This window comes from Gossypium hirsutum, chromosome D06, assembly GCF_007990345.1.
Source record: "Gossypium hirsutum isolate 1008001.06 chromosome D06, Gossypium_hirsutum_v2.1, whole genome shotgun sequence".
In the NCBI taxonomy this organism is placed as follows: domain Eukaryota; kingdom Viridiplantae; phylum Streptophyta; class Magnoliopsida; order Malvales; family Malvaceae; genus Gossypium; species Gossypium hirsutum.
In genome coordinates, this window is record NC_053442.1 from 1,625,204 (window position 1) to 1,697,292 (window position 72,089).

The 72,089-nt window shown below is 32.7% G+C and overlaps 6 protein-coding genes and 1 long non-coding RNA gene across 12 annotated transcripts; 3 read left to right on the plus strand and 4 right to left on the minus strand.

Annotated features, from left to right (window-relative positions):
* The first annotated feature begins 352 nt into the window (after positions 1 to 352).
* On the plus strand, positions 353 to 5,914 carry LOC107940315 (probable protein phosphatase 2C 12). Of its 4 annotated transcripts, none has more exons than XM_041094930.1 (10): positions 353 to 526; positions 915 to 1,212; positions 1,356 to 1,527; positions 2,418 to 2,571; positions 2,655 to 2,718; positions 3,190 to 3,297; positions 4,460 to 4,585; positions 4,706 to 4,935; positions 5,103 to 5,305; positions 5,403 to 5,914. In XM_041094930.1, exons 2-10 carry the CDS (start codon positions 1,015 to 1,017, stop codon positions 5,426 to 5,428), a joined length of 1,281 nt encoding a protein of 426 aa, XP_040950864.1. In that variant the 5' UTR covers positions 353 to 526; positions 915 to 1,014; the 3' UTR covers positions 5,429 to 5,914. The 4 variants fall into 4 exon arrangements, with proteins under 4 accessions (XP_040950864.1, XP_016729241.2, XP_040950863.1 ...); XM_016873752.2 differs by having other exon boundaries at positions 397 to 565; XM_041094929.1 differs by having other exon boundaries at positions 403 to 526; positions 668 to 1,212.
* Positions 5,915 to 12,943: 7,029 nt separating this feature from the next.
* On the plus strand, positions 12,944 to 14,153 carry LOC121218166 (BRI1 kinase inhibitor 1). The gene has a single exon (XM_041094931.1). It carries the CDS (start codon positions 13,181 to 13,183, stop codon positions 14,045 to 14,047), a length of 867 nt encoding a protein of 288 aa, XP_040950865.1. The 5' UTR covers positions 12,944 to 13,180; the 3' UTR covers positions 14,048 to 14,153.
* Positions 14,154 to 25,015: 10,862 nt separating this feature from the next.
* LOC107942651 (phosphatidate phosphatase PAH2) lies at positions 25,016 to 32,195 on the plus strand. 3 transcript variants are annotated; one of them, XM_016876352.2, is made up of 13 exons: positions 25,016 to 25,135; positions 25,666 to 27,205; positions 27,423 to 28,227; positions 28,491 to 29,068; positions 29,203 to 29,276; positions 29,570 to 29,654; positions 30,026 to 30,112; positions 30,264 to 30,336; positions 30,722 to 30,765; positions 30,872 to 31,000; positions 31,482 to 31,580; positions 31,668 to 31,810; positions 31,908 to 32,195. In XM_016876352.2, exons 2-12 carry the CDS (start codon positions 25,814 to 25,816, stop codon positions 31,722 to 31,724), a joined length of 3,423 nt encoding a protein of 1,140 aa, XP_016731841.1. In that variant the 5' UTR covers positions 25,016 to 25,135; positions 25,666 to 25,813; the 3' UTR covers positions 31,725 to 31,810; positions 31,908 to 32,195. The 3 variants fall into 3 exon arrangements, with proteins under 3 accessions (XP_016731841.1, XP_016731842.1, XP_016731843.1); XM_016876353.2 differs by lacking the exon at positions 25,016 to 25,135 and adding an exon at positions 25,201 to 25,564; XM_016876354.2 differs by lacking the exons at positions 25,016 to 25,135; positions 30,264 to 30,336; positions 30,722 to 30,765; ... (2 more) ...; positions 31,668 to 31,810; positions 31,908 to 32,195 and having other exon boundaries at positions 25,383 to 27,205; positions 29,189 to 29,276; positions 30,026 to 30,113.
* LOC121218167 (polcalcin Phl p 7) lies at positions 32,183 to 32,893 on the minus strand. The gene has a single exon (XM_041094932.1). The coding sequence runs from the start codon at positions 32,672 to 32,674 to the stop codon at positions 32,384 to 32,386; it is 291 nt and encodes a 96-aa protein (XP_040950866.1). The 5' UTR covers positions 32,675 to 32,893; the 3' UTR covers positions 32,183 to 32,383.
* A 9,013-nt stretch (positions 32,894 to 41,906) lies between these two features.
* Positions 41,907 to 42,519, minus strand: LOC107942652 (polcalcin Phl p 7). The gene has a single exon (XM_016876355.2). The coding sequence runs from the start codon at positions 42,306 to 42,308 to the stop codon at positions 42,018 to 42,020; it is 291 nt and encodes a 96-aa protein (XP_016731844.2). The 5' UTR covers positions 42,309 to 42,519; the 3' UTR covers positions 41,907 to 42,017.
* Positions 42,520 to 53,467: 10,948 nt separating this feature from the next.
* Positions 53,468 to 53,818, minus strand: LOC107942649 (polcalcin Phl p 7). The gene has a single exon (XM_016876351.2). The coding sequence runs from the start codon at positions 53,763 to 53,765 to the stop codon at positions 53,472 to 53,474; it is 294 nt and encodes a 97-aa protein (XP_016731840.1). The 5' UTR covers positions 53,766 to 53,818; the 3' UTR covers positions 53,468 to 53,471.
* A 17,181-nt stretch (positions 53,819 to 70,999) lies between these two features.
* Positions 71,000 to 71,879, minus strand: LOC107942650 (uncharacterized). The gene is made up of 2 exons (XR_001695881.1): positions 71,500 to 71,879; positions 71,000 to 71,251 (listed from the first exon to the last, which is right to left on the minus strand). It is a non-coding gene; the product is annotated as an uncharacterized lncRNA (long non-coding RNA).
* Positions 71,880 to 72,089: the final 210 nt, after the last annotated feature.

Genomic DNA, 72,089 nt, shown 5'->3' on the forward strand with positions numbered 1-72,089 from the left:
AATTATACAAAGTTAAAACCAGAGGGATTAAATCCTAAATTTCTGCACAATAGAGGACATAAAACAAAATTAGACCTTTATATAAAAAAAGGGAGTAAAGGTGTGGCCCACGAATATTTCTCATTGTGGGCCATAGTACTGAAAATACGTTTGATTATGATCTTTAGATTCTAAATCAACCTTAATCCAACGGTCAATACACACCCAATGGTGGACCCAAAGGTCAAATACATACATCGGCTTGAAAACGAACGGCTATTTCTGGTTCGTGCAGCCGAGTCAAGCATAATCCCGCCGTTTTTGCCACGTCAGATATTATAAAAAGGCAAAAAAAAGGGCGTTGTAAAAAAAAGGGAATTTGTTATTTATTTATTTAAAAATTTTCCCCTTTATGTTTCTCATTTATCCTCTCTCTCACAGAAAGAGTTTTTTTTTTATCGATCAACAAAAAAAAAATTGTTTATTTGCAGGGCGCCACGATCTGCATTTCTCTCGATCGTAGAGATTAATTCAATTCCTCGGCGACGTAATCTCCTCCTCCATTTGCAAATCAATCGATTTCTTTGTAATTTTCCTTTTTTTTTTTTTTGGATTATTCAATTTTGTTATGTTTTTCATATCCATATCTAAGATTCGTTTTGTTTTTCTTTTCTATTATGGTTAACAGATTCAGAGGATTTTTTTTTGTAATTTTTTAATGTCTACATTGATTCCGGTTTTCGATCAAGAATCTGATCGACTCGTTCAGATTTTTATGTAAATCGGATTTTTTTGTGGAAGATCTCGATGTTTTTTGCCCTAGCCATTGTTGTTTAATTGTAATTGTTTCAGATTATTGTTGATGGATTCAAATATTAATTTCGGTTATTTCGCGATTTGATTATTGAAAAGCCTGCATCGTGTGCATCTTTTAGGATCTTTGAGTGTAATCCATGGAGGGTTAAGAGGCATTGTTTTTGAGGTGAATTTTAGCCGTTGACGTGGTTTTTTTTGGATTTGGAAAATTAAGAAACAATGTCTACGAGAGGTGAGCATCAAACGGTACCGCTGTCGGTTTTATTGAAACGTGAATTAGCTAGCGAAAAGATCGAAGACCCGGAGATTGTACACGGGCTAGCAAGTCACAGCAAGAAAGGTGAAGATTTTACGTTGCTTAAAACAGAATGCCAAAGAGCGCTAGGAGATGGTTTCACCACATTCTCGGTTTTTGGGGTATGAATTTTGGGTCTCTCATACTACCTAAATCAACGCTAATCTTAAAAGCATGTAATTTGCAGCACTGGAATATAAAGATTTATAAACTTTTATAGGCTGGTATTGCTAAACGTTATTTAAAAAAAAATATATTTTGGCAGCTCTTTGACGGACACAATGGATCTGCAGCTGCTATTTACACGAAAGAGAATCTTCTTAACAATGTTCTAAGTGCCATTCCGGCAGATCTTAATAGAGATGAATGGGTTGCTGCCCTTCCGAGAGCTTTGGTTGCAGGTTTTGTTAAAACAGATAAAGATTTTCAACAGAGAGGTAAGAATTATTTTATTTTTATGTCAATACATCTGTGTATAGTATATGTTTTATAGGATAACCTTTGGATAAAAAGGAATATTTGTCTATACAGTTATGCACTTTCTTTGGGAGTGGTTGCTACTGTTTATGCATGTTGTTCATGCACTCCTCTATTGTAGTACTTATGCTCATATCAATGTAGACTTAGGTAGTATCCTTTCTTACTCAACTAACTGTTTTATGTCCATATAGATATGGAATTTTACTAATTTATCATTATGAACATCCATGGAGAAAACGTTCTGATATGTAGGAAGAGTTGCTTTTCGGAAGTTGGTAGATATTGTTTTGTGATAGTTGATTTGTGCCACCTGTGGTTACTCAGGTGTTAGTGGGGTCACTGTTTGGTTGTGATGCTATCATGGAGCTGTAGTGCTTTCCCTTATACAACAATGGATAGCAGATTAGCAGATATTTATCTATAGATCAGCTTGTCTAATATTCACATGATCTTATTATTCTGATCTTTGGTTTTTGACTGTTTTGTCAATAGTTAACTGATAGTCTGGATATGTCAACATGACATTGGTCTACATATAGTTAAGTTGGCACCACCGATCACTGTCCAGCTTGATAATTCACAAGCTCTACCAACAGTTACACCAGGCTGTTTCATCAATAATTATTATACCATACTTTTTATGATAATTTTACTTGACCATAAAAATTCGTGTACATAAGCACGGAGTTTCTTCCATTCATTGGACAGGGATTGCAATAAAGAGGATTGGACATATTATTATTAGCTTTTTATTTTGCTTTTAATTTTTAAAGTTTTCGGTAATAACTTCTTGAGTTCACTCTCTCATGTTTAGTATTTGATAGACATGCTATGGTTTTCTTTCCAGCAAAAACGTCAGGAACTACTGTAACCTTTGTGATATTAGAAGGATGGGTTGTAACAGTGGCATCTGTTGGTGATTCCTGCTGTATATTTGAATCAGCTGAAGGTGGAATATATCACTTGTCCGCTGATCATAGGCTTGAATGCAATGAAGAGGAGTAAGTCTTTGGCATAGTCTTTGCTGTATCTTAAAACTTTCCCCAAAATATTGAGGCCTTACCTTCTGTTTTCATCTTCTTAGGAGGCATCGAATCACTGCAAGTGGGGGTGAGGTTGGTCGGTTAAATGCTGGTGGTGGTGCAGAGGTATTTCCACTTCCCCTACGGTTGTGCATCTTAATGCTTTTGTGTGCTTTAACAAATTTTATCTAGAATGTTAGCCTTTTCTTTCCATCAGTAAAACGCAATGATACATTAATGTGAATGGATGTGCAACCACAATACTTAGAAAACACAATCCAGATGCTAGTTTCAGGCATGTGTGACACTTTTGACAAATGCACCAAAAAGACATTAAACTTATTTGATAATTTTGTTGATTAGAGGACCCCTTTGTAGACCTTACTAATTTTAGCTGTAACAATTGTACTTAGAAACAACATTTTTGTACCTATCTTGTTTTGTTGCAGAAATATGAAAGATGATACTGATATGTTTGTAAACAATGATAAGTTGATTCTTTGTCGAGAATTTCAATATATTCAGTATGGGAGAAAACTCTATTTGATCATTTGTGTGGATTGAAGCTGGTGATCTAATGGTAAAGTTATTTTACAGATTGGTCCTTTGAGATGTTGGCCTGGAGGCTTGTGTCTTTCACGATCCATTGGTGATATGGATGTTGGGGAGTTCATTGTTCCTGTTCCATACGTAAAGCAAGTAAAGGTTTGTCTTACTCTTTCATAATCTACTTGCATAATGTAATTTATATCTTTTAGTTTGCCTGTCCTGATATCTTGATTTAACTTGTGCACTTAATAGCAGTGGATATCAATATTTTATTTGAAAGGACCAACTAAAATTATATATTTTTCTATTTTTGTTTCAGTTATTTCTTCAAAATTGTATAATATAAAAGATATATGCAAACAATATACCATTTAAAAAAATAAAAATCTCATGAAATGCATTAGTTTTAGTGATTCATAAATTTCAAATCTGTTATCAATTTAGTCTTCATTATAAAATCTCAATAAGCGAAAGTATCTAGTTTTAAGTTTTGTAAAAGAAAAGTTTTTCATAAGCGGTTAAGATAAGCTGATTTATCTAGCACTAAACAGAGACATCAAAAAGAACACCTGAATTTTGAGAAAAAAACAGAACTTTTAAGATATTCATATGAAGGCAAGAATATATGTATATATATTTGAAAAAAAGCTTCTTAACAAAAAAATTGGCTTTGTAAAGGCTGTTGGTAAGTGGTAACTCAAATGATTAAGCTGGAACATTGAAAACAATCACAAAGATATTTAAAAGATTGAAATATATAAGAGGAGAAGTTATTGTGAGAAACTAGGAAGTCAATTTTTTTTCTTATCGTTAAGATAAAACTTAAATAATAATGTTGGAGGGTCCATTTAAATGTATTTAATATGAAAACATATCCATGCTAGGGGATTTAGAAAATCTTTATTTTTTTGGGGGGGTGGCAGCGGCAGCAGCTAGGCTCCCATTATTGTCTGCCATTGGTGCCAAATATTGTGTTCTATACATCTTGCTTCACAACATGTTAATTTTTTCCCTTATGCCACTGTTTTAAGAGATTGGATATGTACTTGGCTGTAATGGAGTTCCTTGAACTTCCAAACCAGTAACATTTCTGAATTTGTGATCATTAACTCCATAGAAGAGCCATTAATTTCATATCCGTATCCTCACGTGTCCTATACTTGCAGGTTGAAGTGCTTTTGCATTTGGAATTTTCTTTCTTAATCAATTTTCTTTAAAAGGGTCTGTTTGAACGAGTTAGTGTTTTATCTAAAATTAGAAGACATTTTCTTGATTGTTATTAATTGTTTTATTTTACCAACTAGCCTATTTTCTGCAGTTGTCTACGGCGGGTGGTAGGATGATTATCTCTAGTGATGGTGTTTGGGATGCTTTAACAGCTGAAGAAGCTCTTGATTGTTGTCGTGGAATGCCTCCAGATGCAGCAGCTGCCCAGATTGTGAAAGTATACTCCTGATATTCTCTCGTCTACATTGTGCTCTTTAACTATTGCTGCTGGGAGCAATATGTTGGTATAAGTTTGCATTTCTTCATGTGTTCTGATTCCTTGGTATCTAATGAACAGGAAGCTGTAAAGCCAAAGGGTCTTCGAGATGATACAACCTGCATTGTTGTTGATATCTTACCACAAGAGAAGCCAGCTGCTCTGCCACCACCAAAGAAGCCAGTCAAAGGTATGTTAAAAGCCATGTTTCGCAAGAAGAATTCTGGATCATCTTCTCAAGATAAAGATTACATGGAACCGGATGTGGTGGAGGAATTATTTGAGGAGGGATCTGCTTGGCTTTCGGAAAGGTTATTATTATTATTATTTTAAATATAGATTTGATCATCGATTGTCAGATAAAGCATCGAATCCATTTTTAAATTTCTTGTCCATCGGTACCATGGGGCATGGCATGCTATGAATGACGAGAGGATGAGGTAGTTTTATCTCATGAGGACCCTTCTATTGTATGCAGGTTGGACACTAAATATCCACTATGCAACATTTTTAAGCTGTTCATGTGTGCAGTCTGTCAATTGGAGATGAAGCCCGGAGAAGGCATTTCTATTCATGTTGGCACATCTAATCCAGTAAAGTTACGTCCATGGGACGGTCCATTCCTTTGCTCTAGTTGCAATGAGAAGAAAGAAGCCATGGAAGGAAAAAGACCATCAGGAAGTAATGACAGACCTCTCTCCCTTCCTATCTGTTCTTCATTTCTAATTTATGTTGCTAAAGTAAAGATCCTTGATCCTTTTTTTTCCCCTTTTTTCAGATAGACATGGTAGTGATAGTGACTAGCTAGATCTTTCCAAATACTGTTGGGTTTTGTGGGCACTATCAATTGTTCCAGCGGTGGTCATAAACGGGGAAATAGTGCATTCTCAAAATAGTAACTTCCTTCAATTTCTTATCAGTGGGCATCGAGCATCCATTTGAATCTATACTCTCAAGTTCCGGCTTTGGGAGTAAGAAGACAAAAATGATTTAAAAAATAGCTAGAAGGTTTTCATAGACTCGGCAGTGGATACAAGCATGCCTTGAAGGTAATTCTTTTCTCCATCTCTATTCATCCCATCGTATACCAGTCGCTCCAAATTCATAGATCTAACACTAAATGACAGTGGACTTCAATGTAATGTTATAATATAGGGAATTTGATAAGTACTCAATACTCATTTGTGAAAAAGTTAGGGGGGCATGCTGAATGAAATTTATTCATGTATCATTGGTTATTCATTCCTTCGTAAAAATCTTTGGTATAGAAAATTCTGCAAAATTCCATTATTATTATTTCTTTTAAGCAATGCCATTCCATTATTAATTTTTAATCGTTTAGCCATAAATATACATATATACTTGGTTGATGTAAATATGTATCCCTGTACTGTCTTGATGCATTTATGATATAACCTAGTAGCTGGATCTTGCCCCTTGTGTGTGAGAATATAGATATGTATTACATTTGGGACCAGCTTTGCTGTGGGGACGAGTAGACACGGCTTGGCTGGAGGATGTGGACTCTAGTCGACATACATGTGAACTCGCTTTCCACACCCTCTTCCTTGTACCATTGAAGTTCTTTTTGAAAGGCAAGTTGCCTTACTTTTATGAACATTAGGTAGAGTTTGGTTTTAGAAAATAAAATTACTAATCAATTGATTATAATCTATTTAAATCGAATAAACTAACTGATTAAGAGTAAGATTTTGATTAAACAACGTCGTTAATTGCATTAGAAACAAAAAAAAAGGGTCAAATTCTTGTTTTGGTTCTTTTACTATGCTGAAAATTAAGAATTAATCCCTCTAATTAAGAATATTTTGGCCTTTTACTTTTTATAATGTTATTAGTATGTCGTAATCAATAATACTTTTAGTTCTCGATAAAATAATGATGTAAAAATTTTTAATTGTTATAATCTTGGCCATGGAACTAACCATTGTTAGGTGTTGTGGTAAGATACACTGCACACTCTCAAAGAGAAAATGTAGGTTCAAATCGTGAAGATAACATTATTGGGAGTAGTCACAAATTCTGAACATGGATCATGTTTAACATGGTTTACATAGTTTGTCAAATACTTAATTTTGTTTTACAGGATACTAATGGTGTTATTGAGTCGGGGACCTACTAATAACACTTTAGAAGTAGATGGATTGTCAAATTAAAGGGATTAAATTTTATTTTATTTTACATAATAAAGAGATTAAAACTATAATTAGATTAATAAAAAAAAGTCCAAACAAAATACTTCGCATATAAAAAACATTTATAAGTTGTCGAATTGAGTGATAAAAAGATCAACATAGTTTTCGACCATGGAAGGAAAAATGGAACACTAGGAAAGTTTTACTCATTTTATCATTTAATTTTGTTGAAGTTGAATGTTTTGTAATATTTCCATCTCTCCTAGACCTAGTTGACTGTTTGTCTATAAGATATTGAGTGGCCAACGACAAAAGAAGAAAAAGGGGAAAGCAGAAAAAGCTTCCCTACCAAAAAGGATCTTAAAATGGGTTCTGAACGTGAAATCTTTGTTTTATATCCTGTTTGTTTCTTCATCTTCATCACCTTATCTTTTTACATAGAAATAAAATAATAGAATTATTAGATTTTTGAGTGGAGAAGATGAGTCAGTCCACCAAAAAAATAATGCCTCCATGATTGAGATGTTGACCTCTACTAAAATGAACAAAATTCCCCCCATGGTGCAAAAACCCAGAACCCTAAATGCTATAATGTAAACCCTAATAGGACCACTTTGTTATATACACGTGTGTGTGGGTCTACCATCTCTCACCAAACTGTCAAATGCCTCTTTTCTTTTGCTTCCATCTTTTTCTTATCAACCCCACCTTTTTTATTTTAATCAGACGGTTTAAACTTATTGTCACAAGATCATGTGTAGACCTATCTTCACATGTTTTTTCTTCTCCTATTTAGTATGGGTTTGGATGAGTGAGGTAATACGGTGCGTTTAGTTTACTTTTTGTCTCATGCTACAATATCTAATTTCATTGTTACGGCTATTTTTACATTAACCACTGGTAAATGCACCGTTCATCCAAACCTACCTTTAGTCTATATATTCTTTGTTAGGGTTGATATTTATAATTTCAGTCTTTGAATTTGCATTATATTATTTGAGTCCAAATTAATTAAATTATTTATTGGATAATAGATTTAAATATTTAATTTCGTTATTTATAAAAATTAAGCAAATACAAATAATTTATATACAAATCCATATTCATAAAAGTAAAAGCTGATTTGTGTGATGGGTATCGGAAGGTAAATATTCACGTTTGCTTCAAATTTATTGTGAATATTTGAACCTCATATTATCTAAATCCTTGAAAAACAATATTGTTTGAACTAAATTGGATAGGTTGGGGTATTGGTCTAGTGAGAGGTATAAAATCGGTTGATTCGTGGATCAGTACAGATTGGTTGAATAGGTTTTATTTGTATTTTTTAAATTTTTAATAATTTACTTATTTTAAATTACCTCAGATCGAAAATCGATGGTTTAACCGGTTCAATCACCAATCAGTTTCCCAAAACATTATCAAAAACCAAATAAAATAGGGATAAATCTCAATTATGTATGAACTTTGATTTAATGTGCAATTTGATACATGGACTTTGATTTGGTGTAATTATATAAGTTTTAAAAGATAAATACATAAATTTATTTATTTTTGTTTATAATATATACATATAAAATTATACTATATAAATAATTGTGTTAATAATTTATGAAAATTAGATCAAAATCAAAGTTCATGTATAAAATTACACATTAAACTAAAATTCATATATAATTTTGAGATTTTTCCTAATAAAATACCTACAAATATTTCAAATCTATAGAGTGTATTACAATCCCTACTTCAAAAATGGACTAATGAATGAAAACCAACCTATGCACCAATGCTTGATTTTGCAACTTCCTTACCACACGCTCATAGCTCTAAACTAGCCTTAATAGCTCATTCCTTGCAAGTAATGCTAACGCCTTTTTAGATGGTTGATTATTTTCAGTGCGATGCGTTTATATATATTTTTTAATTTCACATTACAGTATCGTTATAGTATTTAATTTCATTGTCATCGTTATTTTTACATTAACTGTAAATAAATGCACCGCTCATCAAAAGAAGCACTTAATTAATAATAAAACACTAGGTCTTATGACCCAAAGAAATAAGAAAAAAAAATCGTTGATTTTCCACATGGTAGGGAGGTTGGTCCATCTCCATCCTAACCATGAATATCATTTGCATTTAAACCTATAACCAAGTCATAGATTAAACTACACCTAAGGTTATTAAACTATTAATAAATTTACATTTTAATCATCTAACTTCAAAAAATTATAATAAGAGTGACGGGAGGGGAATAGTAGGAAATTGACTCCCTCTACAACGGAAAATTGTTGCTTTATTCCTCTCCCCCAAATTGTAAAATCTTAAATTAATGTGGTAAAATTATTGTTTGGCCCTCCTAAATGCTGGAATTTTAATTTAGTTTTTTTGAAAACCATAAAGATATAAGCCAATACAATGATGAAATTCCATTTTATCTCTCACAAAAATATATAACTTAATCTCGACCCTTTTAGAAAAAATTTCTAGCTTTGCCTCTGAGTTACAAAATTGTCATTGGACTGTTAAAATCACTGATGTATGGCCTCTCTGGTCGCACCGCTTGCATCAGTCGGAAGCTCTCATACCCATTCTTTTCTACAGTTAAGTCTTTTTTCGTGAAACAACTTTAACATCACGAATCTGCAAACCAAAATAAATAAATAAAATTATTCTTTGATCTTCGGCACTAGCCGTTAGATCAACTTGGATCTAAAATATATTTTTTTACTCACCGATGGATACTGACACATCATACTGATTGTCGAATCATCACTTGAAACTCGTTAAAAAAAATTAACAATCCAATAACTTAAATAAAAACTTTCGAATAATTAATTAATCAAAAACATAAACTTTTAGTCAAATTTTACTTAAATTATTTTCTTAAAATAAAATATTATCCATTTCTGTCACGAAAATTCAAACCATTAATTGATAATCATAAAAAAAAATCCAGCCAACTTAAAATATTGAAAGTGGTGGTGTGTCAAATCGGGTCCATTTCAAAGAGAAAATTATGATTGAGAAAATGCAAAAAAAATAAAGAAAAGAAAAAAGGTTGTATATATTTCAAATTGGTTGAACCATGGAAGTAGACTAGGGACTTTTAAGCCATTAAAAAAGAAAAGTGCCTTTAACACTATGGGTCGTTGCAACTTCGGACCTTTTCCTTCAATCACATTGTTTCCTTGTCAAGATGGAACATGTTGAAAAACAACCTCTTTGTGTGTATGTTAAACAAAAACTCCAATAGATTGGTAAAAGAGTTTCGGGTTTAAGAGATTTGATTCAATTTGATTTTAAATTTAATTAAAATTTAATGTAATTACTGACCACTAAAAGATTTTTTTTAAGAAAAAAACCCAACTTCTTCCGATGAAAAAAGAAAAAGATTAGGGACATTTTCTTTCAATGACGTTGTTTTCCTGTCAAGATTGAACACATTAAAAAATAACTCTTTTTTTTTATCGTAGAAAGCAGTCGAGTAGTAAAAATTTTGATTCCTTTTAAGTAAAGTTTCAAGTTTAGAGTTTGGAAGAATTTTGTCTTTTGTTTAAAAATCTAATTTGATTTGACTTTTAACTTTAATCAGAATTTAATATAGGGTAAACTATCAAAATAGTCACTTTTGTTTGGCTCAGGTTACATTTTAGTCACTTACGTTTGAAATGTTACGTTTTAGTCACTTATGTTATCACGTTGTAACATTTTAGTCACTGAGCCGTTAGTTTCTGTTAACGGTGTAACAGTAAACTGATGTGGCATGTTAAATCATCATTTCAAATAAAAATTTTAGGTTAATTTATACAATCAGTCCCCATATTTTTTCGTTTGGAGCAATTTAATTTTTTTCTTTTATGTTTTTATAACTTTCTTTCTTTTCCATTCTCTTATGCTTCTCCCTTTGTTTTCCTCCCTTCTCCATTTCTTTCAACGTAGTTTTTCTATGTTTTATTTTTTTGAACAATTTAATTTTTTCGAGTGAGGCGAGCTTGTGGACTAGTTACAAATGGAAAGCATAGAAAAACTATGTTAAAAGAAATGAAGAATGGAGGAAAATAGAGGGAGAAGCATAAGAGAATGGAAAAAAAAGTTAGAAGAACATAAAAGAAAATTTATAAATTGTTGAAATTGAAAAATATAGGGATCAATTGTAGAATTTAACCTAAAATTTTCGTTTGAAATGATGAGTTAATGTGCCACATCAACTTACCATTACACCATTGTCGATAATTAACGACTCAGTGACTAAAATGTTACAACACGATAACGTAAGTGACTAAAACGTAACATTTCAAACATAAGTGACTAAAATATAACATAAGGCAAACAAAAGTGACTATTTTAGTAGTTTACACTTTAATATAACTACCGAATACGTCAAATGAAAAAAAGAGAGCAGATTAGGTTATTCCTTGTAAGAGTGAAAAGATAAAAAGTGTTTAGTTTGGTAACTCATAGTTTTAATTTCTCTGTTGAAAATAAATATTTAATTTTATAATGTTATTAAAAAATTTAGATTATTTTTTTGAACAATTTCATTATAAATTTTGATTATATACGATCTTTTTGATATAATATCAACCTATAAATAGGAAAATGATGTGCTTGAATGCACTCGAACTCACATCCTCCTACATAAATTTAAACTATTAACATTATTAATTGTTACTATTAAAGTGATGATGATGTATATTTACTCGTATATATTGCTATTAAAGTGATAATGTTGTATAAATCCTTTTAAAATAAGCTTTAAGCATTTTATTTGTATATATTAATCACAATTAACTGGATTTCCGTATCACATTAATCACAGGGGGCAGAGCTAAGGGATGGAAATTTTCACTTTTAGTTTTTTTATAATTTAAAAAAATTTAAATTAGTATATGATAAAATTACACTTTGAGCCCAAAAATGAGAAAAAAAAGTTATCTAATCTGTTAAAAATTATAAAGATATAGACTATTAAAATGATGAAATTTCACTTTACTATCATAAAAATATACGACTTTATTCTGCCCCAAACATTTTCTGACTTCGCCGTTGATTAATTATGTAATTAATAAAAATAATAATATTAATTTGAATCTATCAAATTAAAATAAAAAAGACTAAAGTCATAATGAAATCAGCAAGTCACATATTGAGGGAATAAAGTAGCCATTCCATCATCTGCATGTTTGTGGGCAAATTTGGATGTATGTGATCTAAAAAAAAGAAAAAAAATATTTTCATCAACAATTTAAAAATATAAAATAAAATAAAATAAAAGCTATTGGATTTAACAATGGACCTACCAACTTTTTTTGATCCATATACTGCTAAATGTATCATCTCATCTCAATCTCTTTAGTGAGCCATTAGCCACCACACCCTTTCCCTCCCTTGAAGCTTAATGCAATCAATCTAAATAAAATAAAATATATCAATTCCTATTCCAATTAATCTCGAAACAATTTGAATCTAAAATTATACGTATTTAAAACATTTAAATAAATTTTAAATTGTGGTTCATTGATCAAGTGTTCATTTTCCTTAAAAATTGTTTGGGTTCAAATTGTAAGAGCGTATGTATTGACAATGATTTGTTCTTACCAATAACATGTGAATTATATCAATAAATTCAAATGACCAAAAAATTATCTAAACCTAAAACTTGTTTCACATGATATTTTGCACTAAAGACACATTAAATACCATTAAAGACGAAAATTTGTTATTATACGTCGTGCTATATAAAAATTACTTAAATTTTAAATGTAAAAATCAAATGAAAAAACTCGAAATAACTCAATCCGAAAATTTTAACTAATTCAACTGATAAATCCAAATCGATTCAAAATCAAAACTAGTTTCACATGTATAAACCAAATATATGTGGTATTTTGTATTAAAGATGCATTAAGCACAACTAAAGACATGATTTGCTTCTACAAGTAGTGCATGAATTGTATAAATAAATCAAATAAAAAGTTGGAATAACCCAATCCGAAAATTTTAACTAATTTAACTGATAAATTTATATCAACCAAAAATGATTTAAACCCAAAACTTGTACACATATATAAGATGAATACTTAAATTTTAAATGTCAAAATTAAATAAAAAATTAAAAATCCAAAAAATTTAAATAAATTAATCAAAATAGTCCAAACCCAAAACTCCTTTCACATGTATAAACCAAAAACATATGTTGTATTCTTATACCAAGGACACAGTAAACCCAACTCCATTTTAACAATCTGTCTCTCCCACTAGCTCCTAATATCCTCATCCCCTCCATAAACTAAAGCTGAGAAAATAGAATAAAAAATTTTCATTTCAGATTCAGATACAGAATCTGATATCTTTGTTTTAATCTTTCTGTGAGCTTTCTTAGTTTAAAAATTTTGCAACAATGGATACTTCCCACCACCAACAGCACCAGCAAAACACCAAAGAAAGCTCATCATCAACAACAGATAACCAGCAACAACAACCATCAACGGCAGCGGCGGCGGCGGCGGTATCATCATCATCGTCTTCATCTCCATCACATGAATTCTCTTTCGCTATATCTTTGAACAACAACACGAATGTTAATACAGATAAAGCCAAAACCCCACCATCTTCTTCATCATCATCATCAATCGCCATTGATTTAACACCAGCTGATGATATATTCTTCCATGGACATTTACTCCCTCTTCATCTCCTTTCTCACCTTTCTACAATCTCTCCACGCTCATCCACAGACAGCTTCACCACCACCCTTCCTGTGCCTACCAGCAAAAGTGACAGCAATATCAAGAGTACCAACCATGGTGGCAATAACAATACTGAATCAACAAGGTCAAAAAAATCCAAGTCTTTCTCTTTGTTCAGTTTCAACAAACGGCAGCAGAAAAGGGTTGTTGAAGATGATCACGAAGAGAAAAACAGTAAGAGAAAGATTAGATTTGATGTAAGTGATGTGTTGAAAAGGTATTTAAAGATGGTTAAGCCATTGTTGTCCTTTAAAGGTAAGAAAAGAGATAATGAGCTTTATCATGTCCATAGGCAAGCTTATTCATTTTCTGGGAATTTAAGTACTTTGAGGAATAGAAAAAGTGGGGATCATCAATGTTCATCAGCTCCTGTTTCAATGAGGACATCACCTACAAATAGTGGTCTTCTTGTTTCAACCACAAGTGATAGTACTATGGAAGAGTTGCAGGCCGCAATTCAAGCTGCTATTGCTCATTGTAAGAATTCAATTAGGGGGGAAGATAGACTTCAATGCTAGGTTATAGCTAAATTTGGGGTTTTTGCATTTTGTATCACTTGATCAAACAATGGTTAAATTAGTTTTTATACGTTATATTAAAGAGTAAATTGATCTTTTTATTAAAAAGGTTTATTTATTTCTACCGTTAAAAACTGGTCCTTATATGTCAGCATAAGGTACACTATTCGCACGTAAGTTTTTAACGGTAAAAATGAATGAAATTTTTAATAAAAATGATTAATTTAATTTTTAATCTAATCTATAGAGACTAATTTATCAATTTTTTAAATAAAAAAGGTAAAATACAACTGATACCTACTACATAAGTCTTTATAGTACTTATATCGTTATATTTTTGTATATAAGAAAGAAGTATAAAGAAAATTAAGAATTATGAAATTAGTTTTAGAATAAAATTAAACTCTTTTTTTTTTGTTTTTACTGTGTCCTGGTGACAATAATGTTAAGGGCATTAACTTAATAATGGAAGTGAAAATTGCTCTAAGTTGATTGCATTTCATATAATATAGTGGGTATATTTAATATTTTAATATTTGCACAAACTACAATGCAATTATGTTTCATAATCTTAAAGATGGAGGGTGGGTTTGGATGGGTGATTGGGTGCGGTGCGTTTAGTTTACTTTTTGTCTCACACTACAGTATCGCTACAGTGCCTAATCTCACCGCCACCGCTGTTTTTACACTAACCACAGGTAAACGCACCGCCCATCCAAACTTACATTGAATTTTATTTCTTAAAATTGTGTATTAGAATTGGTCAAGTATTTGGATTACCTCTAAAATTGTAAGGTCAAATAGGTTAAACGGGTAATATTTTGTGTGAATTATGATATTTAGTACGAGAGTCAGCTTTAGTGTGCTAATAATGTGTTGTATGGAACAATGGGCCTGATATTGGAGTTATGAATCCCGCATCAATTTTGTACTAAAGTTGATCTTAAGATACACAAGTGTTTACGTCTTATAAAGTATATTTTATGAATAAAATCGTGAGCGTTAATTAATTGTATCAAAAAAAGATACACACTTTTAAGCTAAAACCCCATAATGATTCATTTTAGTATCAAGTCAAGGATCGATTTTTTTTTTCAATAAAAGGATGAACACTAAAGCGGAGGGAGAGGGGCAAACAGTGCCAAAGGCGAGTTTAAGGGGTTGGCAGGGGTTTTGACCTCCTAAAAATGAAAATTATGCAATTCAATTCCTTTATGAATAATGAAAGTTTAGGTTAACATATGGTAAAACTACACTTAGAACCTTTTAAAATAAATAAAAATTTGCATTTAACCCCTTCAAAAATGATGAAATCATAAATTAATAAATGATAAAATTATATTTTGACCTCTAAAACTTTTATAATTCAATTCTGTTTCTCACTAAAAAAATTTGTTGATTCACCACCTGAAAGTTGCCTTGATCCCCAAAATGGAAAATAATCTATTAATCTCTTTAATTTTAAGAAAATAAAAATTAATATAATAATAAAATGACTCTTTAACCCCAAAATTTTAATCATTTCTGACCCTAAAACAGATTTCTAGCTTTAGCCCTAATCTAACTCCTCACCACCAAGCTACCATTTTCTCCTTTTTTCTTAAAAAAATATCATTCTCTACCATTTCCCATGAATCAAACAGTGTTTAGTTGTGAAACCAATAGTAAAAAGGCCATGTTAGTATCTGCAGCTAAAGCGAGAACAGTGTGGCTTTATAATCAATAAAGCCAATGAAAAGGGAACAAAAGCCATTGCTGGTCTTAGGTGCCATAAAAAGAAGTGGTAGTATCTATGAGAAGAGATGTGGGACATACATTTATTGACTTGATAGTATCAAGTACAACAACAACAATGTGCAATATATGCTTTTTATCAACCAATGTTAGGAAGCTTAAATATTATATCAAACGTGGATTGAGTCTTAACTCGATTGGTATGGGTAGTGTTGTCAATACAGGAGGACGTGGATCCGAGTATGCTGAAATACATTTTTCTCTTATTTATAGGTTGAGGAGGAATTATAAATAATTTTAAATATTACGTTAAAAAAGAACATATATGATCAAAACTTATAATATATCAAATAATTTCATTCCAGTGCCATTAACAAAGCATTGATAATAATGTATGTTGGATGATTGATTGTAATGATGGTAACCATTGATTGAGTTCTCTCCTTTTGTATGGTCATATAATATTTTGTATCTGCCTGGTGATACAACCACACACTCAAATATATGAGTTGTGGAAGTGCTTTTTCTTTGTTGTTTTAAGGGTAAATTAAGGTTAAGATAATTAAAGTATTAGTAAATTTATGTTTTGGTCACTCAATTTTAAAAAAGTTACAAAATGATCATTAAAATATTTGATAGTTTTCATTTAAGTAATTGAACTATTTGAAATTTTTTATTCAAGTCGATGGGTTGTTAGAGTTTTTTTTTTTAAGTCTAACTAATGAGCTCCAAGTGATAATTGGACAATTGGTACGGTAGATCCAAGGGCGGACTGTTACAAGGGCCCAAAATTTTGGAAAATTTTGATTTTTCCCTTAATTTTTTTAAATTTTAATTAATCCCCCTCAAAAATTTAAAAATTTTCATTAATTTCACAAAAAATATTAAAATTTTAATTAGCCCATTTTAAAAAAAATTATTAAACTCCTAATTTTTGAAAATTTTATTAGATTAGCCCCCAAAACTTAGTCTTAGGATCCGCCATTGGGTGGATCACTACCCATTGACAAGTAGAAGAACATACTTTAGATCTAAGTTGTTCTAACAGCCAACGTTGGAGATCGAAGAAGAAAGTTGTTTAGATTTTGCTTTGTAGATTTATAACGTTTAAAATATTTTATAAAAAAAACTAAACTGTAAAAGAGAAGAGTAATGGAAGCTTTCAATTGGTGCAAGCGGTGCAAACATAGAATGTCATATAGCAGCAATTTTAACCGTCCAATAACTTAAAAGTAAACTTTCAAATAATTGAATGACTATTTTATTACTTTTTGAAGTTAATTGACCAAAATATAAACTTGCTAAATAATTTAGTGGCTCGCATGAATGCATTGCTGAGATTAGTGAAACCAATATTTAAGGGCTGAAATTTCATTTTAGTTATACACGGGAATTGGTGAAACAACCTAATAGGTCCCTCTATTACAGAGACTTAATCAAATTAGTTTATTTACTATTATATTGTATTATTAAAATGAATCAAATTAAATTAAATATTAATATTCGTTATTTTAAAAAAATGTTATTCGTTGTTTGAAAAAGTTAATATTTTTTTAAAAAAATTTATGATTTTAGAAAAAAAAATTACCGATTGAGTTTTAACTTGATTGAAATAAGCATTGTTGCCAATGCAGGAGGAGTTTGAGTGTGCTGAAGCACATTATCCTCCTATTTATGGGTTAGGGAGGGACTATGGATAGTTCTAGACATTATCTCAAAAAGAGTAGATTGATCATAAATGTTAACTTCATTACATTTTGATCTTATTTGATTCTTTTTAATAATATAAAAATTAAATAAAAAGACTAATTTAATCCGATCTTTAAAACAAAGGGATGTAGAAGGTACTTTCACCCATGGAATTTCTATTCTCAAACAGCGATGAAAAAAAATAGGAAAACAGCCTGATAAAAGATGATAGTTGCATGTATTGCTTTGAATCATTTTGGATTAGAGTCATTTTGGATCGGATCTATTAAGCTTGCCAGACGTTATTTCAGATTAAACTATCTAAATTTGAGTTATTTTAGGTTTAAATTATTTCGAGTTCGTTTTATATTTTGTTTAGGTTAATTTCGAGTCTGTATTGAATAGATTAAATTTATTAACTTTTTATTATCGTATCGAATTGATAAAATTCGAATAATTTAAAATCGAATTGATTAGGTTGATTCTATGATTCATCTCTAAAAAATCATGATGTGCCACAGTGAAGATATAAAATTCAACAACAACAAAACAGAAACGACCCCAAAAAATTGGGACAATCTCTAATGTTTCTTACCGAGGAGAAATTAATTACTGTAACAAAATTCAAAGATCCATATTGTCGTGAAACTGCATTTATATATATGTGTATATATATATATAAGAGATACATGATTCAATGAACATGAAACATTAAAGAGCAAAAGAGTGTTACGAAATTATAAGGTAAGAGAAAGAGACATTGAGATTTCTGTGATATATATAATTATGATCTGTCTATTTCATTTGGACCAACATTAATATCTCATATTTACAATCATCTTTAAAATAAAATAAAAATAGTGTTATGAGAAAATTAATGGAAGATTTTTTATTGATGTGAAAAAAATATTTATAATCCATCTTTAACCTTTAAATAAAATGATAAAAATATTTTAGTGCACTCGAATCTATATTTTCGATGTCAATTGACACAACACACACTTATATACAGGATAATATTAGATGCATCCATTGGTGTAACGAGAAATTTTTTTGGAGGGATCAAAATTACATTAAATTTTTTTATGAGAACTAAAATGTAATATTTTTCATTGTAAGATTAAAACTTTATAATTTTTAGAAAAAATAAATCATAAGTTTATCATTGTAGGGGCCTAAAATGCAACTTTATCATATATTGATTTATAAATTTTTGAATTTTGTAAAGACTAAAACATATATTTTTCATTTTAGGGGGTCGGAGTCCTTACCCACCTTCTCTAGTACGACATTTGGATGCATGGTTAATTCATGAATGTTAGTGAACTATAACCAAAAAAAAGAAAAAAAAGGAAAAGGCTTTATTGTGATTCCCTTACCATATATAAGACTTGTGTACTTATATATATTACATTATGTCACACTTACAGTGTGATAAATAATAAATTGATATAAAAAATGTTGAAACCGTAAAGTTAATATTTTAGAGATTATGGTGTTTTTGATTTAAATCATATCATATATAAAACTACTCTCATAATAATATCTATTACTTTGTAAAATAAATGAGTTTTGGGTGTTTTTTCAACTGAATTGATACTCGATTGACTCGTGACACTAACTTAATAAAAAACTTAAATATTAGTATATATATATATGATAAAAGTTTGAAAAGGGAAAGGGTAGGATTTAATTGATGATTTGATTAAACATCTAACATAATTGCAAGGCCTACTCAACAAATAAATACAATTAGCTATCAACCACATATTTGAAAAAAGATAAAGAGTTGAGTTGCAAAAGATACAAAAAAAAAAAATCCACAACAATCCAAAGCTCTCTCATTTGTGGTTTATAATGTTAACATCAAAAGCAATGGCTTAGAATAAACTATCTTATCTAAATATAGTATTTGATTCAATATTTCTTTTTCTTTGAATTTTATTGGAGTTAAACTCAATTTGGTTTGTTCGTTATTTGGATTTTTTGAATTCTTTAGGATAAATCAGTTCGATTTGATTCAGTTTTGAGATTTATTTTGATAAAATAAATTTCGTTTTATGACTTTTGCATCATATTTGATAAATTTTCAAAAGAAAATATAATAAAAAAAATCAATATCTCTTATGTAATATATATTTTTAAAAATACAATTTTCATATAAAAAATCATCCAAAACTCTTAATTTGAATACATTTTTTTATTTTTCTTAATGACCCAAGCTAGTTTGGAGTTAAAATGGACCCAACTAGCTATGAACTAGAGGGCTTGGGCTTCGCTTATTTATCCATCCAATACCAATATTCTTCTTTATTGCTCTCCAACTTGAAATTAAGGGGTAATCTAGTTGAGTCGAGTCCAAATACGGTTTAGTTACTCGAAATTTGAAATTCGATACTTGAATTGGACTCAATCGGATTTTTTTTAGACTCGAGCCTAGCTTGAGATATAATTGAATTACTCGATTTTGAGCTTGATTAAGCCAATTACTAATTTTGGTACTCAAGTTCGAGCTCGACATTATAATTAATCTTAATGTTTAATAAGATATAAATTGAGGGTAATAATGTAATTTAATAATTTCATGAGCTGTTCGAGTCAATTATTACTAAACCTGAAATTGGCTCAATTGATAGCTTGAGCTGCTCAAGCTCTACTTGATAATTTACTGAATCGAGTTTGAATTTTTTCGAGTCAAACTTGAGTAACTTGCGATTATTAGTGTCTCGTTTACACCCCTACTTGGATGATGATTAAAATAGAAAATGAAAAAAATAATAATTAAAATATAGTATAAAATAATATTTCTTATAAAGCTTAGGGGATTTTTTAAATTTTTTTTTTGATAATAATCCAAGTCCTTTTTAACTTATTTGACCAAATATTATTTAATGTTGAATGTATAAATATGAAAAAAAAATGGTACATTTCAAAATTTAGGGATTTACAGCTTAGAAAAATATTTTTAACACTATACTAAAAGCCTCTATGGCTGAAGTCCAACTAGTTGTTAGATTAGCCATTTAGAAAATAAATAAATTGACAAGAAATTATCAAAAGTAAAAAATATAAAAAAATTACTCAAATAGTGTTAAATCCAAATTAACTTGAACATAAAGTTAACCCAAATACGAAACAATTTAAATTCAAAATGACTCAAATAGCTAAACTCGAAAATTATTTAAACTAAGATTATCCATAGATTTTAAAACTCAAATTTACTCGATTTAAGATAAACCTAATCCAAAACCAACCGAATGTGCGAAATTAATATATACTTGGGACTTGAAGCTTTACAAGTCCAACTTTTGCAACTAGACCAACAACTTGTTGAGAGACATGTCAAAATCTTTAACCACTTATAAAATAAAGAAAGACATAATATCTTCATGTATTTAATTCATCTATTTTAATTTGATTAATTTTAATTTTTGTATTTTTCGAATTGGTCGATTTTAGTCTTTATACTTTTTCGAATTTTGAAATCCTGGTTCTAACTCAAATAGTAACAGTTAAATTTGTTTGGGTAAATTTAGTTACTAGTTTTGTATTATGTTTACTGTTGTAGGTTTAGTCAATATTCTTCAATTTGATCGTTCTAAGTCTCTATACTTTTTGAATATTCAAATTTTAATCTTGACAAAAATAAAAATCATTAATCCATTTACTGAATTCCAAGCGAGTGATATATGAAACTAACAAGCTTACAATGGTATTGAAAAAAAAAAGATAATTTGTTTGCCTCGTCAATTTTAGAAATAACAGAATTTAACTAATGAATTTAACAACTATTATTAAAACTGAAATTCTAAATTTTAAAAAATACAGAAACTAAAATAATTAAATTAAAATATAAATTCTAAATCCACAGCTTTCACAAAATATAGAAACTATAAAACATATTTTAACCCAAATATAATTATAACACAAAAGCAAACCAAAACATCAAATACACTAATATGCACACATACAGGCGTATTTGTAATTCACCTAACTTGCTAGGAGGGGCCTAAAGGGGGCTACTCTAAGCCCCAATGTTCTTCTTTCACTTTCAAATCATTTAAAAATTTTAATTTTAAAAAATATTTTCATATTTAAAATATAAAAAATATTTTTATAATTTAATGGTTTTTAATATTATATATTTAAGGTAAGTTTGAATGGACGGTACATTTACCTACGGTTAGTGTAAAAACAGCGGTGACGATGAGATTAAATATTATAACGATATTATAACATGAAATAAAAAATAAATAAAATGCGCCGCACCGTCTATCCAAATCACCCTAAAACTTTAACTCCGTCAGACGGTAAGTAGTTGGCAATGAGCAGCAACAACTTTGTCTACTGGTCTAAAAAGATACCATGACAAGTAGCTGAAATATCTAAGAACAAGACAATGATCCGCCTAACACAAACCGTTGTACATGCTCAATTCCATTTTAGCACAAACAGTTGGAGGTAAATGGTTTAATTCTAGTTTTAGTCCCTGTATTATTACTAAAATTTAAGATTTAATCCTACAAATTTGATATGATTTTTTTTCTTCATAACATTATTAATAGGCCCAATTTGATAATATCGTTAGCTGTTATCCTTAAAAAAGATGATTTTATTTAAGAAAAAAGGGCCTTAATTAAATTTCCACATTGTTCTAAATATATGATTGAATAATAATAATAAAAATTTCCTTAAAAAATACATGGCTTTGATAGAAAAATTAATGAAATTGTTATTTTGAGCTTATTAATAATACTATACAAATAAATTTTTTTTAAAGTATAGAGATTAAATTTTAAATTTTAGAAGAATGGGTGATGAATAATCTTTATTTATCAACCATTGAGGGAACTAAAGTTGGCCTTGGCCCTCCAAAAATTTTGAATTTTTTTCATTATGCCCTTTAAAATTATTAAAATTTTTAACTAGGTCCTCTCAAATTTTTTTGAACATTGTAATCAAGCTCTCTCAAAGATTTGAAACTTTTAATTAAACCTGAAGTTATTAAATTGTTGCTAGTGATTTAACTAAGTGTTTGGAATGAACAGTAGAGAAGTGGACACTTCTCTGGCACCAAATTTGAAAACCAATAATATAAAGAGCACACATGAGTTGTTTACGTAGTTCGTTTTCCTTATGTTTACAGAGCCTAGCTCAAGGAAAAATATTCACTCTCTTCAACAATTACAACAAGTGACCCTAACCCATCACACACCCCATAATGATTCAAAATTCTTAATACAAAAACCTATACAAGTCTCTCTCTTAAATAGATTTATGTTCAAGACTTGCTAACTAGAAGGTCTATCACAATCCCATTAAAACAATAATAAGATAACTTGTTTACAATATAAAAATAGAGAATAAACAATCGTATACTTTTAGCAGCTAATCACATAGAGTTTCAATCTAATCTAAATATCCACGTTGCAAGTAGACCTGAGGCTTGGCCCGAGGGTTCGCCCGAAAAGTGAGAGTGTTTGGGCAATGAATTGTCCGTCTTCCATGTGAGTTTCCCAAGTAATACGACGTTCGTTGTTGGGCTTAATGTTCTCGAAATAATAGCACAACTCATTTAAAACTGTTCAGTAAATTGCCAAAATTTTTAAAAAAATTCTCATTAAGCCCTTCATATCTTAAAAATTTTGATTAAACCCCAAAATTTTAAAAAAATTAATCAAACCCCCCACAACTCAACTCTTTTCAAATCAATACCAAAAGGGTATTAATTATAAAATGATAATTAATGGTTTGCCAGCAATAGCCAACAATTTTAATCACTCTTCCCTGCTGTTTTAGTGTCTCTATTCTCTGCCAATCATTTAAGAAGATTATCATTCTTAATTTATCCTATTTAGAACATTTTTGTCGGCGCTTTTGTTTGTTTTTTTAATCTCATTTTTTTATATATTTAATTAAATTTGCTAACAAATTAATTTAATAAAACAAACCCAATTTAACGTTTCAACAATTTATGTAATAATAAATATATAAATATTATATAATTAACAATTTTTAAAAATTTAAAAATAATTTTTTTAATTTATTACATATATTTAATTTAATTTATTGTAATGCAAATTGAGAGGTTAATTTTTTTTAATTAATTTGTTAATTTTGATGCATAATGATGAGTTTCAATTTTATTTTTGGAAAAGAGAATTATTTATGATATTATTAAATTTATTTTATTAATTTATTAATGTCAATGTCAATGTCAAGAAGCCAGAAATGTACAGCCTGTCTTCACACTTACGTTTCCTAATAAATAATAAAAGTTGTTTGAATAAAGACTTAAATTTAATAGCAATAAATAAATACCAACAAATGAATTTTTTGGGTATATTTTTTTTTAAAAAATGATGACTCTTGTTTTGATTGTATTTGCAAAAGTGACAAAAAACGACCAAAGCTGAAAATAGGTAAAATTTGTTGTTTTAGTCCTTTTAGATATAATTTAGATTAATTCACTTCATTTTATGGATTGCTGTAATATAACACTTAGCTATTAACTATCTAGGCTTCTTATTTGCATGTTTAATCATTGTTCATTCTCCATACACCCGTTCTCTTTTGGGTTCGGTTGTTGAAATGCTTTAAATGTTTCATTGTGCACTTACAAATATTATAACTGACCCGTCACACTCACAACCACAATTAAAATCGCTTTTAAATCTTAATATTTTGTGCTAATTCTCTGCTCAGTGTTCGTAATTCGTACACTTGCACACGGTCGAATATTATAAAATCAAAAGAAGGCTTGATTAATGGATAGAGACTGATAAACAAAGTCATATAAAATTATTATTTGTTGGCATCATACAGGGTTCGAGTACTCTATCACCCATTCTTCTCCCCTTAAAAGAAGGGTAAACTACATTATCAGTCACTAAACAATATGCAAGTTTTTGTTTTGATCACTTAATTAAAAAATTACAATTTGACCACCAAATTATTCAAAAATTTTCATTTAAACCACAGACCTATTTAAAAGTTTTTAATTAAGTCACTGGATTATTAAGTTTTTTTTTAAAGTTCCGCTGACGAATTCCAAGCAACGATTTGACAATCGGTATGGTAAATTAGTACCCATTGGCGAGTAGAAGAACATACCTTAGATCTAAGTTAAATTGGCGGTCAGTGTTGGAGATCAAAGAAAAAAGTTGTTTGAATTTTGATTCACAGATTCTTAACATTTAAAGCTGTTTCATGAAAAAAAATGAATTATAGAAGAAAATGAGAAAGAAAGCTTTTGATTGGTGTAGACAGTGTGAACAAAAAAAGCCATATAACATTGATTTTAACAGTACAATGACTTAAATGAGAACTTTCAAATAGTTCAATGATCAAATTGTAAGTTTTTTAGTTAAGTAACCAAAACGAAAACTTACCCATAGTTTAGTGACTAATGGTGTAGTATACCCTTAAAAGAAAGCATATAGACTAAGTACAAAAATTGAGCATAAGAGAAGGACCAAAACCGTAATTTGACTCTTTCCTTAGAATAGCAAAATGGGCTTTGGCTATTTTCTGCTGACACGTAATCTCTTCTCTTCTTTTTCTTACTCACTCGAGTCTCGACATTTCCGAGGTACACACACAATATACAAAATCTCTCTCTATTTTGCTCATAAGCCTCACTCTACAAGCTTTGAATTTTCCCAGGTTCGTTTCATTTTCTTTAATTTTTTGTTATATATATTTTTCTAAAAATTTTTATTTGTTGGGTTTTTAATGATATAATTGTTTCTTTCTGGGTACATTCTAATGGTCAAAAGAACGAATATGCTTTAATGCCATCAACTGTCCTCTTTTTTCCCCATTTATTTATTTTTATTTTGATTGGTTCAATCAAGTATTCAAATCCCTTTTTTCTTTTTGAGTTTACAACTGAGAAATATACTATAAAATAGAAAAAAAACCCATGAGTTTCTCGGCTGTTTTTATTATTATTATTAATCTTGTTTGGTTGGCTTTGATTCATGTTTTTCTTGTTTCATTTTTGTGGAGTTCACTGAGCATTGAACAATTCCCAAATTTATACGTTATTGTCTCGCTATTGCTTTGTTCATCAGTTTTGTAACTTTCTAACTGGTGCGTTATTTTTTCTTTAGCTAAGAAAAAAACATTTTTTTTATTGATCGGGTTCTTGAATTATGTATTGATTTTGAGTTTTGTAATCTGGGTATTTGCAGAATTGTAAGTTCTATACTTTTTGGAGTGAGATTTGAAGAATCCCAATTGACAAAAAGGCAATCTTTTGGGATTGGGATTTTATATTATGGTTGAATTTTCAACTGTTTAAGATCTGGGTGTGTCTTTAGAATTTTCAAAGGGAAGAGGATGTATGCTGTGGGGAGACTAGGTAGCTATATATCTCGTGGTGTTTATACTGTGTCTGGTCCATTTCATCCCTTTGGTGGTGCTGTTGATATAATTGTAGTTGAACAACCTGATGGGACCTTTAAAACATCACCTTGGTATGTTCGGTTTGGTAAATTTCAAGGGGTTTTAAAGACGAGGGAAAAGGTTGTTAGTATCTGTGTTAATGGAATCGAAGCGAATTTCCATATGTTTCTTGATCATAAAGGGGAAGCATATTTTTTAAGGGAAGTAGATGGTGAAGAAGGGGAATCTGAAGGTGTTCCATTTCCTTTTCCTTCTGGATATGATACGGATGAGCCTATGTCTGGTAATAGAATGCCAATGAAGTCTAAAAGTTGTAACTATGATGCTGATAGGTCTAATTCCGTGGGTGAAGTTGATGTGAGTAATGGGAAGATTTTGGCTAGGACTACTTCTCGGAGGTCACGGATATTTGGACTTGTTTTTGGACGGAGGTCGATGAAGGAGGATGGTTACCAGGAAGCTATAGGTGCTGCTGATGTAATGAGGTTAGATCCATTGGAGCGTGCTGAAATTGCTGCTGACTTGTTGGAGGTGAAGTGGTCTACTAATCTTATATCTAATAGATCAAATACTAATGGTTCTGGATTACCTTCCACGAATGATGCATTGGATGATAAAGGCTCCGAAGAGCATACACTGATTACTCGTGAAGAAAACCAGTTTCAATCTTCAGTACATGATGAGGAGGGAAAGAATAATGTTGAAGAAAACCAGTTTCACTCTTCAGTACATCATGAGGAAAATGGTGTTGGTCACCAGACATTACTAGAGGAAACTGAATGCTGCAACCAGCAAAAGGTCAGTTCTCATTCCGGCCTTGAGAATGTAGAGTATTCTGTCGAGGAATCTAGCATACAAGTGTCTTATCTAGGCATGGAGCAACAACTTGATGAAACCTCATCATTAGGTGAAGGTTTTATGGAAGATAAAAGCAAAGTAATAGTCAATAATTCAGTAAGTATTGATGACCTAAGTGTTGTAAATTCTGATCACAATGAAAACGACATGGGTGCTGTCTTAGACATGAGTGGTCCTGATCTACAATGTCAACATAACTTTGAAGAATTTACGGACAAGCGGTTTGACGAAGAACCCGATGGTAATGAAAGGAATGTTGTTTTACCAGCCCCCGGGAATTCCAATAAGGAGGTTGTTCCAGAGAGTCTTCAATCTTTTGTTTACTCCAAAATGTCAGAGAGCTCGGTAATAACTCCGGATGGTTCAAGCGAACAAACTCATCAAATAATGAGCTTTTCCGATGTAGGAAATGGGAAATTACGTGTTCATGCTGAAACACTGGTTACAACGACTGCGCTAGTGCCAGAGGTGAAACGCTTATTCAAAATGTTCCATATAGTTGCCGAAACATTTTAAACAAATCTGATTTTAAGTATATTTTGCACCTTATTTAATGATGCATTGCTCTTTTGAAGGCAACCACATTTGAAATTATATGAACCTAAGCTTTTTCTTTGAATAATATTCTCTTGATTGATAATTAAAAATTGTTACTGAAACTGATGGAATAGATGGTTAAACTCAGGTTCCGGTTCTTAAGCAAACGGAGGACATGGAGTTGGATTCTGAAGGGGAAATAACAGTCTCGGAATCCTGCTCTCAAATGGCTAGTGTTGACCCTGTAATTGGTTTAGAAGAAATGAAGTTACATAGCTTTCACACCTCTTCCACCATCAGTGATTTGGGTGATCAAGCTGAAGATGAGAAAAATACTGACGATGTTGTCCATTGTTCTTTGGAGTCCGTTGATGATTCTCAAAACTTTTTTCATGATCGTGACCCCAAGAGAAGTATTCCACCATCAGAGAGTTCTGATGATGAACAATTCCTTTTTAGTGACCTCGATGAACTCAAACTTTGTGAGCCAGATTCTGTAAATAAAGATCTCCATCCTTCAGCTTGTATAGAAAATGAAGGAAATGGTTTGTGTAATGTTAATAACAAGTCATATTTAAATCCTGATAATTTTGTTCAGGAGAATCCTTCAAATGATCTAGAAGACTCTGTAGGAAAGTCAAGGACTATATCTAATCCTATTAGTATTTCTAGAAATCACAGAGTAGCTGGTGAGAATAATGGGTTGCAGGTGGAATCACTTCCTAATATGTGGTCTCTTGATGCCAAGTTTGATGCAAATAACCATCGTCCTGTAAGCCATTCTATGGACTCAAGTTCTGGAACCATGAAGTGGACATCAAGCACGAAAGATGATATCAGCTGTAAAAGGTCGGATGCAGATCAGGAACAGCAATTAGAACATGAAAGGTTTAGTAGTGATGAGAGCGAGACTTCAGGGAAACTGAAAAATACTCTTTATAATCCTGCTGTTGGTAAGAGCAATTCATTATCCTTCTGTTTTTCTTTTCTTTGATCGTTAAGAGAACATGGGTACTATGTACTATATTAAAATAGATTTCTTGGTCCCAAAAGGACAATAGAAAGCACTCAAGAAATTAATTATCATGCTAAAGTACAACATGCCTGCTACTTGTTATGATTTTTGGTTAAACATTAAAAGAAATATTGTCTTTTTGGTGTAACTGCTCTCTAGGCTATAAATTGTGGAAAGTGACATCCATTGTGCTTTATGCAGAGATATCTCTTTGCAAACACTTACTATATGAAGGGATGGGGGCTGAAGCTGCATGTGAAGTGTTTGATGCTGAAAAACTGGATAGCAAAAAAATTAGCTCTTTAGGTCCTGCTGTTGTGAAGAGTGATAAACTTGTTGTTCGAATTGGTGGTCATTACTTTCCATGGGATGAAGCAGCACCTATTATTTTAGGGATGGTTGCGTTTGGGAGTGAAAAAATATTTGAACCCAAAGGCATGATACCAGTTGACAGAGTGGAGAAATCCATTGAAGGGGATCCATCAAAAGATGTTTCCCGTAGTGGTAGCTGGAGGCTTTGGCCTTTTTCTTTGAAAAGATCAAGATCTAGGAAGGCTGTGCAACTGGCTTCAGTCGATACCAGAGATTTGGATGCTGAGATTGCTGCAGAGGTTACTGTTGCTATTGACGATGATAAAAATTTGCTTAAATCCAAGCAGATGAAGAAAATGATCAGGGCAATCACTCCAACCTCTGAACAGTTGGCTTCGTTGAATCTAAAGGATGGGATGAATCATATAACCTTCACGTTTTCAACCCCAATGCTAGGGAAGCAGCAGGTCCTTTTTGTTGAATCCTTACTTGAAGTTACATATTCTTTCTGAAATCTTATTTAGTTTTATGTTGTTAAGATCATTCCTGATTTATCACTTGTTGTCCTGGATGTGCTCACTCAAAAGCATGTAATAAACAGGTTGATGCCAGAATCTATTTGTGGAAATGGAACACTCGTGTAGTAATCTCAGACGTAGACGGGACAATTACAAAGTAAGGATGTTTCTTAGATTTACTGGCATTTAATTTATTCTGAGTGGCATTATTTATTCTTACATGCAGCTTTAACATAAACTTTTGGATAACTTTCAGTGATATTTTGTTTTGTCTGCAAGTCTTAATCTTGGCTCAAGTTCATGAATGACTTAATATAATCTTGAATTCCTCGAATTTTTTTTTACAGTGGTTTCTTTTATAATCTGGTTCTTTCCTAAGTTCTTAAGTGCAGCTGCTAAGGATTTTCTTGGTCATTTCTTGCTTCCCTAATTGTATATATATGGTTACAGATCAGATGTTCTTGGCCAGTTCATGCCTTTGGTCGGGATAGATTGGTCACAAACAGGTGTTGCGCATTTATTTTCAGCTATTAAGGTTGGTTGTCTTCATTTTCCGTTTTAATTTCTTAGTTCATGGTTTTGCTAGTCCTTGCACAACCAAAAAAAGAAACATCCTTTTGGTTTGTGAACCGTATATGGTCTTGGTGCTGATGTTCAAGCGCGCTTAAGCGTGTATTATCCTTCGATTTAAGGGTCCAAGGGGGGGTTAGGGGTAGTAGTAGGAATAGTATCAACATTTATATATGCATATTGTCTTAGTGGAGGCCCTTGCATATGTGCAACCATTGTCTTATTTCATACCGTAGAAAGAAGTGCATTTCTATATTTTAGATGGATTCTAATGCATGGATATGAATAACAATGTTAATATCATTAACGGATCAAAATTCTTCTTCTATATTATAGGAAAATGGTTATCAGTTGCTTTTTCTTAGTGCACGTGCAATAGCGCAGGCATATATCACCAGACAATTTTTAGTCAACCTTAAGCAGGTAATCTATGCTAGTCTAATGCTTTTCTTTTATCGAACCGTAAATTCAAATGCTTTTCTTTTATCGAACCGTAAATTCAAATGCTTTTCTTTTACCACCATTGCTCTTAAAAAGGAGAAACTTTTTGACAAACATGATTTTTTATCTATAGGATGGTAAGGCATTACCAGATGGACCAATTGTTATATCCCCTGATGGACTTTTTCCATCCCTATATCGAGAAGGTAACTCTCTTGCATTTCTGTGACTTAATAGATTTATGACATTTCTGCAATAACTAACACGACAAGCCATAGCTGTACCTTCAGAAACTGATGCATGAGATTGAGACCTGCAATTATAACCTGAAAAAAAGAATCAAAAGTTTAGTTGTTATGACACATTGAGCTGCAATAAATTCAATGAAACCTTGTCCTATTTTATTTTGTTTCTGCTATCATGTAGGAATTAAGCTTCCTATGAAGTTAAATGGGCTTCATATTCATATTCAATATGTTATTATTCTGGTTTGGGTCATATGATTTTAACCCTTCAAGCATACCGGAGTTTATTACACATCTATATCTCAAACCACATTATTTAAACTGAAACATCCTATTTATTTTTCAGTTATTAGAAGAGCTCCTCATGAGTTCAAGATTGCTTGCTTAGAGGTTAGTTTCTCTGCTCGGTTATTAGAAGAGCTCCTCATCATGAGTTCAAAATTCGGAACATTTTAATTTTTTAATATATATATTTATATATATATTTGATTTACAGGAGATTAAGGCATTGTTTCCATCTGATTGCAATCCATTCTATGCTGGTTTCGGGAATAGAGACACCGATGAAATCAGCTACGTTAAGGTCGGAATCCCGAAAGGGAAAATCTTCATTATTAACCCAAAGGTAATTAATTAGCGCTTTCATGCTTAAAGAAAGGCGACTGTATACTTCTAATGTTACTGCACTAAACTTTCGGTAAAAGTACCATGGAAGCCCCTGTGGTAGGAATTAGATTGTATTTTTCTCTTTCTACTAAAAAAATGGGCAAATTAGTCTTTGTAAATTAGATCAAAGAGCAAATTGGTTATTTCTTTTAAAAATTCATCCCTTTGTACTGTTAAAAAGGCGTGGCTAATAGAATAATCAGACTGTGACAGGTGGCATATCGCATGCTCCTCATGTTGGCGTACAAGGACAAGTCTTTAACAGTAAAAATGGATGGAGTTTTTAATAAAAGGACTAATTTGCTTTGTGATCTAATGTATATGAACTAATTTGCCCATTTTTTGAGTATAGGAGCCAAAATGCAATTTGACTTCTAATACAAGAACTTCCATGATACTTTTACCCCAAACTTTCTCTTCTAATGGTTTTGTGATTGTAGGGTGAGGTTGCCGTGAACCGTCGTGTTGACACAAAATCTTATACATCTCTTCACGCCCTTGTTCATGGCATGTTTCCACCGACAACCTGCTCCGAGCAGGTTTTGCTACGTTTTCTTTTCCATTTATCTCACAATGACTATTGGTACTGGGTTGTTGCTTAAGTTCTTTACTTCTATCAATTACAGGAAGATTTCAATTCGTGGAATTTCTGGAAACTGCCACCTCCTGTATTCGACATATGAAGTTGTCGGCTAAAGTATGTTGCTTTAGCATTTGGATGCCAAGATAGATGGATGATGATTTCTTCGATCATTCCAGAGCTGTCCAGGTATAAAAATTTGATGTTGGTTTTGCCTGTACTTCCCGAGATACCACCAGCTATTATCATAAACTGTTTATAACATGATAACTGTGGCGAATTACAGGTTATAAATAATCATGACTGCTTGAAGAACTTTCACCCTGCTCTTGAAGGTGCAGATTCGGTCAACTCTCGGTTGTCGCCGAAAATAATTTATTTGAAATTTTTTATAGAATCTCTGAAGCTTTATATTGGCTTCATTGTAGTTTGGTTTATAATTTGTATAGTGAATTATTCTGATCCCACGAACATTTCCAGTATGTATACATTCATGGGAGAAAAGGGTAGTTCTAATTATTGTTTATATATATATTTGTTGCTTATACAAAATAAATCTTTCATTATTAGTTCATAGGAGATTGCTTGTAACCCAATCAACCCAATTCATTCAAGTACATACTAAGATGAATGTTATCTTTTAAAGAAGAATGAATCTATTGGATTTACCCTTTGTGTACACTGATGAAAGGAACTCAGAATTTTCCCATTGATTAACAAAAAAATGGAATAAAGTAAATGGATACGATTCAAATGAACGCTTTACCAATGCAAAATTCTCACATTCAAGTGTTTCTCTGCAAAGTCCGCAAGGTTTTTGATCTCATTATCATCAATGAAGCCACTACCATTGACATCCACCGATCTGATTATACGCTTGCTCTTCCTCCTAGTGAACCATCCACCATTGGAGACTCGTATAGCATTGGCAAGCTCGTCTCTGCTAATCCTGCCATCTTTATCATCATCGAATTTCTTTAACCATCTTTTGAACTCATCTATCGTCATTTCCCGCTTGCCATCGACGGAGTACGAACGAGTTTTAATTGCCATTTCCGATAATAGAAGCCCGGAAAATCCCTTCGTCACACTGTAATTTGCTTGCTAACTTCCCCAATGTACAAACGTTTGAAGGTTTCTAATATTTATACCATTCCCTTGTGTTTTGTGCCTTTGCAAATACAATATATAGAAACTGATTGGCTTTAGCTTAATTTAAACATGCCGAAAGCGTATTTTAAGCAAAAGCAAAAGTCTTTAAAAGTTTAAGGTTAAATTATAGTTTTGATCCCTCTGTTATACTTAAATTTGGGAATTAGTTTTTATGCTTTAATTTGATATAATTTGACATTCTACTTTTACAATGTCACTAATTGATCAAAACATGTAACACCGTTACCCTTTTGTATTGCTTTGGTCTGTATACTATGCATAAATTTAGGATTTAATCTCTATGCTTTAACTAAGCATAATTTAGTATTCTACTTTTATAATGTCACTAGTTAGTTGAAAAAAGTAACACTAACTTTTCCTATTAAAATATTGACATGGGTTTTCTATTAAAACCAATCCTCCCAACTCATCATGCTGACATGGAATTTTTTTATGACAAAAACGGTGTTTTAAAGAAAAAATTACTACAATATTTTAACCGAGATAGTTAACAGTGTTAACTAATTAACATAATAGAGGGACTAAACCCATAATTTGTCCAAACTTTTAGACTCAAAATTGTTTATACCATAGGAAACATTAATGAAATAGATTTATCAATAACTTTTTTTTGCAAACTTTGCCTAATATACTTTTATTCCTTCTTTACTTAATGATAAACAAAACCTATAAAAGCCATAAAAAAGTACTAAAAGTGTTTGATGCATGTTCAAATCCATGGAACCTGGCGATATGTGGTGATTAATATATGAAACCTTTGGCATTGGTAGCCAAAAAAAGGACATTAAAGAAAGGATATTTGAGCCACTTTATAGGAGCCAAAGCTGTGTACCCCTTGATGGCTTTGATAGTGCTATTGATATTTCACAAATTAGTAGTTTAAAATCCAGTTTTTTTTTTTGGTGTAGAATTAAGTATTTTTCATGTCTGTTTTGTGATCTATAAAGATATTATTTCGGGATTTATAGTTGTTCTTCTAACAATGTCATCTTTAAGGTTTGAACTTGAGTTCTTTCCTTAGAAATACAATGTGCTTTATTATTGCACCCAATACTTATTTGTAAAATCCGATATTTTTAAACCCTTCTTCTGTCCTCAAATTGCACCCTCTTTTTTAACCGAAAAAAATGATTTTTTAAAATGAAAACTAGATTATGACACACCCACAATATAAGTAAAAAAATAGGTACTAAATATATTTATTAAAAGTTTATAAAAAAATTAAATGAATAATTGGTTGAAATGGTAAACTTAATTAAAATTCATTGTGACACAAGTTCAAATCTTACAATAGTAGAGTTGTTATTGATTTTATATGAAATGTAAAAAAAATAAAAACACTCTTAATAATGTAACTTACTTTATATATAAAAGGGTATTTTAATATTTTTCCAATTGAATTGGTGCCCGATTGATATATGACACCAACTAAGTTAGAAGCTTAATATAAGTATAGATACTAGAATGACTAATTTTCGGTTTTCAAGTCCATTTAATTGAAAATTGAGCATTTTAAGGTTGTTTTTTCCTCCCTTAATTTTTTTAAATTACTCTTAAACACTTAAATAATTTTACTTACTTGAGGTTAACTAAGTATTAGTCATTGATGGAATCTTAGCTCGATTGGCATGGATATTGTTACAAGTCCAGGAGGATGTGGGTTCGAGTGTTGAAGCGTATTATTCTCTTATTTAATAGTTGAGAAGGGATTATTGGTAGTTCTAGACATTGTGTGATTAAAGAACTAGATTAAGCTAACGAAGTTGAACACATTCATGGGAGAAAGGGGTAGTTTTAGTTATTGTTTGAAAGAAGCTAGTCGACCACTAGAACTATTGCTCTTAGAACCAGAAATAAATAACCTTACCCTTTCAATTGATTCAAAATTATCAAACGTAGACTGATGCTTTAGTCAAAAAATTTGATAATCAAAATTATCGTGTTGTAAGAAAAAATAAATAAAAAATTGAATCCAGTTGGGGAAGAATCATCTTGTTTTGATGACCTTATCAGAATCAGAATTTTTTATCATATTGATTTCTACTCTACCTTTCCTAAGTTCATTCTCGAGGAACTCCATTTCATTAAAAGCATTTCGTTGAATTCCTTCCGATCTCCCTATTTTCTAATTTCGTTCGAAATCATATAGAAAATTCCTATTTCACAAATCATATATATTTGTTGCTCTTACAAAATAAAATTTCATTATTAGTTCATAGGAGATTTGTAATCCAATCAACCCAATTTTCTGAAGTACATACTGAGATGAATGCAATCTTTTAAACATGATTGAATCTATTGGAATTATCTTCTGTGAAAAGAACTCACATTATTAACATTGTTTGATCAACCAAAAAGGAATAAATAAAGGGATACGATTCAAATTATCACTTTACAAATACAAGATTTTAATGTTCAAGTATTTTTCTGCAAATTCCGCAACGTTTTTGATCTCATTATCATCAATAAAGCCATTACGATCGGCATCCACCGATCCGATTATACGCTTGCTCTTCCTCCCAGTGAACCATCCACCGCGGGAGACTCGTATAGCATCGGCAAGCTCGTCTCCGCTAATCCTTCCATCCTTATCATCATCAAATTTCTTTAACCATCTTTTGAACTCATCCATCGTCATTTGCCGCTTGCCATCGAGGACAGAGTACGTACGAGTTTTAATGGCCATTTCCGATAATCGAAGCCCAGAAAACCGTTGGTCGCACCCTGTAATTTGATTTCTTGCTAGCTATCTAGCCAACTTCCCCAATGTACAAACGTTTGAAGGCTTCTCATATTTATACCATTCCACTGTGCTTTTGCAAATACAATATATAAGTGGATTGGCTTTAGCAGCTTAATTAAAACATGCGGACGATTATTTCATGCAAAAGCCATTACTCTTTAAAAGTTTAGTTCAAATTTTAGTTTTGTCCCTTCTATTATGCTTAAATTTAAGATTTAGTCTCTATGTTTTTTTTATATTTTAAATAATCTCATTATAGATTCTGATCATATCTGATCTTTTTGATACAATATCTAGAATTACCTATAGCCCCTCCCCGACCGTAAATAGGAGGATAATGCGTTTCAGCACACTCAAACTCATGTTCTCCTGCATTGATAAGAATACTTACGCCAATCGAACTAAGACTCAATCGAGTAGTCTCTATGTTTTAGTTTGGTATAATCTATTAAAATGTTAACATGGTTTTTTTTCTTAAAAAGATCATGCCAACTCATCATGTTGTGACATGAATATTTTTATGATGAAAGCCAAGTAAATGATCAAATTACATCAAATTAAAGTGTATTGACTAATTCTCAAAGTTGAACATATCAGAGGGACTAAAACCAAATTTGACCAAAGTTTTAAACACAATTGTTTTTTTCTTCTTTGGATAGAATTAAAGACAATTGTTAGTACCCTAAAAAGCATTGAAAAAAAATAGATATATGGGTAGCTTTTTTGCAAACGTTGCCTAATATTCATTTGTTCCTTCATAAGTTAGCATAAACAAAGGCAATAGGGGCATAAAACAAGTGCTAAAACTATATGATGCATGTTCAAATCCAAGGAACCAGACGACAAGTGATTAACATATGAAAATTTTGAGTGAGTTGTCAGCCACTAAGTTAGGCAATTATGTTAATACAATCTTTGGTGTAAAGGGTCATTAAAAAATGGGATATTTGAGCCGCCCCGTTTTATAGCAAATGTTGTACCCAATGCATTTAACAGATGGGCACCCTTTGATGGCTTAGAATAGATTAATGGTAGTGGGCTACATATTTAGAGATGGCATGGGGTGTTGAATATTGGCAATATCCCACATTAGGAAAAGATAGAAATGGAGGGGGTTTGGTTTGTTATATATAGAACCCCTCCCCCTTTGGTTGTATCATCCCAAAATCTTCTCCTTTGTAATATTTCTAGAGGAAATATTAATTTGGTAGTGTCCGAGGACGTAAGCTAAATTGGCCGAACCTCGTTAAAACTCTGGTATTTTATTTCTTATTTGTTTGCTTTTATTTAATAGCTTTATGTTGGTTATATTTATTTAGTTATTATTGCTATAAATATCTAAGTGAGTTCTGTCTAGTTGTTGGGTTTTAAGCGGGACCATTGTGACCCCTCCAATTTAACTGGGAATTTTCTTAGTATAATTGTTGGCATAATAATTATCTAAATATTTCTGATAATATTGTTATTAATATTATCGTCGCTTCCGCAACAATTGGTATCCGAGCCAAGGTTTTGTAGTATGCTCTGTGTTTGCAGCTTAGTCTGATCTTACACATCAGAAACATTTCCTAAAGCTTGTGGGTATTCTGCATTTGGTGGCTATTAAGTAGAAGCTATGGCAAAAATGACAGAAGAAAAACCATCCATATCAACAACTTCCACTTCGTACATTTTGCCGAGGATTGGAACTGCAAATACGAGATTTGTAGTGGAAATTTTTGATGGAACAGGTCATTTTGGCATGTGGCAAAGTGAGCTTCTAGATGCCCTCTTTCAACAGGGTCTAGATATTGCCATTGAGGAAGAAAAACCAGAAGGGGTTGATGATAAAGAATGGAAGACCATCAACCGATTGGCATGTGGTACAATTCGATCATGTCTTTCCAGAGAGCAGAAGTATACATTTAGTAAAGAGACTTCTGCAAGTAAATTGTGGAAAGCATTGGAGGAGAAATTCTTGAAGAAGAACAGTCAAAATAAGTTGCATATGAAGAAAAGACTGTTTCGTTTCAATTATGTTCCTGGTACCACGATGAACGAGCACATTACCAATTTTAATCAGCTGGTGGCTGATTTGTTGAATTTGGATGTGACTTTTGAAGACGAAGACTTGGCGTTAATGTTGTTGGGATCGCTTCCTGAGGAGTTTGAGTACCTTGAAACTACTCTACTTCATGGAAAATCGGAAGTAACTTTCAATGAAGTAACTGCTGCATTGTATAGCTATGAACTACGCCGAAAGGATAAGTTGAAAGGTTCAGGTGAAGCAGCAGTGGAAGCATTGGTAACAAGAGGTCGTCAGCAAAGTCAGTCTAAGGGGAAGAGTAGAAAGTCCAAAGGTCGAGCTGTTGCCAAAGATGAATGTTCCTTTTGCAAAGAAAAAGGACATTGGAAGAAAGATTGTCCAAAATTGAAGAAAAAAGGGAAGACTCCGCAAGATGCAAATGTTGCAGAATGCAATAGTGAAGCAGAGTCAGACTTTTCTCTTAGTATGACATCTTCAACATCACATGCAGATGAGTGGATCATGGATTCTGGTTGTTCCTATCATATGTGTCCCATTTGGGAATGGTTTTTTGAATTTCAAAAACTAGATGGAGGGGTTGTTTACATGGGTAATGATAACACATGTAAAATAGCCGGGATAGGTTCAATTAAACTGAGGAGTCATGATGGATCTACTAGAATTTTGCGGGATGTACGATATGTCCCAAAGTTGAAGAAGAATCTCATCTCTTTGGGGTCGTTAGAATCTAAAGGCCTAGTTGTGACAATACGAGATGGAGTTCTTAAAGCAACTTCAGGAGCATTGGTGATGTTGAAAGGCATAAGAAAGAACAATCTGTATTACTACCAAGGTAGTACAGTGGTCGGGACAACAGCAGCAGCAATTACGAGTACCAAGAAGGACGCTGAGGCAACACAGCTGTGGCATATGCGTTTGGGCCATGCTGGTGAAAAATCCTTGCAAACTCTAGCCAAGCAAGGATTATTGAAAGGTACAAAGACTTGCAAACTTGAATTTTGCGAGCATTGTGTTCTGGGAAAACAACGAAGGGTGAAATTTGGCACTGGGATTCACAATACTAAAGGTATTCTGGATTATGTGCATTCTGATGTATGGGGACCGTCCAAGACTCCATCACTTGGAGGAAGACGTTATTTTGTCACCTTTATTGATGATTTTTCCAGACGAGTTTGGGTGTTTCCTATGAAGAACAAAGATGAGGTGCTTGAAGTTTTCCTTAAGTGGAAAACTAAAGTTGAAAATCAGACAGGAAGGAAGATTAAGGTTCTCCGATCAGACAACGGTGGAGAATATAAAAGCGATCCTTTCCTGAAGATATGCCAAGATTGTGGCATAGTAAGGCACTTCACCGTAGGTGGAACACCGCAACAGAATGGGGTGGCAGAGCGTATGAATCGAACGCTTGTGGAGAAAGTTCGATGTATGTTATCTAATGCTGGATTAGATAGAAAGTTTTGGACTGAGGCTGTGACGTACGCTCAACATCTCATCAATCATTTGCCATCATCTGCTATAAATGGCAAGACTCCTTTGGAGAAATGGTATGGAAAACCTGCTACTGATTATGACACCTTGCGCATTTTTGGTTCTATTGCATATTATCATGTGAAAGAATCAAAGTTAGATCCAAGAGCAAAGAAGGCTCTATTCATGGGCTTCAATGCTGGTGTTAAGGGATATCGTTTGTGGTGTCTAGAGGCAAAGAAGACGATAATCAGTAGGGATGTTACCTTTCATGAATCTGCCATGTTGAATAAGGTAAATCCAGAAGGAGTGAGTAGTACTTCGCAGCAGGTGGAGTGTACTCCGCAGCAGGTGGAGTTTGAGCAGAGTGTGGTAATTCCAGCAAAAGGTACCACTAGTGATTCTTCATTGGCAGATGCAGAGTCAGATGAGGAAGAGGTTTCTACCCAAGAACCTCAACAGCAATCAGAGCCAATTGCAGTCAGAAGGCAGAGACGAGAAATTCAGAAACCTGCTCGTTTCACTGACATGGTAGCTTATGCACTTCCAGTTGTTGATAATATTCCATCCACTTACACCGAAGCCATTCAGAGTTTAGAGAATAATAGATGGTTAGGTGCAATGGAAGAGGAAATGCAATCTCTAGAGAAAAACAAGATGTGGAAGCTGGCACAACTACCAAAAGGGAAGAAGGCGATTGGTTGCAAAATTGAAGACACTATTGAAGTTTGTGTTATGAGAAGATGTTCGAAGATGTGGAATATCGCCAAGGTGGAGATTTGTTGAATATTGGCAATATCCCACATTAGGAAAAGATAGAAATGGAGGGGGTTTGGTTTGTTATATATAGAACCCCTCCCCCTTTGGTTGTATCATCCCAAATCTTCTCCTTTGTAATATTTCTAGAGGAAATATTAATTTGGTAGTGTCCGAGGACGTAAGCTAAATTGGCCGAACCTCGTTAAAACTCTGGTATTTTATTTCTTATTTGTTTGCTTTTATTTAATAGCTTTATGTTGGTTATATTTATTTAGTTATTATTGCTATAAATATCTAAGTGAGTTCTGTCTAGTTGTTGGGTTTTAAGCGGGACCATTGTGACCCCTCCAATTTAACTGGGAATTTTCTTAGTATAATTGTTGGCATAATAATTATCTAAATATTTCTGATAATATTGTTATTAATATTATCGTCGCTTCCGCAACATGGGGGACTCCATTTCGAAATTATATATTAATTTATTCATCGTAAACTCGATAAAAAATTAAAATTATATTCAATTTCGAGTCAACTCGATTCAATATGATATAACTTTTAAAATTTTTATATTTGTATCAAATAAATAATTTTTAATTTTTATTATTTTATACTATTAATTATTTTTAAATATAATTATGTTGGAGTAAATATTAAAACAAATTTATTATCATATATTTTAAATTAACATTATATAAAAACTATATTTTGCAAAGCGGTTGTACTCATGATATTTTTTGTTGCTTCTGTTGTCACTTGAAACGTTGATATAATTTGCAAGTATGTTATCAACTTAATACAAAGTTGAGAAAATTCATTGGCAAAAATAACTTCAATCTAAAATGCATCAAGATGCGGATCAAGATGCGGGTAATCCTGGTTTACCAATGATTGCTTAAATTACCAAACATACTCTTGAAAAAACAGAAGAACGAGATAATAGAGACAGCACATAGTGTTATTCTACTATGTGTAAGTGATAAAGTATTACAAGGGGTAGCTGAAGAGACTACCGCGCCTATTTCTGGCTCCAATTAAAGAGCAAGTACATGAAGAAGTCATTGATGAACCTACTCTACCTTAAGCAACAACTTTATACCAAGAAGATAGAGGAAGGTACACCTATTTCACAACACCCTAAATTAGTATAAAACGAGTGAACAAAATGAAAATTTACTAAAGTTGGGTGACTAAAATGAATGTACAATAACATTGTCTAACCCCAAATTAACAGCAGGTAATTAAAACGGAAATGGTTCGTAATACGGTGCCCTTTTTTGCAAATTTTTTATCTGCAGTACTCAAAATAAAAATGAATGAAAGTTGGGTGACTAACTATGTAGTTTACCATTGTTATACAAAATATATCTTCATTATTATTTATTAGTTCATAGGAGATTGCTTGTAATCCAATTTTCTAAAGTACATACATCATAAATATAAGATGAATGTGTATGCCGAGGTTTGATTTTAGATAAACTCTGATTGTTAACATTGTTCGATAGACCAAAAAAAAAAAGGAAGAATAAATAAAGAGATACGATTCAAACAGTCACTTTACAAATACAAAATTTTCACATTCAAGTATGTTGCTTTAGCATTTGGACGGCAAGATAGATGGATGATGTTTTCTTCGATCATTCCGAAGCTGTCCAGGCATAAAAATTTGATGTTGGTTTTGCCTGTACTTCCCGAGATACCACCAGCTATTACCATAAACTGTTTATAACACGATAACGGTGGCGAATTACAGGTTATAAACAATCATGACTGCTTGAAGAACTTTCACCCTGCTCTCGGAGGTGCAGATTCGGTCAACTCTCGGTTGTCGTCGAAAATAATTTATTTGAAATTTTTTATAGAATCTCTGAAGCTTTATATTGGCTTCATTGTAGTTTGATTTATAATTTGTATAGTGAATTCTTGTGATCCCACAAACATTTCCAGTATGTATACATTCATGGGAGAAAAGGGTAGTTCTAATTATTGTTTATATATATATATTTGTCGCTTATACAAAATAAATCTTTCATTATTAGTTCATAGGAGATTGCTTGTAACCCAATCAACCCAATTCATTCAAGTACATACTAAAATGAATGTTATCTTTTAAAGAAGAATGAATCTATTGGATTTACCCTTTGTGTACACTGATGAAAGGAACTCAGAATTTTCCCATTGATTAACAAAAAAATGGAATAAAGTAAATGGATACGATTCAAATGAACGCTTTACCAATGCAAAATTCTCACATTCAAGTGTTTCTCTGCAAATTCCGCAAGGTTTTTGATCTCATTATCATCAATGAAGCCACTACCATTGGCATCCACCGATCTGATTATACGCTTGCTCTTCCTCCTAGTGAACCATCCACCATTGGAGACTCGTATAGCATTGGCAAGCTCGTCTCTGCTAATCCTGCCATCTTTATCATCATCGAATTTCTTTAACCATCTTTTGAACTCATCTATCGTCATTTCCCGCTTGCCATCGACGGAGTACGCACGAGTTTTAATGGCCATTTCCGATAATAGAAGCCCGGAAAATCCCTTCGTCACACTGTAATTTGCTTGCTAACTTCCCCAATGTACAAACGTTTGAAGGTTTCTAATATTTATACCATTCCCTTGTGTTTTGTGCCTTTGCAAATACAATATATAGAAACTGATTGGCTTTAGCTTAATTTAAACATGCCGAAAGCGTATTTTAAGCAAAAGCAAAAGTCTTTAAAAGTTTAAGGTTAAATTATAGTTTTGATCCCTCTATTATACTTAAATTTGGGAATTAGTTTTTATGCTTTAATTTGATATAATTTGACATTCTACTTTTACAATGTCACTAATTGATCGAAACATGTAACACCGTTACCCTTTTGTATTGCTTTGGTCTGTATACTATGCATAAATTTAGGATTTAATCTCTATGCTTTAACTAAGCATAATTTAGTATTCTACTTTTATAATGTCACTAGTTAGTTGAAAAAAGTAACACTAACTTTTCCTGTTAAAATATTGACATGGGTTTTCTATTAAAACCAATCCTCCCAACTCATCATGCTGACATGGAATTTTTTTATGACAAAAACGGTGTTTTAAAGAAAAAATTACTACAATATTTTAACCGAGATAGTTAACAGTGTTAACTAATTAACATAATAGAGGGACTAAACCCATAATTTGTCCAAACTTTTAGACTCAAAATTGTTTATACCATAGGAAACATTAATGAAATAGATTTATCAATAACTTTTTTTTGCAAACTTTGCCTAATATACTTTTATTCCTTCTTTACTTAATGATAAACAAAACCTATAAAAGCCATAAAAAAGTACTAAAAGTGTTTGATGCATGTTCAAATCCATGGAACCTGGCGATATGTGGTGATTAATATATGAAACCTTTGGCATTGGTAGCCAAAAAAAGGACATTAAAGAAAGGATATTTGAGCCACTTTATAGGAGCAAAAGCTGTGTACCCCTTGATGGCTTTGGTAGGGGTATTGATATTTCTTAAATTTGTGGTAGTTTTTCTCGTGTAGAATTTAATCTTTTTCATATCGTTTTACAATCTATAAAGATAATATTTCTGGATTTGTAATTGTTCTTCAAACAATGTCAACTTTAAGGTTTGAACTTGAGTTCTTTTCCTAACAATACAATTTACTTTATTATTGCACCAAATATTTATTTGTAAAATCTGATATTTTTAAACCCTTCTTCTGTCCCCAAATTGCAGCCTCTTTTTTAATCGGAAAAAATTAGTGTCTTAAATAAAAATTAAATTATGGCACACCCACAATATGAGTAAAAAAAGATTACCTAATAAATATATTTATTAAAAAATTATATAAAAATTAAATGAATAATTGGTTGAAATGGTAAACTTAAATATTTAAAATTCATTGTGACACAAGTTCAAATCTTTCTATAGTTGAGTTGTTATTGATTTATATGAAATGTAAAAGGGTATTTTAATATTTTTCCAATTGAACTGGTGCCCGATTGATATATGGCACCAACTGAGTTAGAAGCTTAATATAAGTATAGATACTAGAATGACAAATTTTCGATTTTCAAGTCCATTTAATTGAAAAATGAGCATTTTAAGATTGTTTTTTTTCCTCCCTTAATTTCTTAAATTACTCTTAAACACTTAAATAATTTTACTTACCTGAGATTAACTAAGTATTAATCATCGATTGAGTTTTCGCTCGGTTGGTATGAGCATTGTTGCTAGTGCAGGAGAATGTGAGTTTGAGTGCGCTGATGTGTATTATCTTTTTATTTATGGGTTGGGGAGGAGTTATAGGTAGTTCTAGACATTGTGTCAAGTAAATTAAATTTTTTATGCAAGATTTATTTTTTAGCCATTTTAATTTTGCTTATTAAGTTCGTGAAGTTGAATACATTCATGGGAGAAAAGGGTAGTTTTAATTTTTGTTTATATATATATTTGTAGCTCTTACAAAATAAAATTTCATTATTAGTTCATAGTGTTGTTCCAATAGGGTCGAAAGCGTGTAAATTATTGTACTAAAAAATCACACAAAGTTCAATTCCTAGGGAAGAGAGGTGGATCACATGGATCTCTTAAATACCAAGTCTTTCCTTAGTCAGAATATCCCTTCTATAGTAATTTAATAGCATAATTAAATACTACTATTATACCCTCAAATATTGAAAGAAAAATAGGACAAAAAGAACATAAGAGTTTTAACGAGGTTCGGTAAATTATACCTACGTCCTCGGGCACTAACACCAGATGATAACTTTACTATCTCCAAAATATTACAAACAAATAGAATTCCTTAAGAATTCTCAAATGGGAGAAGAGAGAAAACTAAGAGAGAAAGATTGGTTGGGATGAATTGAAATGAGAAATGAGAAGGCCTATTTATAGTTGAGGTTTAAGGACCAAACAATAAATAGCCCATTATCTCAAGGACCAAAAAAAAATTATCCCATGCCACTTTTTCAAAGTCAACTTTAGGGTGCTAAACTTGCACCACTTTGTATTGTTTGCCATTAATGTTGTCTCCCATTAATGTTAACAATCTCCACCTTGAAGATTTGATTAGGATAATCACATCTTCACACACTTCCTTCAACTCCCCAAATTCGATAAAGCTATCTTTTGTAGTGCCTACAAATGCACTCTCGAGCGCCATACACCTGAAGGTGCTCAAATTCTCAAGATGTTAATCAAGTTCAAACAATGATTAAACTTGATTGTTGTTACCACCTTGGTCATCATATCTGCGGGATTATCTGCTGTTGGAATCTTCTGAAGTAGAATTTTTCCTTTTTCAAAGACTTCCCGCACAAAGTGATATCTTACGTCGATATGTTTGGTTCTTGAATGATAGACTTGATTTTTCGCTAAATGAATAGCGCTCTGACTGTCACAATATAAACTTATGTGACTTTGAACAACTCCTAAGTCTTTCAACAATCCATTAAGCCAAATAGCCTCCTTAACAGCTTCTGTAACTGCCATATATTCTGCCTCTGTAGTAGACACAGCTACTGTAGACTGTAAGGTAGACTTCCAACTCACTGGGGCTTTCGCAAGAGTAAACAGATACCCCGTAGTTGAACGACATTTATCTAAATCACCAGCAAAGTCGGAATCAACATATCCAACTACAAACTGACCAAGTGCTTCATCCTGTTCAAAAATTAAACCAACATCTACGGTTTTTCGAAGATACCGTAGAATCCATTTCACAGCTTGCCAATGTCCTTTTCCAGGATCATGCATATACCTGCTCACAACTCCAACAACTTGTGAAATGTCAGGCCGCGTACACACCATCGCATATATCAAACTCCCAACTGCATTAGCATATGGGACTTTTGCCATATATTCTCTTTCTTCTTCAGTTTTCGGAGATAATTGAGCACTAAGTTTCAAATGAGAAGCAAGTGGGGTACTTACATGTTTTGTGTTTTCATTTACACCAAAACATTGTAATACCTTTTTCAGATATTGCTTCTGATTCAAACAGAGCTTGCCTCTCGGTCTATCTCTACTTATCTCCATGCCGAGAATCTTCTTGGCCTCACCTAGATCTTTCATCTCGAACTCTTGATTCAACTGAGCCTTCAGCTTATCTATCTCATTTTGGCTCTTCGAAGCGATTAACATATCATCAACATACAAGAGTAGATAAATGAAAGATCCGTCATGCAGCTTCTGCAAATATACACAACTGTCATATTTGCTTCTTGTGTACTTATGCCTTCTCATAAAGCTATCAAATCGCTTGTACCACTGCCTCGGGGATTGCTTCAATCCATATAGCGATTTGTTCAGCTTACAAACCCAATTTCTACCACCAGCATCTGTGTATCCTTCGGGCTGAGTCATATAGATCTCCTCTTCTAACTCACCATGCAAGTAAGCCGTCTTAACATCAAGTTGAGCTAGTTCCAAATTCAACTGTACTACCAAGGCCAACAAAATTCTAATGGAGGAATGCTTCACAACAGGGGAAAATACATCATTGTAGTCAATTTCCTCCTTCTGAGCGTAGCCTTTAGCTACCAATCTTGCTTTGTAGCAAATATCCTTCTTGCTAGGAGATCCATCTTTCTTTGCGAATACCCACTTGCATCCGATTGCCCTTTTACCTTTCGGTAATTGCGCCAATTCCCAAGTATTGTTCTTCAGGAGAGACTGCATTTCTTCATCCATGACGCTTTTCCATTTATCACTTTCTAAGCTTTGCATTGCTTCTTGATAAGTGATAGGAATATCATCAACAACGGGAAGGGCGTAGGCCACCATATCAGTAAATCGAGCAGGTTTACGAATTTCTCTCCGTGGCCTTGCAACTGCAACTGGTTCTGGTGTACTTAGTGGTTCTTGGGTCAGAACCTCTTCAACCTCTAATTCCTCCATTGTGGCTGGAGAATTAGACTTATTAACTGGGCAAATCCCCATCTGCTCAAACTCCACCTGTTTTGGAGTACACTCCACCTGCTGTGGAGTATTGCTCGTCTGAATATCTTTATCTGCTACCTTTTTCAATGTGGCAGATTCATCAAAGGTAACATCTCTGCTACAGATCATTTTCTTTGTGCTTAAGCACCAAAGTCAAAATCCCTTCACTCCAGAAGTGATTCCCATAAAGAGAGCTTTCTTTGCCCTCGGATCTAACTTTGACTCCTTCATATGGTAATATGCAGTGGATCCAAACACATGTAAGGAATCATAATCTGTAGCCGGTTTTCCAGACCATACCTCCATAGGAGTTTTTCTTTCTAATGCAGATGATGGCAAACGATTAACAAGATGGCCAGCGTATGTCACAGCCTCAGCCCAAAATTGCTTGCCCAACCCAGCATTGGACAACATACATCGAACTTTCTCCAGCAATGTTCGATTCATACGCTCTGCCAATCCATTCTGCTGTGGTGTATCCCTAACTGTGAAGTGTCGAACAATACCATATTCTTGGCACACATCGAAAAACGGATCACTTTTATATTCCCCTCCATTGTCCGTCCTAAGCCGCTTGATTTTCTTGCCAATCTGGTTTCCGATCATAGTTTTCCATTTAAGAAAAACTCTAAGCACTTCATCCTTAGTTCTCATGGTATACACCCAAACTCTTCTGGAAAAGTCATCAACAAAAGTAACAAAGTAGTGTTTTCCTCCCAATGAAGGTGTCTTGGAAGGCCCCCACACATCTGAGTGAACATATTCCAAAATACCTTTTGTATTATGGATAGCAGTACCGAATTTCACTCTCTTTTGCTTTCCCAGAACACAATGCTCGCAAAATTTTAATTTACAAGCCTTTGCACCTTTCAACAATCCTTGCTTTGCCAGAATTTACAAGGATTTTTCGCTGGCATGTCCCAACTTCATATGCCACAACTGTATTGAGTCCAATTCTTTGTTGCCGGAAGCTGCAGCGACTGCTCCAATAACTGTACTACCTTGGTAGTAATACAAGTTATTTTTCCTGATGCCCTTCAATATCACAAGTGCGCCAGATGTCACTTTCAAAACCCCATCTCTCATAGTAACAACTGAACCATTGGATTCCAGGGCTCCCAATGAGATGAGATTTTTCTTCAAACTGGGCACGTACCGAACATCAGTCAGAACTCTGGTTGATCCATCTTTATTCTTTAATTGGATTGAACCTATCCCAACAGTTTTACAGGCATTGTCATTGCCCATATAAACAACTCCTCCATTTAGTTCTACTAAATCAGAGAACCACTCCCGGTTAGGGGACATATGATAGGTACAACCCGAATCCAATATCCACTCATCTGAATGGAACGACGATGATGATGCAACCAGTGATAGTTCAGAGTCACTGGTATCATGCTTTGCAACACAAGCATCTACAGCAGCTTTTCCCTTATTCTTCAGCTTTGGACAATTTTTCTTCCAGTGGCCTTTCTCATGACAAAAAGCACATTCATCTTTCCCGAGTCTGGACTTTGACTTTGATCTCCCCTTTTGAGTTTTCTTCCGAGTGTATGAACGACCTCGGACTACTAAAGCTTCTGTATCTCTGATTGAGTTTTTCTGTTTGTCCTTCTTTCTCTGTTCATAACTGTATAAGGCCGCACAGACTTCGCTCAGAGATATATCACTTCTGCCATGAAGTAGAGTAGTTTCTAAGAACTCAAACTCCTCAGGAAGTGACCCCAACAACATCAAAGTCAAATCTTCATCTTTGAATGTCTCATCCATATTCAACAAATCAGTGACTAACTGATTAAATTTGGTGATGTGATCATTCATTGTGGTACTTGGGACGTATGTGAAGCAAAACAGTATTTCTTCAAGTGGAGCTTATTTTGACTGTTTTTCTTCAAAAAATTTTCTTCAAGTGCCACCCACAACTTATTTGCAGAAGTCTCATTTGAAAAAGCATACCTCTGCTCTCGAGAAAGGCATGATCGAATTGTGCCACATGCCAACCGATTGATCGCCTTCCAATCTTTCTCCTGTACATCATCTGGTTTCTCTTCATCAATGGCAATGTCTAGACCCTGCTGAAAAAGGGCATCTAGAACCTCACTTTGCCACATACCAAAATGGCCCGTGCCATCAAAGATCTCCACGGCCAGTCTTGCATTTGCAATTGTCGGTCTTGTCCATATGGACGATGTTGAAGCTCCTACACCGACCATTTTCTCCATAATCTTTCAATATACCTAAGGAAATCTTTTCTGATGTGGAAGATCAGTTCAAACTGCAACCACAGAGCATACTACGATTAACCTTCGGCTCTGATACCACTTGTTGTTCCAATAGGGTCGGAAGCGTGTAAATTATTGTACTAAAAAATCACACAAAGTTCAATTCCCAGGGAAGAGAGGTGGATTACATGGATCTCTTAAATACCAAGTCTTTCCTTAGTCAGAATATCCCTTCTATAGTAATTTAATAGCACAATTAAATACTACTATTATACCCTCAAATATTGAAAGAAAAATAGGACAAAAAGAACATAAGAGTTTTAACGAGGTTCGGTAAATTATACCTACGTCCTCGGGCACTAACACCAGATGATAACTTTACTATCTCCAAAATATTACAAACAAATAGAATTCCTTAAGAATTCTCAAATGGGAGAAGAGAGAAAACTAAGAGAGAAAGATTGGTTGGGATGAATTGAAATGAGAAATGAGAAGGCCTATTTATAGTTGAGGTTTAAGGACCAAACAATAAATAGCCCATTATCTCAAGGACCAAAAAAAAATTATCCCATGCGACTTTTTCAAAGTCAACTTTAGGGTGCTAAACTTGCACCACTTTGTATTGTTTGCCATTAATGTTGTCTCCCATTAATGTTAACACATAGGAGATTTGTAATCCAACCAACCCAATTTTCTGAAGTACATACTGAGATGAATGCAATCTTTTAAACATGATTGAATCTATTGGATTTATCTTCTGTGAAAAGAACTCAGATTATTAACATTGTTTGATCAACCAAAAAGGAATAAATAAAGGGATACGATTCAAATAATCACTTTACAAATACAAGATTTTAATGTTCAAGTATTTTTCTGCAAATTCCGCAAGGTTTTTGATCTCATTATCATCAATAAAGCCATTACGATCGGCATCCACCGATCCGATTATACGCTTGCTCTTCCTCCCAGTGAACCATCCACCGCGGGAGACTCGTATAGCATCGGCAAGCTCGTCTCTGCTAATCCTTCCATCCTTATCATCATCAAATTTCTTTAACCATCTTTTGAACTCATCCATCGTCATTTGCCGCTTGCCATCGAGGACAGAGTACGTACGAGTTTTAATGGCCATTCCCGATAATCGAAGCCCGAAAAACCCTTGGTCACACCCTGTAATTTGATTGCTTGCTAGCTATCTAGCCAACTTCCCCAATGTACAAACGTTTGAAGGCTTCTCATATTTATACCATTCCACTTTGCTTTTGCAAATACAATATAGAAGTGGATTGGCTTTAGCGGCCTAATTAAAACCTGCGGACGTGTATTTCGTGCAAAAGCCGTGACTCTTTAAAAGTTTAGGTCAAATTTTAGTTTTGTTCCTTCTATTATGCTTAAATTTAAAATTTAGTTTCTATGTTTTTTTTAAAAAAATTTCATTATAGATTCTGATTATATCTGCTCTTTTTGATAAAATACTTAAAATTATCCATAGCCCATCCGCAACTAATAAATATGAGGATAATACGCTTCAGCGCACTCGAACTCACATTCTCCTGCATTGGCAACAATGCTTACGTCAATCAAGCTAAGACTCAATCGAGTAGTCTCTATGTTTTAGTTTGGCATAATCTATTAAAATGTTAGCATGGTTTTTTTTCTTAAAAAGATCATGCCAACTCATCATGTTGAGACACGAATATTTTTATGATGGAGGTGAAGTAAATGATCAAATTACATCAAATTAAAGTGTAGTGACTAATTTCCAAAGTTCAACATATCAGAGGGACTAAAACCAAATTTGACCAAAGTTTTAAACACAATTTTTTTTTCTTTGGATAGAGTTAAACACAATTGTTAATACCCTAAAAAGCATTGAAAAAAAGATATATGGGTAGCTTTTTTTGCAAACGTTGCCTAATATTCATTTGTTCCTTCGTAAGTTAGCATAAACAAAGGCAATAGGGCCATAAAAGAAGTGCTAAAACTATATGATGCATGTTCAAATCCAAGGAACCAGACGACAAGTGATTAATATATGAAAATTTTGAGTAGAGTTGTCGGCCACTAAGTTAGGCAATTATGTTAATACAATCTTTGGTGTAAAGGGTCATTAAAAAATGGGATATTTGAGCCGCCCCCTTATATAGCCAAAGTTGTACCCAATGCATTTAGAGATGGCTTAGACTAGATTAATGGTAGTGGGCTACATATTTAGAGATGGCATGGGGCACAGAGTAGAAATTAGATATTAATTTATTCATTCTAAACTCGATCAGAAAAATTAAAGCTATACTCAATTTTGAATCAATTCAACTCAATATGTCATATTTCTTAATTTTTTTTATATTTTTATTAAAATAGAATAAATAATTTTTAATTTTTATTATCTTATATTATTAATTATTTTTTAAATATAATTATGTAGGAGTAAATATTAAAATAAATTTGTTATCATATATTTTAAATTAATATTATGTATAAAAACTGTATTTTGGTAATTATCTTAAAATAGGATGAGGAGTTTTTTTTAAAAAAAATTGAACCTCGACCCAATTTAAATAATTGAAAAATTAAACCAACACTAAAATTTGATTAAAAAAAAATCTTACCCTATCAAGCCGAGTCAAGTTAGAATTCATCATGAGTATGTTTACGATCCCTATATATTTTATTGGAAACCTTAGTTTGCACCAACCGCCAACCACGAATAGAAGGTTCAAAGAATTAAGGTTTAGCTTAGTTAGTGTAGTCATACTTAAGAGATAATATCCAGTAAATAAGGTATTGATTCAATGGCAATGTTTAAGCTTGATATTTTACAATGTGTGGGTAAATTTAAGGGTTAAAATTATATTATAAATTTTTGGGGTCAAAAGATAATTTTAACATTATATTAATTTATTATTTTTTAAATTTTTAAGGGATTTAAAAGAAATTTTATCATTTTGAGATGACCAAAATCATTGCTTGCCCCTTGCATTCACTCCTATGTGTGGGATCTCAAATTTATTCCGGTTATGTTAGTTAGGTTGTGTTTAATTAATTATTCAATTTAGTGTTTATAATAATTGATTTTAATTGGAATGATTTAAATAGCTGTAATTTGAAATGAAAAAAATGTTGTCCAACAAATCTATGGGTTATGTCACATATGGCTTGAAAGCCTTAAAATTTTAAAAAATTCTAAGATTTGTAGGCACCAAATTGGTGTGGCAATAAATATTTGGTGTTTCAATTGTCAAACCATATTAAATCACTATTGAATTTAAGGCCATGAAAAATACTATAAATAGGTTTTAATTCTTAGCCATGAAACACATTAAGAGAGAGTGAATGAGAAAATTAATTAGTCTGCGTTCAAAAAGATTGTGTAATAGTTTATGGATGTGAGTTGTAGACTTTTCAGGGTTATGCTTTGAGGGTTGAAATACTTATAATATTCATTTTGTTATGGTGAAATGTTTTGTCGTTTCCGTCTGTGGATGCAAGTTTTAAAGTATTAATTTCTTTTTTACATTATTTGTTGTTGTGTGTCTTATTTATTTTTAGTAAATTCATTTATAGTCATATTGACATATTTGTTTTAATCCATTCTCAATAAATTGGTGTACAAGTTTCGTTTCAATTGCTTTTATGGTATTTGCAAAGCGATTGTGCTCGTGATATTTTTTGTTACTTCTGTTGTCATTTAAAATGTTGATATAATTGCAAGTGTGTTATCAACGGAATACAAAGTTGAGAAAATTTATTGGCAAAAATAACTTCAATCTATAATGCATCAAGATGCGAGTAATGTTGGTTCACCAATGGTTGCTTAAATTATCAAACACACTCTTGAAAGGACAGAAGAACGAGATAATAGAGACAGCACATAGTGTTATTCTACTATGTGTAAGTGATAAAGTATTATAAGGGGTAGCTGAAGAGACCACCGTGCCTATTTGTGACTCCAATTAAAGAGCAAGTACATGACGAAGTCATTGATGAACCGACTCTACCTTAAGCAACAACTTTATACCAAGAAGATAGAGGAAGGTACACCTATTTCATAACACCCTAGATTGTTATAAAACGGGTGAGGTACACCTATTTCATAACACCCTAGATTGTTATAAAACGGGTGAGCAAAATGAAAATTTACTAAAGTTGGGTGACTAAAGTGAATGTACAATAACATTGTCTAACCCCAAATTAACGGCGGGTAATCAAAATGAAAATGATTTATAACACGGTGCCCTTTTTGTAAATTTTTTAACTGCAGTACCCAAAATAAAAATTAATAAAAGTTGGGTGGCTATGTAGTTTACTGTTGTTTATACAAAATAAATCTTCATTATTATTTATTAGTTCATAGGAGATAGCTTGTAATCCGATTTTCTAAAGTACATACATCATAAATATAAGATGAATGTGTATGTCGAGGTTTGATATTAGATAAACTCTGATTGTTAACATTGTTCGATAGACCCAAAAAAAAAAAAGGAATAAATAAAGAGATACGATTCAAACAACCACTTTACAAGTACAAAATTTTCACATTCAAGTATTTTTCTGCAAATTCCGCAAGGTTTTTGATCTCATTATCATCAATAAAGCCATTACGATCGGCATCCACCAATCCGATTATACGCTTGCTCTTCCTCCCAGTGAACCATCCACCGTGGGAGACTCGTATAGCATCGGCAAGCTCGCCTCTGCTAATCCTTCCGTCCTTATCATCATCAAATTTCTTTAACCATCTTTTGAACTCATCGATCGTCATTTCCCGCTTGCCATCGACGACAGAGTACGTACGAGTTTTAATGGCCATTCCCGATAATCGAAGCCCGGAAAACCCTTGGTCGCACCCTGTAATTTGATTGCTTGCTAGCTATCTAGCCAACTTCCCCAATGTCAAGATATTTGAAGGTTTCACATATTTATATCATTCCCTTGTGCTATGTCCTTTTTGCGAATACAATATAGAAATCGATTGGCTTTAGCTTAATTAAAACATGCAGACGCGTATTTCAAGCAAAAGCCACGTGCATTAAAAGTTTAGGGTCAAATTATGGCTTTGGTCCCTCTATTATGTTTAAATTTGGATTTTAATCTATATATTTTAATTTGACATAATTTAATTATCTACTTTTATAATGTCTCTTATTAGTCGAAATAGATGACACCGTTACTTTTCATATTAAAATGTTGACACGGGTTTTTAAAAAAAAATCTTGCCAACTCATCATGACATGGACATTATTGTGATGGAAGCAATGTTTTCTTTCTAAAAAATATCTATGTTTGCATGTTATCCAAAATAATTACAATGTTATTATCTATTCAAACCAACTAATCACGTTATATAAGTAAAGGATTAATTATACTAAATTAAAATGTAATTACTAATTCTCAAATTTGACCATATTAAAGGGACTAAAACCAAAATTTGACCAAAGTGTTAAACACAATTGTCTTTTTTTCTTTTGTTGTTGTTGTTGTGGCGGATATAATTAAACACAATTGTTAATACCCTGAAAGCATTGAATAAAAATAGATTTAGGGGTAACTTTTTTGCAAACGTTGCCTAATATTCTTTTGTTCCTTCATAACTTATAGCATAAACAAAGGCTATAGAGCCTTAAAGTGTCATTAAAAAAAAAGGGATATTTGAACCACCCCCGAAGCTGTACCCAATGCATTTAACAGTTAGGGACCCCTTGATGGCTTAGAATAGATTAATGGTAGGTGGGCTATATATGTTATTGGAAACCTCGAAGGGGGCCTAAATAATATATTATAATAGAAATGAGGGACAAGATTAGGCCAATCCCCAATCACTAATAGAGGGTTCAAGGAATTAAGGTTTAGCTTGGTTTGTGTAGCCATTCTTAAGAGATAATCTCCGATCAATCAGGTATTGGTTCAATTGGTAAGGTAGAAATTTTGAAAACTTTGAGATTTTGGTTTCAAGTTTCACTTGAGGTAAATGTGTGGGGTGTTTTTTCTCTAGATTTAATTTATTTCGGTCATAATTAGTTCGTGTTTGGTTAATTATTGAGTTAGTGGTTCAATTCTGTATTTGTAATTGATGATTCTGATTTAAACCCAACATTTTAAAATCTTCTTTTGAAACGACCATTGAATTACCTTTAATTCTTTAAATCCTCAATTAACTTTACTTATATGATGTTAATGAATATTAACTCGATTGACATTTATATTATTGAAAACTCTTGAAGGTTACATGTTCGAGCGAACTTAATTGCATAATATCTCACTTTAAAAAAAAGGTTATTTGCCTATATCAATAATCAGTGCCAATTAATCTAATATATAGCTTTAAAATCTTCTTCTACATGAAACTTAATTGCTGTGGCTATTTAGAATTTTTTTTTTGCCTGAATTGTCAATATGTATACAAGAAAGTGTAACACAATTAATATATTTCAACCTTGAACATGTAATGAAAATAGCTGATTGAGTCTTAACTCGATTGACATGGGTATTGTTGCTAATATAGGAAGATGTGGGTTCGAGTGTGCTAAAATGTATTATCCCCTATTTATGGGTTGGGAAGGAGCTATGGGTAGTTCTAGGTGTCAAAACCCTTTTTTTTAAATCGACTTTTTATTAAAAAAAGGAAAATAGGGTCACCACCAATCACTTTCAAGAGGTGTGATCGGGTCATCTCGTAAATTGGTCGTTTTAATAAGAAGTTTGATTTACTAAAACAATGTTTTTCGGTCTACAAAAATCCAAAAAATAGGTCCGGGAGTCGGTTACGCACGAGGAAGGATTAGTGTAACAACTCGTTTTCAGTGAAATTAGAACAGTGGTTTTGAGACCACAAATCCGAGTTCGGAAGGAAAATTATTTTAATAATATTGCATGGTCTGCATTATGATAGGAATGTTGTATGAAAATTTTGTTAAGAAAATTTTACCGATTACATGTTTAATTGATAAAAGGACCAAATTGCATGAAATGCAAAAGTTGAGTTCTAGTAGCTATAAGTATCAAATAGCTATGGAATTCAAAATTAGAGGTCCATATATGGCAAATAGACCATTAAGAGGAGTTAGTAGATAAGTATGATGATTCATCCATGGAAAATTGATTAAAGAAAAGGACTAAATTGGAAAGTAAAAATAATAAAAGATGATAAGTAATTAAATAATGAAAAATATCATCATATTATCATCTTTCCCAAATCATTTTACATGGAAACCCTAGTTAGAAGAGCTTGAAGGTAGCAAGCTTATTTGGCTCAATTAGCTGAGTATTCAAGTCCCGTTTTTAATAATTTTTATGTTTCCGAGATCGTAAAAGCTTAATTTAGCTATCTCAGGGATTAATTTGCAAAGTTATCAAAGTACTAGAGTTTTTCCATGGATGAATATAGTTGAATTATGAATATTTGTGGTAGAAAATGAAAGGTTGTTGATAGATAAACAACCTTTGTAAAGGGAATCTTGATGAAATTATGATTTAGGGACTAAATTGAAAAGTTTTCATATTCATGGAAAAATTCTAAATTTTATGAAATACATGGGCTGCTATTGTTACATGTAAAAATTAGCTAGGCTTGGAATAATGATTAAATTACATGAATTTCATTTTCCGAGCATAGAGACAAACTTGGAATTAATTAAAAGTATAGGGGCAAAATAGTAATTTTGCCTAAGATATGAAATGGACAGAATTGAATATGAGTTGTATTTAATTGATGTTAAATTCATTCGTATAGATCCAGATAGATAAAAAACGGAGTTAGATCGTGGAAAAGAAAAACTGTCAGATTAGTAGATTTTATGTACACGAACAATTATCGAGGTAAGTTCGTGTAACTAAATTGTGTATATTTATATGTTTGAATTTAATGTTGTATATGTGAATTGTATAAATTCTATATGTATGAAATTGATCACATATTCGATAATGCTCGATAAATAATAAGTCCCGTTTGGATAAATGAGATTCGATGGATACAGGGTTCCCGAATTGGTTGTGGTCCTGCATTGCAGACACATCACAACTCGAAAGAGCGTCCTGTTCTTAGCCCTCTCGAGCTTCTCGTTATATGGTTCCTGCGAGCTTCCCGTTAATAGCTCTTCGGAGCATCCCGATCGGTTGTGATCCTGCATGTGTTGTGGACACATCGCAGCTCTTATGAGCGTCTCGATATATGGCTCTTTGTGAGCTTTTCGATTAAAGGCTCTTTGTGAGCTTTCTGATTAATGGCTCTCCGGAGCTTCCCGATATAGCTCGCTTGAACTTCTCGATATATGGCTATCCAGAGCTTCCTGATTAATGGCTCTTCAGAGCTACCTATTATTGGCTCACATGAGCTTCCTGAATATGACTCTTATGAGCTTCCTGTTATACAGCGTGGATAAACTTCCCGTTATATGACTCGAGAGAGAGCTTCCCGTTTATGTGCTCATATGAGCATTCCCGAATATGAATTGATGGTTTACAGTTTTGTACACTTCAAATGTACTACCCTTGTATCCATCGATATTTTAAATGATTTAACGGGTATAGTTCTGATATGAGATGATATGAATTCAAGATGAATTATTATGAGAAATACTTGAAATACAAAGATATGATATGTACATGTTCATGGACACTTGAAGTGATAAATACATGTATGTGGAAATTGAATATTGATGAGCTCATTCATGTTTCTTGGTATTTATGTGAATTACATGACTATCAAGCTGGATGATGATATGTGTTTAGGCAATTAGCCAAATTGGTTTGAGTATGTTTATTTGCTTACCTTAAATGTGAATTAATTGGTAAGTTAATTTCCTGTTCTACAAACTTACTAAGTATTAAATGCTTACTCTATTTTATTTCCTCTATTTTATAGTAACCCAGAAGCTCGTTAAGGTTGGAAGTTGGTCGGAGCCATATCACACTATCAATCGCCCTTTTTCGGTATATTTATTAAATCAACTTTGGGATAATGACATGTATAGGTTAATTTGGCCATTGATGGCAAGTAAATGTTTTGTTGTGATTAGCCATTTGAATGACTTATGCTTGATACATTTTGACATATACATATAAGTATATGGCCTTATTATGGTTAATATGTATCTTGGTATAATTGATTGATGGTTAACTAAAAGGCAAATTGTAACATGGCTTGAGTTGATATAGTTGGTACAAATATGAATATATATATGTAAGTGATCAATTTGTTAAGTATGGATACTTGGTTATATATGATGATATGATATGCATAAGACTTGGTTTTAGCTTAATTCAAATATTTTATATTGGTTTGAGAATGTATTTAAGTGTTATTGTAGGTGGAAGACAAGTTATTGTGAGAAATATGGCTAGGAAATGACCTTATTTTGTCCACACGGGCAGAGACATGGGCGTGTGTCTCAGCCGTGTGTGACAAACGGCCTAGCGCATGGGCATGTGTTTTGGCCGTGTGCCCTCAACATCTTAAAAATTTCAAAATAAAATGCTTAAAATTGATCACACGGCCTGGCACACGGGCGTGTGGCTTGGCCATGTGACCCCTGCACCTATTTAATGCAAATTTTCATGTTCACACGGCCTAGCACACGGGCGTGTGGCTTGGCCGTGTGACCCAAGTTAGAGAGTTACACGGGTATGCACACGGGCTGGGACACGGCCGTGTGCCCTATTTTGAATATCCACATGGCCTGAGAGACAAACGTGTCTCTTGCTCACACGGCCTGACCACACGGGCATGTGTCCCCTGTACCTTGGAAAAATTTTGAGATTTTGCAAAAAAAAAATCTCTAAGTACCCGGTTTAGTCCCGACTTGTTACTAATATATGTTTTGGGCCTCGAGGGCTCATATAAAGGACTTTATGAATAATATCTGACATGAATGTTAACTAATTTGAAATGTTTGTATTTGATATGTTTATTTTGGTAATGCTCCGTAACCCTGTTTCGGCAACAGATATTGGTTAGAGGTGTTACAATTAGCACCCTCGTTATGCCCAAAATTGGTACCTAATTGATTACTTAATGTCATAATGCAAAAATTGAAAATTTGAAGGGAATTTAAAATGTGATCCCTTTGTATTAAGATATTTTAATAGAAAATGCTTTATTTCGAATAAATCGAGAAGAAGGATCATGCCCCATGAGTTAGAACACGACGCCTTTAGTTTTCAAAAACCATAATAATCACCGTATTAATCGTTACTTAAATCTCGTTTTTATATTTTTGAAATGGATATTCAACTATTTCAGTTTTAGAAAAAAGTCATATTCCGTAAGTTAGGAACATGACTCTTCTAATTCCAAAAATAATGAACATTTGCCTCGGTTTAAAAATTTTCTTTTTTATGCATCGTGCGAAGAAACGAACGTAACACTTAAAACGATGTGCATTTAACTTATTCGGGCATAATATACAAATGGATAAATGCTTAAACCTAATGTATGATATAGTGACAATGAAATAATTCAAAATGGCCATGTGGGTAGAATGATAAATAATAAGTAAATAACGGAGTACTATAATAATAACATAATAATAATCTGATTATAATAATAAAATAAATAAGGTAAATAAAAATAAAAATAAAAATAAAAATAAAAATAAAAATAAAAATAAAAATAAAATGGAAAATGCATGATTAAAAAGGATAAATAAACATGACATGAAAATGTCGAAATTAATAAAATAAATAATAAAATAATGAGAAAAGAAATAAAAAAAATAATGACAATAAAAAATATACACAAATAAAAGAGTATAAACAATCTAATTTTTAAGTTTAAAAAAGAAAGAAAAAATAGATAAATAAATAAAAACACTTTGTAAAAAGTTAGAAATTAAATAAATAGAGGATTTAATTGAAATTTAAATGAAATTAGGGGGTATAAATTGTAAATAATAGAAAATTAGACTAGTAAGGATTAAAATGTAATGCGTTAAAAAGGATAGGGACTGAATAGGAAAATATCCCCTGTCCTTATGTGCATCGTTTCTCAGAAGGACCAAAATGAAACAAAACCAAAATTATGTGGTAAAAATTAAAAAGAGAAAAAGGAAATAGGACTGGATTGAAATGCCATAAAAAGCGGAAGGACCAAAAGCAGAAATAGACCCTTTCTTATGGAAACGTGCGGATCCTGTTACTAACCGGCTCGGGTCGTCGGGCCCCACTTCGAAACGACATCGTTTTGGGGAGTTCAAATAAAAAAATAAAAAATTATTTCAGATAGTTTTAAAAAAAATAGTTTTCTCTCTTTATTTTTTCGTCTCTCCTTCGTCCGGCCACAGGGATGGTGGACCTCGCCGTGGCCACCGGTGGCCACCGGTCATCGGCGACGGCGACCGTCGCCTCCGATGGCTGGAATTTAAAAAGTCTATATAATATTTTTCAAAAAAAGGGGAAGACTAGATCAGATGGTGATTCCCTCTATTATTTTTTTAAAAAGCAAAAGAAAAAGGGAAAGGGGGTTTCGGCCTCCTGGACGTCCCTCTCACACCCTCTTCTTCAATAGAGCCTCAACGAATCCCAAGGGAATCAAGGGCTCCTCCACGTCGGAGATGGGTCGTTTCTCCTCGAGGGCGACGAATCTGCCCACCCACAACGACAGTGCAACAAGAGCGATAAGGTTTTTTTGTTTTTGTTGTATTTTTTTTATATTTTTTGAAAATAAACAATGAATAAAACATATACCTTTTGAATCTTTTTGTATTGTTTTTTTTATTGCTCTTCGTGTAAAAATTACAATCTATTGTCATGGCCTTTATAGCCAATATTACATTGTTTATTTCTGTTTTGCTATTGTTTTGCGTCTGTTCTTGCACGTTGTCTCTGTCCTTTTTTTGCTCTTTTCTTGCAGGTGGCGGAGTCAACGGAGGGCGATGGGACGTGCACCTTTGCTATTTTGGTGCAACGACGATAGGGGTAGACCTCGGGACGAGCATGCTGATGTGGAATGAAGAGTGGCGCCAAGGGGGCTAGGGTTTCTTTTCTTTTATTGAAAATGATTAAGTTTTTTGGGCCATTGGGTCTCTTTTTTCATTTGGGCTTGCAATATTTTTATTTTGGTTTGTAATTAATTTCTTTTTTGTTTATTTGTAAATTGGGCCCGAGTGAAATTGAGCTATTACACTAGGTATTATGTCAAAAGAGCAGATATATTGAACTGTAGATATATAGCAAGGGCTAACAAAATAAAATTTTTTCCCTTTAATCCTTTGAGTATTTGCAAAGTTTTAAGTTAATTTAATAGTAAAATTGTATTTCAATCTCTCCTAAAATTTAAAATTAAATTATACTCTACATTTTAATCCCTTGAAAACCGTGAAGATAATCTTCATCTCATGAAACGAATAATATCTCATTATGAGCACAGTTCAACCATAGTAAACAAATTTCAATAATTGCAATTCTTTTACTATAATGATGGAAGCAACAAGCAATTTTAATAAAGCTTGACATTTTGATACGACCCTGCCCTGGAAACATTTCTTGGCTCGACTCACGAGCGAGGCTCGTTATTCTCACAAGCTCGTCCCAGCTCAATTTGGGCGGATTCTAGCTTATGGAGCTAGAATGCAATTTATTAAGTTTGCATTTAGATGATGGAATAAATAAGTTGCTGATTAGTTAATTAAATAAGTTAATTAATTTGTTTAAAAATCTGGACATTTTTATTTTAATGTGTCTTAGTTTATTACCTATTAAATAGATGTCTAATAGTTAATTAAGTGTGTCTAAATTTAAGACAAATTTAATTCATGTTGTCAATTAATTTTTCCAGACGAATTTAATGTGCAGGATATTGTGTACTTTGGACGAATTTAATGCTGTTAATTAATGTGTTTTGCTGCTGTTGTTTAATGCTGCTATTGTTTAAATGCAGAATGTTAAACATGTCATGGTTCAGCCGAATTAATGTGTGAGATTTAAGCTAAGTAAATTTGTTGAATTTGCTAGGACAATGTACATGGACGGCAAAGAAGAGGTGGACAACATCATGCATAATTTGTGGAACAAATTAAGGAAGCATTTGACCAACATCATGCATAATTCATGGAAGAATTTGAGGAAGCATTTGACCAACATCATGCATAATTCATGGAAGAATTTGAGGAAGCATTTGGCCAACATCATGCATAATTCATGGAAGAATTTGAGGAAGCATTTGACCAACATCATGCATAATTCATGGAAGAATTTAAGGAAGCATTTGGCCAACATCATGCATAATTTAAGGAACAAATTGAGGAAGCACCATGGCCGAATTTGGCTTCCAATTTTACCCATTCGGCTACCCTTTTGTTTTGCCTATAAATATGTGTTAAATTTCATTGTAAGGGGAGAAGAACCTGGAATTAATGTTTTTACATTTTGTGAGATTGTTTACAACTCTCATTGTTCTCTAAAGACTCGTTTGACTTATCAAGTAACCCTTGTGGCGTCAACCCATTCTTCTTATCCGAACTTATCACTTTGCATCCAAAGTGTGGCGTTCAAGTTATACCGAGGTTCCTATCATCTTTGATTGTGGGTCAAAGTTCCATTTTATTCGTTTTCCATCCATACAACATTTAACCTTTCCTAAGTATTCGTATAAGTCCCGGGTTGACACACTTATATTGTGTTGGTTCAACTTGAATACTTGGTTTTCATTCACCTATCATCCTCAATACACTTCATAACCCCTTTTGAACTAAATTTAAGCCTTTATCCCTTCTTTCTTAACCTATCTTCGACAAACCTTGATATTACTCCAATTCACGATCGGGTACATCAACGACTCGACTCTCATCACCGAGGCCGGGGCGTATCATCTGGTATCAGAGCTAGCCGAATCGGAGTAAGAATCAACATCTTTGATATTATGGTTTTGTAAAAAAAAAAGTCTGGAAACCCTTCAACAATTTTTTTTGAATCATAATCTACACTCCTTTATACCCCTTTGAGTGAATTTTCACGTTTTCAAAAAAAAAAATTATCCAATTTATTATTTTTTCTTTCTTCTTTTGTATTCGGTATTAAAAAAAAGAGAAATTCAAAAAATAAAAATAAAAATTCGGAATTAAAAAAAAAGTGATTGAAATTCATTTTAAGTTTTGTTTGATAGCCTACCATTTCCGACATCATTGCCCACCAAGCCAACTCAATTTTGTAAGCCGACGACAAACGGTATTGATTCGTCTATCTAGTTTGTGGAGAACTTCGAGAGGCGAAAATCGAGTGGAAAAAGGCACGAGTGGTGAGTACATTAGAGCGAGCAAAAGCCATTAAACAAGTGTAAACACGAGTGGAGTGTTATCCAATTTTCTTTGTGAGTGAAACGTGAGATTTTTTGTGGTGAGGTATTTACTTTCTATTTTATTTTAATCATTTTTTTAGCAAAAAAAAATCATGTCACAAGAATTTTTCGAATCAGATTTCCAATATTTGAAGCAAGAGATACGTAGAATGGTGAAATCAAATTTTGATAAATTGCATGATCGATTGGATCGAGTGGAGGAAAGAGCCAGACGAAAACAAAATCTACCAAATCGAGAAATGGAGTCGAGATCATTGCGGCGATACGCGTCCAAAGACTACTCGCTAAGAGATTCTTATCGGGATTCCTATTCGTCAAGGAATTCAAGACGCGACAGGCTAGAGCTTGCAACTTCTCGACATGACGAACGAGAGAGGACGAGTTATTCATCGTATGATTCAAAGAAGTCCTTCCCGGAGGATTGTTCCCGAAGAAATGGACGAGAAGCCTATGAAAATATTTTCTCTTCCTTTGGGGCAAATGATTATATTTTTGATTCTTTCGTGTCGACTGCACATTGTAATGAAATCGAAAAAGTGAGAGAAAAAAGAAAATGAAGAGAAAGAATTCGAAAAAGAAATTGAGATTGTACAAGAGTGTGAGCGAGAAAAAGAAAATGAAAGAAATGAAAAAGAGATTGAAAAAGAAAAAGAAATCAAAAAGAGAGTGAGGTCGAAAATAAAATTGAAAACGAGAGAGGAAATGAAAAGAGAAAAAAAGAAGTTGAGATTAAAAAAGAAACGAGCGAAAAAGAGACAAATGAACTAGAAAAAGTGAGGAGCATTTCAACTAATCCATATGAAACTTGTTCTTGTTCTGTTTCTGCTTTTCAGGTATCCAAAAGGCCGAGTGACGATAATTTACAACTCCAATACCTTTCCAAGGAGAGAAGGTTCACCCTGGTTGAAAAAGGTAACGTTCTCAACTATCTTAGTTCGCCTATGCCAAAAGAGGAGCGAGGTATGAGTTTTGAAATTCTTAAAGCACCTCTGTTTTATTCGATTGTTGATGGAAACCTTGTTGATGAATTGTCCTTTAGAAGTGATCTGAACTTTGATGTGGTTACTTGCCATCCTTTGATTGATGATAATACATTTGCGCGGAATGATGGCAAGAAGAATAACGCTTTTGGAAATTGCGATGCTGATGAGTTTGTTAGTAAAATAATAATTATTCGGCATTTGCAAGATAAAAAGACATATAAGCCATTCCATCGGCTTGATTTGGGTAAAAATATGCACTCATTGATCTTTTGTGAGAAACTACTTTGTATAAACAAGAATGTGCGTATGAGATTTGAGACGTATGAATGCTTGAAAACATGCATGTCTTTGATTTGTTTGTTTGATATGACGATGACATGTAAAATGGTTAGTGCACTTAAAGTTGAAGATGGTGCCTCAAATCTGCTTTGTTATCCAAATTTTGCATTTTTGAGCAAAATTGACCGACTGAAATTTAGATTACATGATCATTTGGATGAGTTCTTGATGTATTTTGATTATAATTCCAATTTGATTATGATGCATGCTCTATTGTCGAGTATGGAGATCCATTTTGAAAAGGTTAATTCAAGCAAGGAATTTCGACTACTCTACATTGCCGAGGAGAGAAGGTTTGTGTTGACCGAACAAGGTAAAACTGATCTTTGTTTTCCTACTTTTAAAGGTAAGCCTCATGAACTTTTTGAAACATCGTTGTACTCTTTAGGTGGTGATAAAGATAGTGTTGTTGATTTGACTCGTTATTCACATGCTGGTTATGACTTGTGGAAACAATTTGAGACATTTGAATGCCTTAGAACATGTTCATTTTTGTTTCGAATAATTGACGAGGCATTAGCGAGTAAATTAATTTGTTTGCATGATTGTCAACATGTTGCTTTGAATCTGTCCACTCGCATGGAATTTTCTTGTTCTATTCTGCTTGCATATGGATTACAAATTTATCTGAAACACTTTTTGCTAATTCATGGTTATTCCTTTCAGTTGTTCCAATTCCAATCCGTCCCATTCGACCGAGGAAAGCTGAGTAAAAGTTGCTGTGTTCGAGTGAACCAATGGCTCGACTTGAGGACAAGTCGTTCTAAAGAAGGGGGGGATGATACGACCCTGCCCTGGAAACATTTCTTGGCTCGACTCACGAGCGAGGCTCGTTATTCTCACAAGCTCGTCCCAGCTCAATTTGGGCGGATTCTAGCTTATGGAGCTAGAATGCAATTTATTAAGTTTGCATTTAGATGATGGAATAAATAAGTTGCTGATTAGTTAATTAAATAAGTTAATTAATTTGTTTAAAAATCTGGACATTTTTATTTTAATGTGTCTTAGTTTATTACCTATTAAATAGATGTCTAATAGTTAATTAAGTGTGTCTAAATTTAAGACAAATTTAATTCATGTTGTCAATTAATTTTTCCAGACGAATTTAATGTGCAGGATATTGTGTAATTTGGACGAATTTAATGCTGTTAATTAATGTGTTTTGCTGCTGTTGTTTAATGCTGCTGTTGTTTAAATGCAGAATGTTAAACATGTCATGGTTCAGCCGAATTAATGTGTGAGATTTAAGCTAAGTAAATTTGTTGAATTTTCTAGGACAATGTACATGGACGGCAAAGAAGAGGTGGACAACATCATGCATAATTTGTGGAACAAATTAAGGAAGCATTTGACCAACATCATGCATAATTCATGGAAGAATTTGAGGAAGCATTTGACGAACATCATGCATAATTCATGGAAGAATTTGAGGAAGCATTTGGCCAACATCATGCATAATTCATGGAAGAATTTGAGGAAGCATTTGACCAACACCATGCATAATTCATGGAAGAATTTAAGGAAGCATTTGGCCAACATCATGCATAATTTAAGGAACAAATTGAGGAAGCACCATGGCCGAATTTGGCTTCCAATTTTACCCATTCGGCTACCCTTTTGTTTTGCCTATAAATATGTGTTAAATTTCATTGTAAGGGGAGAAGAACCTGGAATTAATGTTTTTACATTTTGTGAGATTGTTTACAACTCTCATTGTTCTACAAAGACTCGTTTGACTTATCAAGTAACCCTTGTGGCGTCAACCCATTCTTCTTATCCGAACTTATCACTTTGCATCCAAAGTGTGGCGTTCAAGTTATACCGAGGTTCCTATCATCTTTGATAGTGGGTCAAGGTTCCATTTTATTCGTTTTCCATCCATACAACATTTAACCTTTCCTAAGTATTCGTATAAGTCCCGGGTTAACACACTTATATTGTGTTGGTTCAACTTGAATACTTGGTTTTCATTCACCTATCATCCTCAATACACTTCATAACCCCTTTTGAACTAAATTTGAGCCTTTATCCCTTCTTTCTTAACCTATCTTCGACAAACCTTGATATTACTCCAATTCACGATCGGGTACATCAACGACTCGACTCTCATCACCGAGGCCGGGGCGTATCACATTTACTGTCTAAACTTCAATAAAATCACAAACCAATAAAGCATTATATAAAAATCCATAATTTATATAGTTATGTTATGGTATTCGCTATTATGGATTTGTTATTTTATTATCTGATTGGGTCTTGACTCATGGTCTATATGGTTCGCACTTTGAGTTCGCATGTTAGGTGTTCGTATCCTTCTATGAGACCGCATGATGTGAGTTCCCACCACCATGAAGGTGAATCTACATTTAGAAAACATGTTGGAAAAAATGTAATTTTTGAAAACTTTGAGGCATATTATCGATTGGTAAAGGTGGAGAGTTGAATCATAAAATTATGGTTTTATATTCTACTCCATGAGACCTTTACAACGGTATACCATATGCTCAAAATGAATGAGTGATTAATGAGAAATTGATGCTCAAAGTAAGCCACTTGTGAATATTTGTTGAGAAAAAGAAAAGTTTAGATCTGTCATTAGTTAAATACCAAGTGTGAGATGTGTATATATATATGTAATCTACTTAAGAATTATTGAATGATTAAATTAATGCTTTTCCTTACACGTAAGGGTGTAAATCTAAATTCATTGTGGTTGAGGGCATATGATGTGGCTGATGCAAAATATTTGTTTAAATCTTGTATTATTTTCATTTTCTTCAATAAACCCACTACCGTCCGCATCCGCGGATTTTATAGCACGTCGGCTCTTACACCAGGCAAACTGTCCCCCGGTCTCGTAAATAGCGCTGAGGAACTCTTCTTTGCTGATACGGCCATCATTGTCGGCATCGAATTTTTTTAACCACTGCTTGAATTCGTCCATCGTCATGATACGTTTTCAGTCCCTAGAGATGCTCTTATAAGTCTTGATGGCCATAACAACACAGCAAATTAATAAAAAATATTATGTGTTTTCAATGCTCACGGTAGGTGACAATGGCCTTTAGTTCCGTGAAGAGTACAACCCGAATTTATGCTATATCATATTTCACTTTACATATGTTCCATGTGTTAATCAAAATATTAAAATATAAACCACTGCCTTTCTTTTCACTTTATTAGATTCTACAATAAGTTTTCTTCCCTTTAATGTTTAATTTGGTATTTGAATTTCTTCTTCTTCTTAATTTAGTACTTAAATTTAATTTCAATATTCACTTTGGTACTTGTGTATTTTCATTTGATACTTGAGTTTCTTTTGTCCCATTTAATTTAAGTACTTGAGTTTGACTTTAATGTTTGATTTGGTATTTTAGTGGTTTTGTTTTTGTCTCAATTAAGTACTTATATATTTTTACTAGAGCACACACGTCAAATATTCACTGGGCTACATGATGTCATTTGGTTTGGGTACCAAATTAATCATTGAAGCCAAACTTAGGTACCAAATTGAGACAAAAAAAAAGATATCAAATTGAATATTAAAACTAAATTCAAGTACCAAATAATATATTAACCTACTCTAGAATTAAAAGGAATTTAATCTAATTGGCATCGCAATACTTACTCAAACATGTAAAATATCTTTAATTACAATTGATTATACTTAAATTTAATTACTGTACTATAAGTTCTGATCATATATGCTATTTTTTATACTAAAAAATTCAACCCTTAAATATGAGGATAATAGGCTTCAGCACACTTGAACCTATGTCGTCCTGCACTGATAACAATACCAATACCAATCAAACTAAGACTCAATCAACATTAAATGTAATCTCTTAAATGTAATTGTAGAAAGTTATTAAATTTAATTAGTTAAAAGTAGAAAAAGTAATTCGGTCGAGTCGTATAATATACTTTATTAATAAAACTAAAATTAAATAATTTCACTTTCTTCCACATGAGAAACACGACCCTTGTTTCAAAGCATGTATGTATTATTTAAATTAAGTCCATATTATTATAGCTCATTTTGAGAGTATGTTTAGAATTATTCATAGTTTCTTCCTAACTTATAAATAGACGGATAATGTGCTTCAGCGTACTCAAACTCATATCCTTACAATACCCATACTAATCAAACTAATACTCCATCAACATCCTTGGCTTAGTTTTAAAATATATAACTATTAATATACGATATTAATAATATTTTATAATATATAAATAAGAAAAATATCCATTGAATTGGCTGAATTTAAGCTTAAGTATAAACTTGTTTTTTTAATCGGGCTTGGTAAATAGATCTACTTTTAACTAAATTTAGAAAGTTTGAACGTTTATGTTCAAGTTCTATCATGTAAATGGATTTAAGTTTCATTATGTGTGGGTCTTAATTAAGTTATATTTCCATTTTAAATTTATTATATTTTATATTAAATTGATTTTAAATCTAATTGATCGGATATATTATTTATAATTTATACCTATACCTATAATTGTACTATAGACTAATTGGAAATAATTTAGAAAACTAGAATATATGCAATGGATTTTGACAAGGACGCAAGGGGTTAGGCAAAAAAGGTAGAGAAATGGAATAACTTCAAAATTAACCATTGAATGGACCTTTAAGTGATACAATACCCCATTTAATGTATGAGAAGGGATTATATAAAATTGTGATTCCACGTCATTCCTATCTGTTTTTAATAGGAGAATGACAAATCAGATTTTTTGTCCTGATTTTCAGCTTTTTCCTCTTGAAAAAAATTCAAATTCAACTAAAAATGCTAAAAATCAGGAGGAAAAATCTGATTTATCATTCTCCTATTAGAAATGGATGAAGATGATGTAGAATCACGTTTTATATAATTCTTTTATCTATAATGTATAGATTTTCAAATTTTTTGTTTGTAATCAATAATGTTGTTTTAAATCTCTTCATAAATTCATATTAAAAATCATATCAATAAGCCAACTACAATTAATTATATCATTTGAAAATTAAAAAAAGAAATTTACCCATGTTTTAACCTTGCCCAAAAGCAATAAAGGGGAATCCAAAGGTCATTTCGTGGGAGGAATCCAGTTCTCTGCATAAGCACGTGGTGGACTTTTTAACACTGAAATAGTGTTGATTCAATGAAGAAAAAATTAATGAACAGTGGTGACTTTTATTTTCTTGCATTCAAATTACCATGGAAAGCTGATTTCAAGGGCGCAAATCATTTTATAAAGTAATTTTTCCAAAGATCTTATTCTAATTTTGTGGTTTTTATCTATATTATATTGATTCAAGAGAATAAGGCTCAGACCCAAAGAAATTAGTAACTCCAACAAGCTTCTAGAGATCTATATAACAGGTAGCCATTAATTCGACAATCATACCTGTTATTGAGCATTGTTAGACAAAACACGTTAACGAATAAAATAAATTAAATATAAATATATACATATGAAATACAATATAAATAGAATGATTTATAATTAATTTATCAAATACGAAAATTAAATAAAAACATAATAAACAATTGAAATAAAGGAGAATTGAGATTTTACGAAATGTTGAGGCCTGTGAAACATAGTTTCCTTAAGACAGATTCGACCGCTCCTACGGTACTTGAAGAAACGTTGGTCGAATGTCTCCTAGGATACAACAACAACAGTGATCAAAATAGTAGCATATCTACAACAATCAACGAACGAACTTTGCATTTTTCTATCACCAGAACGTTTGAAAAATACGGAGAGGAAAAGGAAGAGTTTTGAATTGAACAGAATTTCGATAGAAGAAATTATTAGAATGTGTGTATAATCCTACAGAATACACAGCCTTTTATAGGCATTTAGGATAGTGAAAATTTGGAAATAATCATAAAATCTACCATTAAGGAGTAAAAAAAAATCAATTTGATTTAAAAATTATATCAAATCAGATACTGTCCATATATAAGCAGATTATGTCTGCTGAGGAAAATAAATTCGTGTTCGGCTTAAAATATTTATAAGCCCATTTGGCCTGACCGATCTGAATATTTCGTGTCGTTCACATCGTGCAGGTGTGCCCCAACTCTGTCGGGTTTGGACCTGCACCCCCTGCGCGTGAGACAGGGTTATAAACTTAGTCATTCAATTACCTTTTAAGAGAGTTTACATATATAAACACATCTCACACTTGGTAATTAACTTGGTTATAAACTTGATATTTAACTAATGTGAGATCTAAGCTTTTACTTTTCCTCAACAATATTTCCAAGTAGCTTACTTTGAGCATCAATTGCTCATTCATCACTCACTCATTTTGGGCATATGATATACCGTTGTAAAGGTCTCATGGAGTAGAATATGAAACCATAATAATATGATTCAACTCTCCACCTTTACCTATTGAGAATGTAGGAGCCCAATTTTGCCTGGGGCTAATAATAAAACAAAACCAAAAAATAATAATATAACAGTCTATTTACAAGGCTCGAGAGCCCAAAGAAATATTACAAGCCCAAATGCAAAAAGAGGCCCAATGGCACAAAAACTTATTTTTTTTAAGAAAGTCAGAAACCTTAGGGTTTCTGCGCACTGTCGCCTTCACCATGTCAATACGAACGCCGCTCGAGGCTTGCCACCATTTCACCAAAACAGTAAGGGAGCGCCTTTCCCCACTGTTGACTCCACCACCACCTGCAAAAAGGAAACACAAGGACAGAAACGGTGTAAAAGTAGGAAATAAAAACAGTAGAAAAACAATGAAAAATAACAGTGTATAATCGACTATAAAAGCCATCACAACAGCATGTATATTTTCACGGAGAGAAATATACACACGAACAAGCAATCAAAACAGAATACAAAAAAAAAACTTCAAAGGTGACTCTTTTTTTATCTACTATTTTTTTAAGAAAACATAAAGTAAATAGAAATTTTTTTACCTGAACGTCGCTTCGTATTCCACCTTCGAGAGTGTACAAGGACACCGTCCCCGATGAAAGACAGTTCTTTTAAGCGTACTGCCTCCAAATCGTCTTCGTTTCGCCTGAGGACCACATCGGAGAGGAAGGTGCAGGGAACCCACCAAAATACAGAGAAATCGAAAGGTTTTTTTTTCTTTTGTTTTCATGGGGCTTTAGGTGATATTAACCCCAAATCGAGGTTTTGGGGGTCAAAATGGCAAAAATGGGAGTTGGCCCATGTTTTCTGGCCACCGAAGACGGCGGTTCTCGTTGTCGATGATTCGTGGCCGCCGCAAGAACTCGCTAAACCTCGGGGCTGGACATGGGAAGGCAGAGAGAAAAAAAGGTGTCAAATTTTATTTTTTTAATCCTGGTTCAAAAATGAATTTTTTGGATTTATTTGGCATAGATAAGGACATTATATGGCGTCATTTGGGGTAGGTCTCAAAAGCCCCAAAACAACGTCATTTTGATGCAACCCGAGGTTCGACCCGAACCACCCCTAGGATCCACGTGTTTTTTTCCTAGGGGTATTTGCAACTTTAGTCCTTTCGCGTTTTGAGTTGTTT

Coding starts and splice junctions, on each gene's coding strand:
- LOC107942652 (XM_016876355.2), bottom strand. CDS start 42,308: ATGGCCATTAAAACTCGTGCGTACTCCGTCGATGGCAAGCGGGAAATG.
- LOC107942651 (XM_016876352.2), top strand. CDS start 25,814: ATGTATGCTGTGGGGAGACTAGGTAGCTATATATCTCGTGGTGTTTAT. Junction 29,069..29,202: donor CAATGCTAGGGAAGCAGCAG/GTCCTTTTTGTT, acceptor TGTAATAAACAG/GTTGATGCCAGAATCTATTT. Junction 31,001..31,481: donor TCTTCATTATTAACCCAAAG/GTAATTAATTAG, acceptor TTGTGATTGTAG/GGTGAGGTTGCCGTGAACCG.
- LOC107942649 (XM_016876351.2), bottom strand. CDS start 53,765: ATGGCCATTAAAACTCGTACGTACTCTGTCGTCGATGGCAAGCGGGAA.
- LOC121218167 (XM_041094932.1), bottom strand. CDS start 32,674: ATGGCAATTAAAACTCGTTCGTACTCCGTCGATGGCAAGCGGGAAATG.
- LOC121218166 (XM_041094931.1), top strand. CDS start 13,181: ATGGATACTTCCCACCACCAACAGCACCAGCAAAACACCAAAGAAAGC.
- LOC107940315 (XM_041094930.1), top strand. CDS start 1,015: ATGTCTACGAGAGGTGAGCATCAAACGGTACCGCTGTCGGTTTTATTG. Junction 1,213..1,355: donor CCACATTCTCGGTTTTTGGG/GTATGAATTTTG, acceptor ATATTTTGGCAG/CTCTTTGACGGACACAATGG. Junction 2,572..2,654: donor CTTGAATGCAATGAAGAGGA/GTAAGTCTTTGG, acceptor TCATCTTCTTAG/GAGGCATCGAATCACTGCAA.